This window comes from Triticum urartu, chromosome 3A, assembly GCF_056163025.1.
Source record: "Triticum urartu cultivar PI428250 chromosome 3A, HENAU_Tu73, whole genome shotgun sequence".
In the NCBI taxonomy this organism is placed as follows: domain Eukaryota; kingdom Viridiplantae; phylum Streptophyta; class Magnoliopsida; order Poales; family Poaceae; genus Triticum; species Triticum urartu.
In genome coordinates this window covers 535,587,801-535,659,889 of record NC_141875.1, presented here as the reverse complement: position 1 = coordinate 535,659,889, position 72,089 = coordinate 535,587,801, and the positions used below count along the sequence as shown (strand labels likewise).

Below are 72,089 nucleotides of genomic sequence, written 5' to 3'. Positions count from 1 at the left end.
ATCAAGCTAATTAGTAATTAGCACTTGATGGGACAGGGTTTACATACTCTCCTCCACACTTCTCGAGGACTTTGCTGAGTTCATCATCAGCCTCAAGGACTAAGGATATATATTGAGCATGAGAACGACCAAGCAATGAACATTTGGATCACTACGCCAACTTCTTGCCAGGTTTGTACACATATATAGTGTACATATGTCCTAGAAGTATATACGTAAATGGTTGTACGAGATAATGTTGTTTTCAGAAAATACTACTTGTATCTATGTACATACCGACAGTTCCCTTTTATGGTATTGATTTACGCGTCGTCAAACTAATTGTATATAAGAAAATACATACAAGTAATCTAATACTTAAACCTACTAGCTACCTACACAGCTAGCAGACCAAATGAAATAAATAGTGTTATTGCTGATTGCAACTGAATTATCAACAAGGGATAATGTATAATATAAAGTATGCATTGTATGTAAGATATCAATATCTTACATATATATAATAGCTAATATGTATATGAGTATTTAGGTGTTGTATATGATGTGCGCCTACAGTATACTGCACCTATAATAATCGCTCAAATAAAATCCATGATTTGGTAGGTGGCCATCCCAAAAACCCTACCTAACCACATCTTATTTATTTCAGAAAGAGTCATCCAACAAGCCGCAAACGGGTCAAAAATCCCTATACCTAATCAGAGCATAGTACGCATGTTTTTTGTTACAAATATATTGGTTTGCCTGGCACAATTATAATTGCGCCCATATATAACTGCTGTCCAACATTTAGTAGTCAGCCAATTATTTTGTTAGAGAAAGGGCCATCTTACTCCCCCCGCAAAAAAAGGGGGGCCATCTACTCATCATGTTTTGACTGAGAATGTACCATCTAACTAGGGTTAAAAACTGAGAGGTAGGTAATTAATCAAATTGCCTTACCGTACATAATCTATCCTTTTTTTTTGAAATCCGTACATAATCTATCCTGGGAGAATCAATTATGGTTTGTTTCTAATTGCCCGTGGCCAGATAAGCCAGCAGTGTACGTCTACGAGGCGAAAGTCCAGGAGAGCAGGTCTCCAAGCCGCTCTCACATATCGGTAAATCAATTTTTTTTACAGTAGCAAGATATATTGGGTTTTAGCGCAAACGATGATACCATTACAAATGGGTGTAGTACGGTTATGTTACCATTCTGATATAGGTTGTTATGCAAAGACTGATGAATTTGACCATGTTTCGATGATCACGCTGTCCTTACACGAGAAATCAGATAAGAAAGTAGAAGTGTCAAATGTCAATTTTTTGAAGAAAAAAACCTGTCGAAAACCTCAAGGCAAAAAGTCATCACTGTTTGAGCAAAATTAAATAAATTTGTACCTCTTAAGTTTCTGTTATGTACCAATATACCTTCCCATCTTTGTTCTTTGTGCATACATCATATTTAAAAAGTTGTCCTTAACAGGTTCACACTACACCGTATAATACATGTATATGAGTTTTTCCAAAAAAATTGAAATTTTGAACCATATTCCTCGAAACAGGCTTTCGCCTCACTTTATAAACTAGTAAATGTGCACGTGCAATGCACGTTAATATTTAGAAAATATATTAATTGCACGCGGATATTAGGTATGCTATTATTTGTGTGTTAATCTTGTGATTAGTGTAATATTTCGTATGATATTAATTACACGTTAAACACATTTAATGCTCGCCATTGGAGCAGTATAGGTCGTTGGATTGACTTAGTTCGATGGCCGAGATCAGTTGGATCTGCCCCTTTGAGTCTTTTTATATTGGTATAGATAAATGCGCACGTGCATATTTAGAAAATATATTAATTGCACGCGGATATTAGGTATGCTATTATTTGTGTGTTAATCTTGTGATTAGTGCAATATTTGGTATGATATTAATTGCATGTTAAACACGTTTAACACTCGCCATTGGAGCAGTATAGGTCGTTGGATTGACTTAGTTCGATGACCGAGATCAGTTGGATCTGCCCCTTTAGGTCTTTTTATATTGGTATAGATAAAGTAGCCAACCAGTCCAACAAAGAATACCAACAACCAACATAGAAAGTCTACTGGGGCCACAACACAAGCAAGCCCAAAGAAAACAGAAAACAAAGCATAAAAAAGATCACCAAGTGATCGACACATCAAGCGGTTATCGGCAGAGCAAGTTGACGAGCAGTGCCCTGAAGTGCATCTAGCATCTACCCAAGACGCGCTTGGTCCCGTTGCCTAGCCAGCGGGTGCCAGTGCTGCAGGAACGGGAGAAATTTTAAGAAAGCGTCAGAGGCGTGTCAAAGAAAGACCCTCTCCATCACCATTTTATTACGCGTTGTCTACAAGGTCCAAGTTAGCGCAACAAAGATCAGCCAGAAAAGGCGTATTTGCCTCCTAGTCTGTAGCGCACTAGCCTGGAGGAAGCTAGGAAGATCAGTCGCCTCCCAGTCGGGTCTGAGTGCTTCCTGGACATAGCTCCATAGCGATCTAGCCGCCGTGCAAGAAAAGCGGATATGGGTCCCATTCTCTGGGACACCACACAAGGGGCAGAACCCATTACCCGGGCCATGTCGCTTGATCACCTCTGTCCCGGACGGGAAGCGATCCCTTAGTAGTTGCCAGACAAAAAAATAATAATCTTCAAGGGTAGAGGCGCCTTCCAAAGGGGTGGCATCCACCAAATCGTCGGACTCCGGCACAACTCCTGATATGCTGAAGCCACCAAAAAAACTCTCGAGGGAGAGGCGCCAAAGCGCCGAATCAGGCTTGTTAGCCAACACCGGAGGTAGGCTCTCCAGTAGATTGAACCACTCTAACACCTCTGTCGGGCCAAGTGAGCGATGAAACACGATGTTCCACTGTCCATTTTGGCGAGCTTCCGAGACTAATAGCAATGGATTCCCGCAAATGGCGAACAAGGCAGGGAACCCTGAGCAAAGAGGGGTTCCATCCACCCAACGATCTAATCAAAACATGGTCCCACCACCATGACCTATTGAAAAAGGACAGGCCCAGGCGAATCTCATGTTTGATCATTTTGATGGAATGCCAAAACTGGAAGCCCTCCATGCGGTCGAAGGTTAGAAGAGGCATGCCCTTAAGGTACTTTGCCTGAATAAGCTGTAACCACACCGCAGCCCCCCTTCCCCGCGAATGATCCGCCAAACCCACCTAAGCATGAGGGCGACGTTCATCCGATGGGAGGCCAGATGTCGGCCCACTTCACCATACTTGTATCACACCTCGACATTTTTCACAGTGAAGTATATACGTAGTCATGAGACTCACTCGGTGGCAGAGCTGTGGGATAAGAGCCCCCCTAGGTTTTGAAGAGAATCACTGAAGAAACTTCTTTTGTGAGGACAAAAACATAACCTCCTGCTCCCGCAGTTTTGAAGGAATCATCAAAGAATCTTTTTTGGGTGGTCCAGAACAGAAAAATAAGAGCTTTTTACCATTTCAGAGAATTACGTTTTTGTGTTTTGCTCCCCTAGATATCCTTGGCTAGCTTCGCAAATGGACTCGCTAAACCTTAATAACGGAATAAGCTATTATAACTGTTTGCACTGAACATAATTTTTTACAACATCAACACTTGCAATGGTGTTCTCACGCAGTTGCCAGGACCTAGCTAGCAATGGGGTTTTCACCATGCACCTCACAGTCGTGGTCGAGATCATGCAGGGGTGGTACCATGCATGCATGTTGAGTTTGCCTAGATATACATCGACTCGATTCAAGATCACGTAATTGCTTGCCAATTGATTAATAGCTTCTCGGCAGCTAGTCCATCGATCGTCGTAGCGCGCACGATCATATATTCGTATCGATTTGCCTGCGCTAGAAATGATGCTTCTTTTAGAAAAAACACAGCTCGCTATTCCTAGCCCGGAGACCAAACCCATATATTTCACCTCGAGCTACACCACACATGGGCATATAATATAAGTAAGGAGGATACGATCAAGCCCGAAGTGCCCAACCACCCCGGCCTGGTCGAGGATACGATCGAACCGAATAAACGTTATCGATCTGGGATCTGCTAGGTAGGAGAGCGCCGTCGCGAGCAGCTGTTTACTTTCGTCGATGCTGTCGGCTGTCGGGGCTCGAGCAATGTCTTCTGCTACTGCTCCTCCTCCTTTTTCTTCTTCTTGGTAAGAATATATATTTCGTTGCATTATCTTGATCACAAGCACGACTAGTATACGCATATCAAAACGAATATGCATGCAGCTTGCACGCCGCAGCTATAGCTGCTGTGCCCAAGCTTTCAGCTACCTGTAGAGCGGATATCGGAGAGGGAACTCGATCGGACACGCGATCTCACTCGCGCTGTCCGAAGGCGTTGCCGCCACGCGGAGGCCTGCATCGACCTGCAGCTGAGCAGTCGTGGAGTGGTAGGACTTTGACCGGAAAACCGGCCAGCCTAACAAGCGTGGACTCCACCAACTCCGCCTGGCCAGCTCAAGCATATGCTAATGGTTCGGCCTGGGCAGCAAACCAACCTTTTTTTTTCCACAACGTGTGCTTATTTTTTTTAGGCAACCTCGCAAATCTTTTTATTCATGCGTTACAATGTTTACATGGACGGAGTAAAGGTCTCCAGTTTTGCTTAACCAAGCATGACGGTCAACTCCTAGATAAAGAGCCTGCTTTGCTAAGTTGTGAGACTCATAGTTCGAGGTTCTATATTGGTGACTAAATTTACAAGAGGTAAAAGATGACAAGGCGGTTCGAGGGAGAAGACAACTCATTATTGTCGAGAAGTGTGCCTGAAGCGACGCTTAGGATCGATCTGCATAAAATAATAGTTAATGTATTAGGTGGAGTCGGAAGGAGAAGAGGGAGGAACAATGAAAATCGACGATAGACCATCCTGTAACAATGAGATTAAATGTGACGGTGATGGCGAGGTGACTATCAACCTGGATATGCCTTGGATGCTAAACGGTCTCTAGATGAGTAATACGATACCCTGACGACTTAGATGTTCACATGATCAGTGCATCAACAGCCCGCCTCAACGTTGCTGCCACTGACAGTGGCTGATCGGAACAAAACATGAGAAAGCTGAGAAGGAGGAGGTGGCAAGACTGTAGATTAAGAGAATGAAGGGAGGAGGTCAGGGAAGAAGGTTGTTCGCGGGGCTAAAGTGTAGGGCTCTAGTACCTCTTGTCCCCGTATTAAAGTCGCACACCCTGAGAGAGTGCAATTTTAGCCTTACAAATGTACAAATTTCAAGTGAGTAAGATTTATAAAACTTGAAGCAACTGGAAATTACCAAAGAGTAATTCATGTTTAATCAAACTGATATTTGAAAGTGTGCTTTTAGCACCATTTCCCCTTGTTATATAAGACCGAAGAAAGGTGTAGAAATATTCAACTCCCTGGGTCCCATGCTTTCAAACCTAGGCTACGTTTGGACGCAAAGTTTTCAGGACCACCGTATTGAGAACCATAGTATTTTAGCTTGTGTGCACACAATACCATAGTATATGAATACTATAGTCTTTTGCAGTATTTGGAAAATCAGGAGCTGCTTGGTGCATTCCATTAAGTCACTAAAACAATCAAGGAAAATTCTAAGGAGCAATCGTGCGCATACATGTTTTCTCACGCTGCCCCTTTTCAATGAAATTTTGCCTACATAGAGTGAGGACATGCATGCATGAATCTTACACACACCATGCTGATATAATCGCATTGATTGCTAATTTGATTTTTTGGAATGATTTATCTCCTAAACAATTAATCCAATTAGTCACCGGGTATGCATAATCTAAACAAGGGCTTCAAAACAAGATCCCATGTTGTAATGTTTTCAAGATTTATTTCGCCGCTACTATTTGCAAGATATGTCACCATGGTTGCCATGTTAGGACTTACCAGATTTTTGTTTCCTTTTAAACATTACAATGACATGCATCGTTAGAAAATGAGTATTCAAGTGTTACAAACAAGTAAGAAGTGGGTAGTATCAACTCATACAAGTACCACGAAGCAAGTTCTAAATTGATGTAAATTGTCATTGGGTAGCCTGGCAAGTAAGTGACTAATAACCTCACACGTAAGTAGAATAATCTGGCAAGTACGGACAAAAAGTAAGTTACCGAAACATGTCAACATTGGGTCTAAATTTTAAGATCTCGCTGCGAGGAAGCCAACGATGAAAGCAAATCATCAATCAGGTTATCAGTTTAAGAATAAACATTTTTAATTTTTCTGAATTTGGAAGAAATCTTTGATGATGTCATCCTGTGAGATGCATGCATAGATGAGAGAGAGGGGAAGGAGGCGAAGCATCTGAAGACAATTTTGTGGGGCTCCTCCCGAATGCGGTCAACCAATCAAACGAGTTTGCATGATGTAGATCTACACTGGGAGGCGGAGGCGCGGTTGCACGCCCGCGCCAGTTGAGAAGTCTCTGTGTGTGCGCCTTTGTTGCTTGTTTTGTGTGCAAAAAAAGACATGGTGGCTTTTAAAGGGAGCTAGTGGACTGATACTTTTTGTTTACTTAGTGGATTCATGAAAGTCATTGCATTTATTTTGCGTGGTACATACATGTTCTTGTTGCCATTTTGGCTGTTTTTTTGGTACTAGCATATTTTCTTGCGTTTTAGTTTTGACCGATTTGGTTGTCCGCTGCTCCTACTACTGTGACGGGCTTGCCTCCCACGCTAGACCGAGAGATTATGGGCACTGGCAGGAGGAATTCGGGAGAGAGAAGGGTATCGTCGATTGGGACTGAGGAGGGGGGCGGGAGTAGTTGGACAGTTTCTAGCATGGGGTGATGCTTCTCTAGGGTAATCCCCGAGGAGCGAACAGTGTCCCTCCACCCACTGTTAGTCTCCACCACATGAAGCTACACGTGTCATTTGTAACTCCTCTAGTGATCATTATCGACGGTGGATCCTCTAGAAGTCGGGGGAGAGGGCGAGGGTGGGGGGGGGGGGGGGGGGGGGACTGGAGAGGTTCTGGTGTTGTTGCTACGATGTGGATGCTCTGCGCGCGTTGCCGCCGCCGCCGCGCTTTTTTTCCTTTTTTCGACTGAGCGAGAATTGAGAGAGATAGTACCTGAGAGGGCATTTTCTAGAGGAGTTATTTTATAGAGAGGAGTTGGGAAGCAGTAGGAAGGCCTCTGTATCGGTAAAACAAAGCAATACCCCCTAGATCCATGTAACCCTACCACGTAAATCATCACAAAGTAGTAAAAAGTCAAAAGGAGAAAAAGCTAGATGCGGATCATAGGCCCAATCATGCTCCCATAACATAAGTGCATTTGATTTGGTACAAATTCCTCTCTTATTGGACAAATTTACCAAGAAGCACATCAATCCAAACACTCCATCTGCATCAAATAAGCTATATTTCCCCAAACACATAAAGCAGGGTGGAAAAAATAGCCTAACCTGGGGGTTAATGCAGCCATGTTCTCGCCTGAATCACTGAATCGACAAAGAAGTTATCATCCCTTAGCCATGTAGAAGTAATTTATAGTTATCTACATAAATGGTCGTATCTATAAAGATATTGGTCATCCAAAATATTAAATTTATTGCAGACTAAGTTTTGCATATATCTTTAGAAATAAAGAGCGTTGGCATTTTTTACCATGCAGCATATGCAGTTGGGTGCAGAAGGTAACATTGGTTCCTGGTCTACGTAGATGCACAGATCAAACAAGAGAAGCAATAGATAACAACCTCTAATTGTTCTCATAAATTTAACATGTGAAACAACGCAATTCAAGCAAGAAACACAACCGTTACAAGTAAAAAGATATGAAAATAAGATTATATAATCAGTATAGGCATGCATGACAATCCCTGGCTACAAAGACACGTTCGAATGCTCAAAGTAAAAATAAAACTAATAAAATGAATGGTTTAATTGGTATTGAACTCTTGATGAATTTTTCTTACTTCCAGTCATCTCCGTAGCATGGATGGTGATGTGTTCATAACCTGCAATAAGACATAACCTACAAACATCAAATCAATGACTGAAGGAAATATGCCCTAGAGGCAATAATAAAGTTATTATTTATTTCCTTATATCATGATAAATGTTTATTATTCATGCTAGAATTGTATTAACCGGAAACATGATACATGTGTGAATACATAGACAAACAGAGTGTCACTAGTATGCCTCTACTTGACTAGCTCGTTAATCAAAGATGGTTATGTTTCCTAACCATGAACAAAGAGTTGTTATTTGATTAACGAGGTCACATCATTAGTTGAATGATCTGATTGACATGATCCATTCCATTAGCTTAGCACCCGATCGTTTAGTATGTTGCTATTGCTTTCTTCATGACTTATACATGTTCCTATGACTATGAGATTATGCAACTTCCGTTTGCCGGAGGAACACTTTGGGTGCTACCAAACGTCACAACGTAACTGGGTGATTATAAAGGAGCATTACAAGTGTCTCCAAAGGTACATGTTGGGTTGGCGTATTTTGAGATTAGGATTTGTCACTCCGATTGTCGGAGAGGTATCTCTGGGCCCTCTCGGTAATGCACATCACATAAGCCTTGCAAGCATTACAACTAATATGTTAGTTGTGAGATGATGTATTACGGAACGAGTAAAGAGACTTGCCGGTAACGAGATTGAACTAGGTATTGGATACCGACGATCGAATCTCGGGCAAGTAACATACCGATGACAAAAGGAACAACGTATGTTGTTATACGGTCTGACCGATAAAGATCTTCGTAGAATATGTAGGAGCCAATATGGGCATCCAGGTCCCGCTATTGGTTATTGACCGGAGACGTGTCTCGGTCATGTCTACATTGTTCTCGAACCGTAGGGTCCGCACGCTTAAAGTTACGATGACAGTTATTATGAGTTTATGCATTTTGATGTACCGAAGTTAGTTAGGAGTCCCGGATGTGATCACGGACATGACGAGGAGTCTCGGAATGGTCGAGACATAAAGATTGATATATTGGATGACTATATTCGGACACCGGAAGGGTTCCGGAGAAGTTTCGGATAAAACCGGAGTACCGGAGGGGTTACCGGAACCCCCCGGGGGGTTAATGGGCTTTATGGGCCTAATGTGGAGAAGAGGAAGGGGCTGCCAGGGCAGGCCGCGCGCCCCCTCTCCCCCTAGTCCGAATTGGACAAGGAGGGAGGGGCGGCGCCCCCCCCCCCTTTCCTATTCTCCCTCCACCTCTCCTAGTTGGACAAGGAACGGGGAGGGGAGTCCTACTCTCGGTAGGAGTAGGACTCCTCCTGCGCCCTCCTCTAGGTCGGCGCACCACCCCCCCTTGGATCCTTTATATACGGAGGCAGGGGGCACCCTAGCACACACAAGTTGATCCTCGTGATCGTTCCTTAGCCGTGTGCGGTGCCCCCTGCCACCATATTCCACCTCGGTCATATCGTTGTAGTGCTTGGGCGAAGCCCTGCGTCGGTGGAACATCGTCATCGTCACCACGCCGTTGTGCTGACGGAACTCATCCCCGAAGCTTTGCTGGATCGGAGCCCGGGGAGCGTCATCGAGCTGTACGTGTGCTAAGAACTCGGAGGTGCCGGAGTAACGGTGCTTGGATCGGTCGGATCGGGAAGAAGACGTACGACTACTTCCTCTACGTTGTGTCAACGCTTCCGTTGCGATCTACAAGGGTACGTAGATCATACTCTCCCCTCTCGTTGCTATGCATCACCATGATCTTGCGTGTGCGTAGGAAAAATTTTGAAATTACTGCGTTCCCCAACAGTGGCATCCGAGCCTAGGTTTTATGGTTTGATGTTATATGCACGAGTAGAACACAAGTGAGTTGTGGGCGATATAAGTCATATTGCCTACCAGCATGTCATACTTTGGTTCGGCGGTATTGTTGGACGAGACGACCCGGACCGACATTACGCGTACGCTTACGCGAGACCGGTTCTCCCGACGTGCTTTGCACATAGGTGGCTTGCGGGCGACAGTCTCTCCAACTTTAGTTGAACCAGTGTGGCTACGCCCGGTCCTTGCGAAGGTTAAAACGGAGTCAAATTGACAAACTATCATTGTGGTTTTGATGCGTAGGTGAGATTGGTTCTTACTTAAGCCCGTAGCAGCCACGTAAAACTTGCAACAACAAAGTAGAGGACGTCTAACTTGTTTTTGCAGGGCATGTTGTGATGTGATATGGCCAAGACATGATGCTAAATTTTATTGTATGAGATGATCATGTTTTGTAACTGAGTTATCGGCAACTGGCAGGAACCATATGGTTGTCGCTTTATTGTATGCAATGCAATCGCGATGTAATGCTTTACTTTATTACTAAGCGGTAGTGATAGTCATGGAAGCATAACATTGGCGAGACGACAACGATGCTACGATGGAGATCAAGGTGTCGAGCCGGTGACGATGGTGATCATGACGGTGCTTTGGAGATGGAGATCACAGGCACAAGATGATGATGGCCATATCATATCACTTATATTGATTGCATGTGATGTTTATCTTTTATGCATCTTATCTTGCTTTGATTGACGGTAGCATTATAAGATGATCTCTCACTAAATTATCAAGAAGTGTTCTCCCTGAGTATGCACCGTTGCGAAAGTTCTTCGTGCTGAGACACCACGTGATGATCGGGTGTGATAGGCTCTACGTTCAAATACAACGGGTGCAAAACAGTTGCACACGCGGAATACTCAGGTTATACTTGACGAGCCAAGCATATACAGATATGGCCTCGGAACACGAAGACCGAAAGGTCGAGCGTGAATCATATAGTAGATATGATCAACATAGTGATGTTCACCAATGAAACTACTCCATCTCACGTGATGATCGGACATGGTTTAGTTGATTTGGATCACGTGATCACTTAGAGGATTAGAGGGATGTCTATCTAAGTGGGAGTTCTTAAGTAATATGATTAATTAAACTTAAACTTATCATGAACTTAGTCCCTGATAGTATCTTGCTTGTTTATGTTGATTGTAGGTAGATGGCTCGTGCTGTTGTTCCGTTGAATTTTAATGTGTTCCTTGCGAAAGCAAAGTTGAAAGATGATGGTAGCAATTACACGGACTAGGTCCGTAACTTGAGGATTATCCTCATTGCTGCACAGAAGAATTACGTCCTGGAAGGACCGCTGGGTGCCAGGCCTGCTGCTGGAGCAACACCAGATGTTATGAACGTCTGGCAGAGCAAAGCTGATGACTACTCGATAGTTCAGTGTGCCATGCTTTACGGCTTAGAATCGGGACTTCAACGACGTTTTGAACGTCATGGAGCATATGAGATGTTCCAGGAGTTGAAGTTAATATTTCAAGCAAATGCCCGGATTGAGAGATATGAAGTCTCCAATAAGTTCTATAGCTGCAAGATGGACGAGAACAGTTCTGTTAGTGAGCATATACTCAAAATGTCTGGGTATAATAATCACTTGATTCAATTGGGAGTTAATCTTCCAGATGATTGCGTCATTGACAGAATTCTCCAATCACTGCCACCAAGCTACAAGAGCTTCGTGATGAACTATAATATGCAAGTGATGAACAAGACTATTCCCGAGCTCTTCGCAATGCTGAAAGCTGCGGAGGTAGAAATCAAGAAGGAGCATCAAGTGTTGATGGTCAATAAGACCACTAGTTTTAAGAAAAAGGCAAAAGGGAAGAAGAAGGGGAACTTCAAGAAGAACGGCAAGCAAGTTGCTGCTCAAGAGAAGAAACCCAAGTCTGGACCTAAGCCTGAAACTGAGTGCTTCTACTGCAAGCAGACTGGTCACTGGAAGCGGAACTGCCCCAAGTATTTGGCGGATAAGAAGGATGGCAAGGTGAACAAAGGTATATGTGATATACATGTTATTGATGTGTACCTTACCAATGCTCGCAGTAGCACCTGGGTATTTGATACTGGTTCTGTTGCTAATATTTGCAACTCGAAACAGGGACTACGGATTAAGCAAAGATTGGCTAAGGACAAGGTGACGATGCGCGTAGGAAACAGTTCCAAAGTCGATGTGATCGCGGTCGGCACGCTACCTCTACATCTACCTTCGGGATTAGTATTAGACCTAAATAATTGTTATTTGGTGCCAGCGTTGAGCATGAACATTATATCTGGATCTTGTTTAATGTGAGACGGTTATTCATTTAAATCAGAGAATAATGGTTGTTCTATTTATATGAGTAATATCTTTTATGGTCATGCACCCTTGAAGAGTGGTCTATTCCTATTGAATCTCGAGAGTAGTGATACACATATTCATAATGTTGAAGCCAAAAAATGCAGAGTTGATAATGATAGTGCAACTTATTTGTAGCACTGCCGTTTAGGTCATATCGGTATAAAGCGCATGAAGAAACTCCATACTGATGGGCTTTTGGAACCACTTGATTATGAATCGCTTGGTACTTACGAACCGTGCCTCATGGGCAAGATGACTAAAACACCGTTCTCCGGTACTATGGAGAGAGCAACAGATTTGTTGGAAATCATACATACAGATGTATGTGGTCCAATGAATATTGAAGCTCGTGGCGGATATCGTTATTTTCTCACCTTCACAGATGATTTAAGCAGATACGGGTATATCTAATTAATGAAACATAAGTCTGAAACATTTGAAAAGTTCAAAGAATTTCAGAGTGAAGTGGAAAATCATCGTAACAAGAAAATAAAGTTTCTATGATCTGATCGTGGAGGAGAATATTTGAGTTACGAGTTTGGTGTATATTTGAAACAATGCGGAATAGTTTCGCAGCTCACGCCACCCGAAACACCACAGCGTAATGGTGTGTCCGAACGTCGTAATCGTACTTTACTAGATATGGTGCGATCTATGATGTCTCTTACTGATGTACCGCTATCGTTTTGGGGATACGCTCTAGAGACGGCCGCATTCACGTTAAATAGGGCACCATCAAAATCCGTTGAGACGACGCCTTATGAACTGTGGTTTGGCAAGAAACCAAAGTTGTCGTTTCTGAAAGTTTGGGGCTGCGATGCTTATGTGAAAAAGCTTCAACCTGATAAGCTCGAACCCAAATCGGAGAAATGTGTCTTCATAGGATATCCAAAGAAAACTATTGGATACACCTTCTATCACAGATCCGGAGGCAGGACTTTTGTTGCTAAATTCGGAAACTTTCTGGAGAAGGAGTTTCTCTCGAAAGAAGTGAGTGGGAGGAAAGTAGAACTTGACGAGGTAAATGTACCTACTCCCTTATTGGAAAGTAGTGCATCACAAAAAACTGTTTCAGTGACACCTACACCAATTAGAGAGGAAGCTAATGATGATGATCATGAAACTTTAGATCAAGATACTACTGAACCTCGTAGATCAACCAGAGTGAGATCCGCACCAGAGTGGTACGGTAATCCTGTTCTGGAAGTCATGCTACTAGATCATGATGAACCTACGAACTATGAAGAAGCGATGGTAAGCCCAGATTCCGCAAAATGGCTTGAAGCCATGAAATCTGAGATGGGATCCATGTATGAGAACAAAGTATGGACTTTGGTTGACTTGCCCATTGATCGGCAAGCAATTGAGAATAGATGGATCTTCAAGAAGAAGACTGACGCTGACGGTAATATTACTGTCTACAAAGCTCGACTTGTTGCGAAAGGTTTTCGGCAAGTTCAAGGGATTGACTACGATGAGACCTTCTCACCCGTAGCGATGCTTAAGTCTGTCCGAATCATGTTAGCAATTGCCGCATTTTATGATTATGAAATTTGGCAGATGGATGTCAAAACTGCATTCCTGAATGGATTTCTGGAAGAAGAGTTGTATATGATGCAACCAGAAGGTTTTGTCGATCCAAAGGGAGCTAACAAAGTGTGCAAGCTCCAGCGATCCATTTATAGACTGGTGCAAGCCTCTCGGAGTTGGAATAAACGCTTTGATAGTGTGATCAAAGCATTTGGGTTTATACAGACTTTCGGAGAAGCCTGTATTTACAAGAAAGTGAGTGGGAGCTCTGTAGCATTTCTGATATTATATGTGGATGACATATTACTAATTGGAAATGATATAGAATTTCTGGATAGCATAAAGGGATACTTGAATAAAAGTTTTTCAATGAAAGACCTCGGTGAAGCTGCTTACATATTAGGCATAAAGATCTATAGAGATAGATCAAGACGCTTAATTGGACTTTCACAAAGCACATACCTTGACAAGATTTTGAAAAAGTTCAAAATGGATCAAGCAAAGAAAGGGTTCTTGCCTGTATTACAAGGTGTGAAGTTGAGTCAGACTCAATGCCCGACCACTGCAGAAGATAGAGAGAAAATGAAAGATGTTCCCTATGCTTCAGCCATAGGCTCTATCATGTATGCAATGCTGTGTACCAGACCTGATGTGTGCCTTGCCATAAGTTTAGCAGGGAGGTACCAAAGTAATCCAGGAGTGGATCACTGGACAGCGGTCAAGAACATCCTGAAATACCTGAAAAGGACTAAGGATATGTTTCTCATATATGGAGGTGACAAAGAGCTCATCGTAAAAGGTTACGTTGATGCAAGCTTTACACTGATCCGGACGATTCTAAATCGCAAATCGGATACGTGTTTACATTAAACGGTGGAGCTGTCAGTTGGTGCAGTTCTAAACAAAGCGTTGTAGCAGGATCTACATGTGAAGCGGAGTACATAGCTGCTTCGGAAGCAGCAAATGAATGAGTCTGGATGAAGAAGTTCATATCCGATCTAGGTGTCATACCTAGTGCATCGGGTCCAATGAAAATCTTTTGTGACAATACTGGTGCAATTGCCTTGGCAAAGGAATCCAGATTTCACAAGAGAACCAACCACATCAAGAGACGCTTCAATTCCATCCGGGATCTAGTCTAGGTGGGAGACATAGAGATTTGCAAGATACATACGGATCTGAATGTGGCAGACCCGTTGACTAAGCCTCTTGCACGAGCAAAACATGATCAGCACCAAAACTCCATGGGTGTTAGAATCATTACTGTGTAATCTAGATTATTGACTCTAGTGCAAGTGGGAGACTGAAGGAAATATGCCCTAGAGGAAATAATAAAGTTATTATTTATTTCCTTATATCATGATAAATGTTTATTATTCATGCTAGAATTGTATTAACCGGAAACATGATACATGTGTGAATACATAGACAAACAGAGTGTCACTAGTATGCCTCTACTTGACTAGCTCGTTAATCAAAGATGGTTATGTTTCCTAACCATGAACAAAGAGTTGTTATTTGATTAACGAGGTCACATCATTAGTTGAATGATCTGATTGACATGACCCATTCCATTAGCTTAGCACCCGATCGTTTAGTATGTTGCTATTGCTTTCTTCATGACTTATACATGTTCCTATGACTATGAGATTATGCAACTCCCGTTTGCCGGAGGAACACTTTGGGTGCTACCAAACGTCACAACGTAACTGGGTGATTATAAAGGAGCATTATAGGTGTCTCCAAAGGTACATGTTGGGTTGGCGTATTTCGAGATTAGGATTTGTCACTCCGATTGTCGGAGAGGTATCTCTGGGCCCTCTCGGTAATGCACATCACATAAGCCTTGCAAGCATTACAACTAATATGTTAGTTGTGAGATGATGTATTACGGAACGAGTAAAGAGACTTGCCGGTAACGAGATTGAACTAGGTATTGGATACCGACGATCGAATCTCGGGCAAGTAACATACCGATAACAAAAGGTACAACGTATGTTGTTATACGGTCTGACCGATAAAGATCTTCGTAGAATATGTAGGAGCCAATATGGGCATCCAGGTCCCGCTATTGGTTATTTACCGGAGACGTGTCTCGGTCATGTCTACATTGTTCTCGAACCGTAGAGTCCGCACGCTTAAAGTTACGATGACAGTTATTATGAGTTTATGCATTTTGATGTACCGAAGTTAGTTTGGAGTCCCGGATGTGATCACGGACATGACGAGGAGTCTCGGAATGGTCGAGACATAAAGATTGATATATTGGATGACTATATTCGGACACCGGAAGGGTTCCGGAGAAGTTTCGGATAAAACCGGAGTACCGTAGGGGTTACCGGAACCCCCCGGGAGGTTAATGGGCCTTATGGGCCTAATGTGGAGAAGAGGAAGGGGCTGCCAGGGCAGGCCGCGCGCCCCCTCTCCCCCTAGTCCGAATTGGACAAGGAGGGAGGGGCGGCGCCCCCCCCCCTTTCCTATTCTCCCTCCACCTCTCCTAGTTGGACAAGGAACGGGGAGGGGAGTCCTACTCCCGGTAGGAGTAGGACTCCTCCTGCGCCCTCCTCTAGGCCGGCGCACCACCCCCCCCCCTTGGATCCTTTATATACGGAGGCAGGGGGCACCCTAGTACACACAAGTTGATCCTCGTGATCGTTCCTTAGCCGTGTGCGGTGCCCCCTGCCACCATATTCCACCTCGGTCATATCGTTGTAGTGCTCAGGCGAAGCCCTGCGTCGGTGGAACATCGTCATCGTCACCACGCTGTTGTGCTGACGGAACTCATCCCCGAAGCTTTGCTGGATCGGAGCCTGGGGAGCGTCATCGAGCTGTACGTGTGCTAAGAACTCGGAGGTGCCGGAGTAACGGTGCTTGGATCGGTCGGATTGGGAAGAAGACGTACGACTACTTCCTCTACGTTGTGTCAACGCTTCCGTTGCGATCTACAAGGGTACATAGATCATACTCTCCCCTCTCGTTGCTATGCATCACCATGATCTTGCGTGTGCGTAGAAATTTTTTTGAAATTACTGCGTTCCCCAACAATGACAACATGTGCTGATGTGAGTGGAAGACATCAAGAAATCAATATTTTATATTTAACAAATATCTTAAAATTAATCTTTTTGATAACCTGCGATAAGACATAACCTACAAACATCAAATCAATGACAACATGTGCTGATGTGAGTGGTAGACATCAAGAAATCAATATTTTATATTTTAAAAATATCTTAAAATTAATCCTTTTGAAAACCAAATATGATAGTTTCACATTCTTCCAAACATTTTTGAAAAAAGAAACGGAGAAGACAGTACACTCATTCCTAAACACCTTGCTTCTACTCGTGGCTCCATATACATATTCTTGAGCGCGTCCTTGATCACCCGTTGATTCTTTCTACAATTGCAGGTAAATTAGTGGCGAGAAATTCAAAACTGGGTTATGAAGTCATGGTTAACATGATATGTATTAAAAACAGTTCATAACATGCTTAGAAGGTGTAACGCCGTTTTAGGTTCATTAACATATATAATGAATTCTCAGCAGTTTTTTTGCACATGTGTTGTAATAATATATAAACACTTACGATGGTTGCGGCGAGATAACCGCCTTCGGCACTCGGCGACGATGGCTACCGTGGTGCGGTCGGCATGGATGTGGCCATGGCATGACCTTGTTGGAGGCGGAAGTATTGGGCCATGGGCTCATGCACAGAGAGGTTGCCAGCGGCAATGGCTGCATGCGGCCGTAAAGGATACCAAGTCACCCACGATTGCCGATGGTGGAGAAGCACGATGCTACAACATCGCTGCTCCTGATGACCTGCCGCCTGTTGTTGCTCCTACGTACGGCGCCTAAGACCGAGGCCATCCTATCACCCGGGAAGGGACGTGGGCGACGCTAGATGCTAGGATGATAGGCCGCTAACTTGGGCCCGACAGGGGAAGGCGGTGTGGAGAGGGCAACGGCCTGCCAGAAAAGGTCGAATGAGAGGGCAGGGTTGTTAGCGCGAGAGAGATGGGAGATGATTTTCTAGGAGAAGAATAGTAGTCGCAAGATATGGAGGGAGGAGAAAGCAGCAGAGGTAGTTTCACGAAGAGTCGTGTTAAGGAACGGTGTAAATCTCTAATAGGCTGTAAATCCTAATGGGCAGTAAAAGAATAGATGAATGCAAACATGTGTCAACCATCAAAGTGAAATATGTGGTAATGTAGGAGAGGTCAGGCCCAGGTACTCCAAATGTACAACATGGTTGCCATCTTAGCCACTTTAACTAGACGATGCTCCATGCGTTGCGGCGAGATTTTGTATGAAATAAATTTTGCGTTGAACTAATCAACTTAGCTAGTGTCTTTATAGTTTCTCATGTAGTAAGCTAATCTGTTTATCAATATTTTACAAATAAATAAATGCATAAGTTTAAAATTGGACAGAAACAAAATAAAATATGCATGCACGTACGCCTCACTTTTCTTTCATAGAGCACTCGAGTACGAGGCTGTAAGTTGCATGCATGGGTCAGTTTTTTTTCTTGATTATAAAACACTTATAGGCAGGAGTTACTACATGCATTTGCATGCATGCGTCAATTACTACATGCGTGGTTGGTACAGCCCCTCAATGTGTAGATGGGACGAATATTGTTGTTTGATCTAATATATCCAAATGGTTAAATTAATATGATGTGGCTTAAGGAGAAGCGAGATTATTTTTTGATAGTGAAGGCTAACTATTTAGATATACTATATTGAAAACTATTATTTGATGCTTTGAGCCTACAAGTTACACTTTGGATATAGACGATGATGCAAGCAAACAAACGCATCTTACGAACTTGGATATGTATAGAAGTGCGAGAACATATGTGTGGAAGGAAGTAGCAAGAACTTTCCGAGATCAAAGGAAAGCAACGAAGGAACAAGCGTTTCTCGGGTTTAAAATAGAAGTGGAGGGTACCTTTTTTCAGTTGCAGAGATCTTTTTAGTACTTCAAAAGGATCACATTATTAAGAATATTATAGTTTGTTAAACTACACTATAGGCATCTTAATAGGATCCTAAAGGCATCTTTAACGCCGACCCGCAAACCGCCCGCATCCGCATCCGTTTGGATCACGCAATTTGGACCGCGGAAGCCATCCAACACGGATCTGTATCAGTTTTCAGGATGGTTCGGACGTGTGTTCTCCGCAAATTAGACAAAGTGCGGAGGTTTGCCGGAGTCCAGACAGGAGACACGTAGGGCTCCGACACCCTCGGCCCACCCAATTCATCCTCCCGATCTTATTTCCTTCCACACCTCGCTTTCTTTCCCTTACTTTGCATCCGCAGACTCCACCTTTGCTGCTGCTGTTGTATGTCTCTGGCCGCTACAGAGGCACTGTCGGACATCTGCAACCAGCACCGACGCGCCCGCTTGCCTTTACGACGGAGTTGTCCACCCTGGAGCTGTTTGTACCCAGGTACACTCAGCCCCACCCCCGATCGACGACCTCCATGGCGGACACCACGTTCGGTGGGTATTCGGTCAAATGCCATTGAGATTATTTTCAAACATTATGTCACTTTTTAGAGTACGAAGGATGGTGAGTTACTCGAACACGGATGATGAGTTGATGTGCGACGCATGGTTGGCTGTATTCGCGGATTTTGTAAGCAGGAAAAGAGGGGCGACCTTTTGGGAGCAAGTGCATGAAAAGTTTCACGCACGAAAGCACATCGCGCCCTACGACATGTAGATCATTCAACAAAGTAACATGAGGTCGTTGTCGTATCGCTGGTACGTAATCCGGACCAGCGTCACCAAGTTTTGTGACATGGTTCGTCAGCTCGAGGCAAGATGGCCATTGCACGCAGGAGAGGACGAGATCGTAAGTTTTGCTTCCTCTTGTTCAACATGATTCATTCACTTAATGTTGGTCTACACATTATATGTAGTTCGCACGCACTGTCGTCGTGTACCACATGACAAAGGGACGACCATTTACGTGCACACACTGTTGAACGAAGCTGAAGGGGGAGCACGTGTGGAACAACATGATCCATTGATGAAAAACTTGTTGGACATCCGGTCAATCTAGTCGAATTTGAGACATTGTTGTACTAGACATAATTTGCATGCTATGTATGAATGATTTGTGTTATTTTCTATCTGAGCTTTGATGAATATCGGCCGTTTTGCATGAATTTTATCCCGTTAGTTAAAATGCAGGTTGAAATATATGCAGCTATGGTGAATGGCGATCTCCCGCACCGTGTAGGCGGATGAATGCGAAAGAAAATTTACGAATTACCGTAGAAGATACCCTATTGGTGCAGTTTTACAAAGTATGTAACAGCTCAGTTTTCTGTAATTAGACCATCAAGGTCCAGGATCATCGATTAAGGGTAAGAATTTCTGTATCGAATTTCTATATCGACCTAGAAATATATGCATCGTCGATTAAGCATAAGAATTACTCCCTCTATAAACTAAACTAATATAAGATCTTTTAGATCATTAAGATTAAGCAAAAAAATTAAGCATAAGAATTTTGGTTCTAATGAAAGGAAAACAAGTTTCGAGCAGAGCGGCAACCGCCTTTTTTAAGGCACCCGACTGAATCAGATTTTTTTTTCTTTTGACAGATCGACTGAATCAGAATTTCGCTTGTACGTGCTGGCCACCGTACCTACCGGCTATCACGTTCAGTTCACGGCGTCTCACTGTCGCGCGCGGTGCGGGAGCTTGAGACGTGACTTCCCGTGGCACGACATACGGCGTGACTCCACCGGGTTAGTTTATTGTGCCCAACCCACACGGACAGGCAAAAAAGAATGAGAACAGAGGGAAAAAAAGTCCCCTGTCTTATTTTTATAGGAGAATGAGGAGACTCGAACCCAGGCCGGCGACAACAACCTTTGTGCTGTCCGCCACTCCACCTAGAAGAGCTCCTCAACCCACACGGACAGGCAGGAGTAAGATTTTTGACTTGGGAGTCTGTAGCTAGGAGCAATGCTACATCTACGAAAAGAAAGCTTACGTAGGTTATGTAATAACAATTTTACGTAGGTCAAGCATTTTTACTGTAGCTAGCTCGACGGCCAGCATTATTTTCTCCAGACGTCGCTTTTGCCACCTCAACTTCGTCTTAAACCTATTTCGTGGACGACCGATATAATTAATCCCACATAGATCATGCAGATTTGTAGATCATGCGTTCATGCCCTAGTACTGCTCGCATCATTACCGGAGAGTAGTCCTAGCCATCTCCGGCCCGGCCCTGCCGGCCCACCCAGAAATCTAGGGCCTAGGCCTGATGAGCTTGCCCGTGGGCCGGGTTTGGGCTTGAGTTTTGAGCCCACCAGCAGGGCCTGGATCGGCTTGGCCTTGACATATTGGCATTTTAAGAAAGAGGCATGGCCCACGGTCCTAAGCCCTAAGGTTTTTTCAAGGCTTTTTACCAGATGGGTCAGGCTTGGGCTTGAAAAGTAGGCCCAATGATAGGGCCTGGGCCTCAGTTTTTTATCGTGGGCTTTTAAGGCCCGGCCCAAGCCCGGTTTGGCTCAACCCATGGTCAGGTATACTGGAGAGTGACGTGCATCGTGAAGTTGGTCGTAAGGCTAGTCGTAATGGGAGTATCATGAGCGGTATCATGCATGCCAACTAGATTTTTTGGATGATGTGGCACACAATTAAATGAGAAAAAGATGGTGTGGTATCATATCATGATACCGTATCATATTAAATGGTGTACTACTTTGTATCATGCATGGTAATTAATAAGGCTAGTCATAGTGAGAGTAACTTAGCAAGTAACATAACACACTCCGAGAAATTTTTGCTTATGTAGCATGTAGTTAATGAGAGGTGGTAACATAATATGTTACTGTAACATAGCGTTTTCCAAGACAAGATGAGTCTACAGGCTAATTAATGAAGTCTTCTATGACACTACTACTCCCTCCGTTTTTATTTAGTTCGCGTATTAGCTTTGGTCAAAGTCAAGCTTTGTAAACTTTGACCAATGTTATAAACAAAAATATTAACATATACGATAACAAATCAACATCATTAGATTTATTATTGAATGTACTTTCACATAGTATAAATTTGTTATGGTAAATATTTATATTATTTTCTATAAACTTGGTTAAACTTTACGAAGTTTGACTTCAGTCAATTCTAATATGCGGAGTAAATAAAAACGAAGGGAGTACTATGTTACTTTACACTATAAAGATAGTAATTTAGACTAGTGTCATATGTATGACACTAGTATAAGTTACTCCCCACTATGACCAGCCTAAGGCAACTTAAGATACTAACTTCTGATACTATGCATTACAAAGGTAGTATCATATACTAGTATCATATCATATGCATGATATTAGTATATGATACTCCGCATTACAACCCGTCTAATGGTAGTATCACAGTTAGTATCATGCATGCCAACTAGGCAATTTTGATGAGGTGTCATAAAATTAAATGAAAAAGAGAGAGTTAAGTATCATATCATGATACCGTATCATAATAAATACTAGAAGAACGCCCGTGCATTGCAACGGGGCCACATTAACTTTAAGAGTTCAATATTACGACATTAGTGACATTTTTTACCATCAAATCCTCACACACACTCTCTCCCTCCCTCTTCCTCACTCTCTCTCCCCCCCCCCTCTCTCTAACACACACACATATCCATCTTATTGGGTACGGGACCATAATCCATCTATTTCACACACACACGCTAGTGCATAACAATATGGATTATGTGTATTATATTTGCCACTAGAACTGAGGGAATTAATTTCATGTAAATCGGCCAGGCACAGCTCCAAGAATACGCGGAGGAGGTGGCCCGGGTCAGCGTCGGCGCCGTCCGGCGCGGGCCACGGGCCCGCTTCCAATTGCACGTGCAATGCACGTCTTCACAAATATTATAACCAGATGTGAGAAATCACATACTAACACGATGTTGCAATCAATTTGTAATTAAAGAAGCCAAAAGTCTTTTTTCTTAAACCAGAATTCCTTATGCTGGAGTTTAAACAAACCCCACAATAACATGATCATTTTTTTTGCTCTACTTATCACCTAATTAAGCAAATGCATGACTTATGAAGCGGATAAGAAATCATGTTAACTTGGAACTAAAATTCCAACAAAAGAGTGAGGAACAAACCTTTTTATCATTGCTCTGAAGTCTGAACCTCCCCCTATTTGTTAGTGAAATGTGAGTATGCTTGGAAGATAATAATTTCTTATGCAACATATGCTTTTACATCCGAAAGAGCTACAAAATAGGTTGACCTACCTATGTGCACTTCCTAAATCAAGCGGATAAAATTATTTCTATCGGCAATATAAAATATTAAACATTAGAAAGAAAGGGACAATGTCCACTAACCATGCAAATATTCTGACCATGGGATATTTAGGCTGGCGTATATGGGAAATCAAAGCTAAAAATGACTCGATGAGTTAGGGATACATCAATAAATATTGTAAAAAGTGATAAAAACAAATCTGCAGCAACTCGCGACCCCACGAACTCGTATTCGCAATGAGCAAGTTAGTGAGGCCGCCACGATGGGCAACAACCGCCTTCCCATCCAATCTACTGATTCTGCTGGCGCTACTTTCATCCTAAACCCGTGAGTACCGCTAGTGTGTTGCCACGTATGGAGAAACTATGAACTGAAATTTTCATCCAAATCATGAAAAATGTTAATGTTCCTCTCCTCTCCCATCCCTCGTGTGAACATACCCAATTTGTGGTTGGCTCGCTACATTCAGTGTAGCTCTGATGTGCACTGCCCTCGCTCTTGATTAGTTGCTGCAGTGCCATGCATCTACGCCAACAAGCTGGGGAAACAAATGCAAATGTTACACCGAGTCAAAATCAACCATCCCACAATCGTAACAATAGAAAAGATAATAACCAAAATTTAACAGAAGAACTACTGCTTGGCTCCCAGATCCATCTCGATAGCCCTTGATCTGGCTGCTGAGCTTCTCCTAGCCGCCTCAACATCACGTCATTACCAAACATGTAGTGGATGCCTAGTGGGACAAGGATTAAGAAATAACATGAGGTGAAAAATACGATCTCTGTCAATTCCATAAGACGATCCAAGTAATTTGACAAAACAGATCGGGAGCATCTTGTATACTCTCAAAAAAACAACTAAAAATATGAGAAATGAAGTGATGAAAATCAGCCCCTGCTCTCATTTATGCTCGCTTTTGTAATGGGAGGCAAGGAGTGGGGATACCGGGAGAAGAAAGGATCACATGGACGGCAAGCCTCCACCACCGGCAAGTGGGGTTGCTTCACATCCAATCTCCACGGCCGCCGCCTCCATGGGGACGAACTCCCATGTTCACAACCGGGCTCCCAATCGGCCGCTGCCTCGCCGACCTTCGATCCCTCCCTCCCTTCGATCCCATTCGCAACGGAGGCAACACCCATCCCAGCGGACGGGTCCGCGGTGAGATCCCTACTGGATTGTGGTCGCGCCTCCCCAAACCTCACCGCAGGACACATGAGAGGGCGTCGTTGCCATGGTCAGGCTTGGATGGGAAAAGGAGGCGACATAGCAGCAACGGCGCCTTCGCCGGGATTGGTGGCGACGGCGGCGGCGAGCGAGCGGGAGGACGGCGGCGGCGAGAGAGTAGGAGGGTGGTGGCGGCAGTCCATAGGCCGCCGTGACGTGAGAGGAGGATGGGGATGGGGCCGCGATCTGGACGTATGGAGCGGTCGAAAGGAGGGGAAGCAGGCGGCTTGGTTTTTCCATCATGCGGGGTTTGGGGGAGGTCAAATGAGAGGGTTTTTTTTCGTGCGGAAGGCAGAGCAACGAGGGCGGATGTAGGGAGACGGGACGCGGTCGGTTGCCAGAAAAAGGAAAGCTACACATTTTTTAGGCAGTAGAGATGATTGATGATAAGAAAGGGAAAATCACATCAATATAAGGAAATATCCCATCAATATTTGATTGATTATGATTTATTTTTTATATGGTAACTAATCTGATCATCAATACTTGATTGATTGCGATTTATTTTTTATATGGTAACTAATCTGATCATCAATACTTGATTGATTGCGATTTATTTTTTATATGGTAACTAATATGATGGGTTTATGTGGGTGGTGAAGCGAAAAGGCAGGTGGGAGGGAGACGAAATAAAACCAGCGAAATAAAACCAACGAAAGTGGTGAGGCGAAATAAAACCAGCGAAAAATAACCGACGGACTATTCACCAACTGCTCCATTCTTCTAGGAGCCGGTGCTGAGAGGAAGGATCCCGAACCTCCATTGTCGATCGGCCGGAGGTGCATCGTCCTCCGGATCAGAGTGTGGACGGGATCGAGACGGTAGGGGTTGAGGAATTTGTAGGGCGTGAGGGTTTAGGGTGGGCAGCACGAGAACTCACCCATATCTTGGCAGACGGCAGGCCCGAGGTGCGGTCGTGTTCATGCTTCGGGGGCTGCCACGTGTTGTCCTCGCCGCCATCAGCGACGCCGCCGCCATCGCCTTTCGCCGCCACTTCAGCGCCGCGAGCGTGGGACTGAGGGACGAAGGGAAGGGAAGGAAGCGAATTGACGTACCTATGTTTGGTATATATCACACGAGGAATCAAAACTGGATGCACGTGAAAGCATGGAGATGGGAGAGGAGGACAGAGGAAGGGAAGGGCAAGAGGAACCTGAGGATGTGCGATGAAGGAGCGATGCCAAAACATCACAAAGGGGGACCCGTAGCTCGTCACGTAGCGCGGCCGCATCATTGCCGGCTGCCACCCCGCGCTACCGCCTCCGTGCGCAGGTTCCGTTCGTGGAGCGTGAGGAGCGCATGACCTGCCTTCACCGTGGCCTGGTCCTCCCCACTTTCGTGAAGCTCGCCCGCATCGCCGCCGCAATTTCTCAGGATGACGGATGAAGATCCTGCAACAGCGACGTGGGTGAGGGATGCAGCCGACGATGGAGGGATGATTTTCGTGGCTAAACCCTCCCTATCAAAATAACTACTTAAAAAAGGCAAAGATCGACGCATTAGGAAAATTAGGATTTGGAATTGATTGTCATAAAACAAAATTTTATTAATTGATAACGTGCCATCGGTACCTGCCCGTTTATAACGTGTCTAGTTAGGAAACTTTGGAAAAGTTAGGAAAGTTTTTATTGTGAGGGTAAAAAAATCAATGTGAGGAGATATGGTGGTGGGATATGAGACGAAAATAAACCGGACGAAAATAAACCAGACGAAATATAACCAGACGAAAATAAACCGTGGACGCAATCCTACCAACTGCTCCATTAGGAGTAGACATTATGCTACTATGTGTCATGCATGGCAATAAATAGAGTACTATATGATACTAATATACTCCCTCTGTTTCTAAATATAAGTCTTTTTAGACATTTCAAATAGACTACAACATACGAATATATATAGACATATTTTAAAGTGTGGATTCACTCATTTTGCTACGTATAGTCAATTGTTGGAATCTCTAGAAAGACTTATCTTTAGAGGTTTCAAAATATAAGTCTTTTTAGAGGTTTTAAATGAACTACAACATATAGATGTATATACACATATTTTAAAGTATAGATTCACTCATTTTGCTCCGTATGTAATCACTTGTTGAAATCTTTAAAAAGATTTATATTTTTGCAAACAAATGAAGTAATATGCATTAAGAAGGTAGTATCTTAACTAGTATGATATGATATGATATGATACCCCATTACAACCAGCTTGAGTAATACGGGCGCCCCAACTGTATAAATAGCTACCGGAGCCGTCCTGAATTAGCATCAGTCGACATCGCCACAGGTTGCCGCTAGCAGCAGTTAATCACTACTCAGCTGGCCTATTAACTCACTGATCCTTCTGCTAAGCTGCTTGATAGTTCGACTGCATTAATTCCCTCGCACCCCACCCCACGCATGGCTCCACCGTCGCAGTGCTTCGACGCCATGCACGGCGCGGCCAACAATGGCGCCGCCCCGGCGGTGGCTGACGCAAAGCCGCAGTGCCCCACCGTGCTCGACGCCGACGTGTTCCGGCGCCAGGGACACGAGGTCATCGACTTCATCGCCGAGTACTACGGCGGCATGGGGGACTACCCCGTGCACCCCAGCGTCACGCCCGGCTTCCTTCGCAATGTGCTCCCCGCGGAGGCGCCGTCCCGCCCGGAGCCCGACGCGTTCGGCTCCGCGCTGCGGGACGTCCGCGACCTCATCCTCCCGGGCATGACGCACTGGCAGAGCCCCCGCCACTTCGCGCACTTCCCGGCGTCCAGCAGCACCGTCGGGGCCCTCGGGGAGGCGCTCATTGCCGGCATCAACGTGGTGCCCTTCACGTGGGCCGCCTCGCCGGCCGCCACCGAGCTGGAGATGGTGGTCGTGGACTGGCTCGGCAAGGCGCTGCATTTGCCGGAGAGCCTCCTGTTCGCCGGCGGCGGCGGGGGCACGCTTCTGGGCACCTCGTGCGAGGCCATACTCTGCGCCCTCGTCGCCGCCAGGGACAAGAAGCTCGCCGAGATCGGCGAGAGGAGGATCGGCGACCTTGTCGTCTACTGCTCCGACCAGACCCATTTCGCCTTCCGCAAGGCTGCGCGCATCGCCGGGATCCCGCGGGACCACTGCCGCGCGATACACACGTGCCGCGAAGACATGTTCGCGCTCTCGCCCACGGAGCTGCAGGCCGCCATGCAGGCCGACGTGGACGCCGGGCTGGTGCCGCTGTTCCTGTGCGCGACCGTCGGGACCACCCAGACGACCGCCGTTGACCCCATCGGCAAGCTCTGCACCGTGGCGGCGTCCCACGGCGTGTGGGTCCACGTCGACGCGGCCTACGCCGGCTCGGCGCTGGTCTGCCCGGAGTTCCGGCACGTGATCGACGGCGTGGAGGCCGTGGACTCGTTCAGCATGAACGCCCACAAGTGGCTCCTGGCCAACAACGACTGCTGCGCGATGTGGGTGAAGAGGCCGAGCGAGCTCGTGGCGGCGCTGGGCACGGAGCAGGAGTACATCCTCAAGGACGCGGCGTCGGAGGGGCACGACGTGGTGGACTACAAGGACTGGACCATGACGCTGACCCGCCGGTTCCGCGCGCTCAAGATGTGGCTCGTGCTCCGCTGCTACGGCGTGGACGGCCTGCGCGACCACATCCGCTCCCACGTGCGCATGGCCGAGGCGTTCGAGGACATGGTGCGGGCCGACGAGAGGTTCGAGGTGGTGACGGACAGGCAGTTCGCGCTGGTGTGCTTCCGGCTCCGGTCGCCGGAGAGGTTCGGCGGCGAGAAGACGGCCAACGAGCTCAACCGGGGCCTGCTCGAGGAGGTGAACGCGGTCGGCCCGGGCCCGTACATGAGCTCCGCGAACGTGGGCGGCGTCTACATGCTCAGGTGCGCCGTCGGGAGCACGCTCACGGAGGAGCACCACGTCGCTGACGCATGGAAGGTGGTCCAGGATCGGGCCTCGGTAATCCTCCGGAAAATGGAAATTATTTACAGCGTGCTTGGTTAAAGTTCGGGCGAGGTGAATATATATGTTTCTCTATGTAAAATCTACCTGCAGACATTACTTGATCCTAATTAAGTCTCGACCTCAATTAGGTCGTCGGAACCATGCGGATTTGTATTTGATATTTATATATATGAAGCAATTTACTGGTGACGTGTACTGCTTGTTTCACTCACTCTGTTTGCAGTTTTGTCCGTGAGTTATCAAAACATACGCCCGTTTCAGCAGCTATATAGTGGAAACTTAATTATATGTTTTGCGTGGGCAGTTTCAAAACATTATGAAATTACAGTTGACAACATTCGTGGTATGATTTTTCACACGTGCACTCTGTTTTGCTCCATTGGCGGATTCAAGATTTCAAGCGAATAATTGCTGGATAATTGGCGAAACAAGGACAACTCAGATGGTATTTGGCAAAGAAAAAGAAAAGGAAAAGGACAACTCAGATGGTATTTGGCAAAGAAAAAGAAAAGGAAAAGGACAACTCAGATGGTATGTTTATTTTGTTCTGAAACCAACCACTAGGTTTTTGTCCTAGACTTAGCATCAATGATCGCATTTTCTGAATTTATTTTGGATTTTCCGGCTATGTTGATGTCGGTTTCGTCGATCAACATATGCATACATATCGATGTCATGAAGGGAAAATCCTTCAAGCGCAGCTCCTTTATTAGCACAACAGACCGCAACCATATTTGTTATCGCCATCATTAGTAGTCGACCGGTAGCAACAGCACACCCGCACACCCACGCACGGGTTTGGATGATAGGGCCAGGGCACGGCCGGCCAACGGGAAACCACTTAGTAGTTCGCAGATCCTCTGACCCACATACTCCTAGATCGGTATAATAAAGCATATCCTCTGACCTATGTTAGACCACGTGGTAGTTTGCAGATCCCCATCGCAAGCGGGCAGGCGTTTACTTTGGCGGATCCGTGGATGCCGATGGGATTTTATCGAGCATTTTCCTTCACTTCTTAGTATTATTGATACAAAATGTCTCGTTGGCTGAAATTCATGATCCCAAGCACTCATCTAGCTACCTGATGAAGACGGAGAGGTCCTTTCGGTAATGCCGATGGGATTTTATCGAGCATTTTCCTTCACGCCTTAATTTATTGTTTAAGCAAAGGTTGTTGTCTATCGTGGATCTCGCCGGACCGGCGACATCCAAGGCCACGCGACGGGCTCCCACGAAGATTAGGGTGTGGGATATGGAACAGTCCACGTTCGAGAAAGAGTAAGACGTCAGACAAGGACGTGTCCATGACCACCGAAGATTTAGACTAGGATAATTTTGCTATGTTAAAAAATATCATGTCCGTTTTTGTTTAATGAAATATGTCAACCATTTCATGAATTTGGTCTGGTTTAAATGAAAATCATCCGGTTTGCATGAAATTTGTTCGGTTTTTTTGATTCACATTTGAAATGCGCGCAGATGTTTTGGATGTATCCGATGGAGACACCCTGAATGGATAGTGCCTCAAATTTGCGGCACCATGTTGAAGACACCCTTACTATATTTTCCTAATGCGTGTTCCGTGCATCCGCTCCCTAACAGCTTAACCAATCTCTCTCTCTTTCTCTTTCTCTCTCTGACTGCGCTTGAAACATAGCTAGCGATGACTTTTGCTCTTGATCTCTTATTTGTTTCATCATTTTTTTAGAGTCAATTACACCGATGGTGATAAATTTGGCACAAACGATCACTTTGGTGCTAGAACTTGTGGCATACATTGAATTGGTGCAATAACTTGGCTCCGACGTGCAAATACGGTGCAAATCACTTCCGGATACAAAATCGATGCTGACTTGGCACACCAACATGGCATGGGGCCCGCTGTTAGTGACTAGAAGGCTAAGAGGAGCGCGCGTGGCTTATTTTCTTTTGCGAAAATCCCCTTGATTTCATAAAAAAGTCCATGTCTACCTGTCACTTGTCTTTTTTTCTTTTTTTCACCCCTATGACACATGGGTCCTGCCTGCAATACATGAAAATTAAACTAAAAAATATGGCCTCCACGTCTCGATCACACACGACGTACAGCAAGACTGAATGCGGTCATGGTCAATACACCACTCGCGTTATGCTTACTTATGTCCATAACAGTCCTTAATGTAGTATAAGCAGGACCCATGTGGGTCCTAAATGGGTTTCAAATATAAAAACATTTTTATAATTCATAAATATTATTATATATATGTATGTTTTGAAAATAATGCGTGTTTTTTTAAAATGGAAGTTATTTTTGTTTGGATTTATATAATATGTATACATCAAAAAAAATTGAAATTTATTTTTATTATTAAGGTTATAATTTACATACCTTTTACAAATTTCCAAAAGAAACGAGCAGGTCTAAATGGGCCGCACAGACTGTAGCCCATTTTGGCTCCAAGTGCGCCTGCGTTTAAATACATTCTGTGTAGTTATCCATGGAGCACATGAAGGGTGCAGTGGCGCAGCTAGCGAATTCCCAAAGCCTGGGCATAATATAAACTAAAGTGTACTTTGGTCTATCAAACCGCCAACACACTAGTGTCACTAAATAATATACTCAATTATGTAGTTGAACAAACATGGTTGGAGTCGGATAACTCACCTAGTTGTCGTTTGCCGCTGCCATTGGTGGCCCTCGCCGTTGGCTGTTTGCTGTCTCTTGGCCATGGCCTTGCGCAGGCTGGGCATGTGTTGGTGCTCACGCGTGACTAGTGCTCGCTGAAGTGCCCACGATGATGAGGACGAGCCATCATCCGTCGGAGGAGAATTCACATCACAGGGGATGCCGCTTTGACTCCTGCGCTTTCGCTTCAGATCCCGATCGTTACTTGGTGGAATCGTAGCCTAATTGGAGGCTCGGTCGTGCACCATCTCTTGCGGTCTTGCTGGTCATCGGTGCTTCATCAGTCCACGCACCTCGCCGGCCACCACCTCCAACGACGCCGGAATTGCTAGGGCACAGTCTTGCGGCGCGGCGTAGAGGCAAACAGTGTGCGAGGCAGGCAAACAGGCGAGGCGAGCGATGCAGCCGCAGGCTCGACATCAATATGAGTCTGACTAACCTAGCGTGGCCCATGTAATAAAGAAATTAATGGATGAGCCTTAGGCGTTCTCGTTTGGCGTGAGTAAGCCCAAACCGCAAAAGCAACGCCTAAACTAGCCCAATTCATTAAGCTGTTGTATTTTTCCGCCTAGATCGTACGTATTCATGGATTGTGACCCCGGCCACTCGAAAAATCCGCAATGCTCGAGCCCGAGCACGTGGCCAGGGTGCCCGGATGGTGAAATCGCCCCTGGAAGGGTGCACCGATGGAGTTGCTCGATCGGATTTGTCATTGCCGTAGGTCGAGTCGGGGGACTAGTTTTTCGTGTTATTTTTCAGAAAAAATGAAATGCCACTTCTCGAACATCGGCAGGGCTTTTTTGCGAGAAATGAAAAAAATCAAGAGGGTTTTCGCAAAAAAAAACAGGCCATACACCACTCCTCTGTCTTCCTGTCGCCGACAGCGGGTCTCACGCCACGCTGGCATGCCTAATCAGCGGCTCAGGCATACATAAACGTGATTTGCACCGTATTTGCACGTCTGAACCAACTTATTACACCATTTCAATGTATGCCACAAGTTCTAGCACCAAAGTGACCGTTTATGCCAAGGTCTAGCACCACTGATGTAATTGACTCTTTTTTTGTTACATTTGTAACATCTTGGATAGAACACAAACATATGAATTTTTTTTAGAAAAGGAGGATGACCCCCGGCCTCTGCATCTGAACGATGCATACGACCATTTTATTAATTATTCTCACAAGACTTTACAAAGCCAAACAACAGCAAGACTAAAGCAATCGTCTAAACAACAACTGTTGCTACACCTATCCAATTGATGAAGGGGCGCAGATAGTCTGGGCCTAATACCAAACAGACATCCGCAGCCAAACCTAAACATTTAAGACCCGAGGTCCCAACCAGGACACCTGCCTGGTATGGGGCACCTACCAGTCCGGCGCACTCCTCAACTGGGACACCTGCCGGGTATGAGGCTGCCGCAGCCACCTGCCACCAATCCATCTTCAGAGCTGTATTGTTGCATGTACCGTGCTAGGTCTCTCTGTGAAAGTGCAATTATCCCTAGGTGGTTTTGGTAATTCCTAACAATGTATAGCTCATTGAGTTAATGCTATTCCAAGATTAATATTTCAGAAAAAGCTCAATAAATGGTATGTCATGGATGAGGAAAGTGGACCCCTCAAAATACTAAGGACAAAAAGATTGGCTCAAGCTCAAAGCTCAAGACTCTACATTTTATATTAGTGATCCAAGATCACATTGAGTCTATAGGAAAAGCGAATACTATCAAGGAGGGATGAGGTGTTGCTTGATGAGGTTCTTGCTTCACAGTGCTTAGTGATATGCTCCAAAACCCTCAACTACCTTCCCACATCCACATCTGACCTAAACCAAAAGTCAAACTCGGCCCCACCGATTATTTCTATCCGGCGCCACCGAGTTCAGATGTCATAGCCACTGCCACAAACCCTAGGCAAATCGGTCTCACCGATAGGGATCTCGTCCACACCGAGATGGGGTTGTAATCTCTCTGTTTCCCTTCGTAACGTTTCGGTCCTACCGAGATGAGCGATCGGTCCCACCGAGATTGCAGTGTAAACTCACTGTTTCCCTTTTGTAACATTTCGGTCCCACCGAAATGAGCGATCGGTCCCACCGAGTTTACCTGACCAACTCTCTGGTTAGCTTATTACCAAAATCGGTCCCACCGAGTTTGTGTAGTTGGTCACATCGAGATTACGTTATGCCCTAACCCTAACCATATCGGTCCTACCGAGTTGCATCTCAGTCCCACCGAAAATCCTAACGGTCACTAGGTTTGCTAAATCGGTCCGACCGAGTTTCTCAATTCGGTCTCACTGAGATTGGTAAATTGTGTGTAACGGTTAGTTTTTGTGTGGAGGCTATATATATACCCCTCCACCCACTCTTCATTCGTGGAGAGAGCCATCAGAACATACCTACACTTCCAATACACATTTTCTGAGAGAGAACCACCTACTCATGTTTTGAGGCCAAGATATTCCATTCTCACCATATGAATCTTGATCTCTAGCCTTCCCAAGTTGCTTTACACTCAAATTTTCTTTCCACCAAATTCATATCCTGTGAGAGAGAGTTGAGTGTTGGGGAGACTATCATTTGAAGCACAAGAGCAAGAAGTTCATCGTCAACACACCATTTGTTACTTCTTGGAGAGTGGTGTCTCCTAGATTGGCTAGGTGTCACTTGGGAGCCTCCGACAAAGATTGTGGAGTTGAACCAAGGAGTTTGTAAGGGCAAGGAGATCGCCTACTTCGTGAAGATCTACCGCTAGTGAGACAAATCCTTCATGGGCGATGGCCATGATGGGATAGACAAGGTTGCTTCTTCGTGGGCCCTTTTTGGATGGAGCCCTCCGTGGACTCGCGCAACCGTTACCCTTCGTGGGTTGAAGTTTCCATCAACGTGGATGTACGATAGCACCACCTATCGGAACCACGACAAAAACATCCGTGTCTCCAATTGCGTTTGAATTCTCCAAGCCCTTCCCTTTACATTCTGCAAGTTGCATGCTTTACTTTCCGCTGCTCATAGACTCTTTGCATGATTGCTTGAATTGTGTTAAGATTGCTTAACTTGTGCTAAGATAGCTAAAATCTGCCAAAGACTAAAATTGGGAAAAGAATAGATTTTTAATTGGTCAAGTAGTCTAATCACCCCCCCTCTAGACATACTTTCGATCCTACAAGTGGTATCAGAGCTCTGGTCTCCATTTGCTTTGATTTCCATAGCTTTTGGTGGTCATAGCCTTGGTTTCACAACCTAGGAGAGTATGGCGTCTAGTGAGGGAAATTACCACCGTAGAGGTCCTTACTTTGATGGCACTAATTTTGCTAGTTGGAAGCATAAGATGAAAATGCATATTCTTGGACATAACCCCGCTGTTTGGGCTATTGTGTGTGTTGGCTTGCAAAGTGAATTCTTTGATGGGAAAGAACTGAATCATGAAGCTACCGCGGAAGAGTTGAAAATGCTGCAATACAACGCTCAAACTTGTGATATCCTCTTCAACGGATTGTGGCCTGAAGAATTCAACAAAATCAGTTGTCTTGAGAATGCAAAGGAAATTTGGGATACTTTGATTGATATGCATGAAGGTACCGACTCCGTCAAGGAATCCAAGTTGGATGTGCTTCAAAGTCAACTTGAAAAGTTCAAAATGAAGGATGGTGAAGGTGTCGCTGAAATGTACTCTAGGCTTGCTCTTATCACAAATGAGATTGCCGAATTAGGAAGTGAAGAGATGACCGACAAATTCATCATCAAGAAGATCCTCAGAGCCTTGGATGGAAAATACGATACCGTATGCAAATTGATCCAAATGATGCCAAATTACAAAGATCTCAAGCCAACGGAAGTCATTGGAAGAATTATTGCTCATGAGGTGTCACTCAAGGATAAGGAGGAGCTCCATAACAAGTCAAGTGGTGCTTACAAAGCCTCATGTGAAGCCCCCACATCATCAAGTGAGAAACAAACCTTAAATGAAGAATTGAGCTTAATGGTGAAGAACTTCAACAAGTTCTATAAGAATAGAAGCAAAGAGAGAAGTTACAAGTCAAGGTCCTACAATGACAAAAGATCTTCTAGTCGAGAGCGAAACTGCTACAATTGTGGAAGACCCGGACACTACTCCAATGAGTGTACGACTCCCCAAAAGAGAAGAGAAGATTCTCCCAAAAGAAGAAGTAGAAGAGAAGAATCACCATCAAGGGAGAGAAGGAGTAGGGATGATCGATATGAACGAAGACCCTCACGGAGAAGCAAGGATTCGGAAAGGAAGGACAAGTCATCAAGGAGCTACACAAAACGAAGACATCAAGATCATGTTGGTGAATGGGTATCCGACTCCGACTCCGACAATGACTCCGAGAGAAGCTATCACTCTGACTCCGAATATACTCAAGATGAAGGTGTTGCCGGTCTAGCACTTGTGTCAACCAACTCCTACGACATATTTGATTCACAAAATGAAGGAATTGGAAGATGCTTCATGGCCAAAGGTCCAAAGATATCACACCCCGAGTATGTTGATTTCAATAGTGATGAAGATGAATTGTTAGGTGATGATGATTTACTTGTTGACAACTATAGTGATGAATACTATGATGAAACGAATGACAATGATAAGGAGAAGATTGAGTCTCTAACTAAAAAACTAAACACTCTTAAGTTAGCTCATGAAACTATCTTAGGAGATCATCGAGAACGAGAAATTACGTTTTGAAAAGCTCAACCTTGAGTAAGAGCATGAGTTCTTAAAGGAAATCAATGATGATCTTCGCAAGAAAAGTTCTTCTTACATTGCCAAGTGTTTACTCTTATCCACTTACATGCCTCAAATCAAGTCTAGTAACAAGAACAAGAAGGATTCTTCTTCTAGTAGTAACAATAATCATGCTAAATCCAATATTGTTGCTTCTAGTAGTTCTCTTGATTCCACTAATGATTCTCTTAGCCAAGTTACACTTGAGCAAGAAAATAGCTTATTGAAGGGAATTATAGAGAAAGGTGTTTACAAGAGCCTTGCCGGGAGTAAGCAATTCGAGGAAATTGTACGCAAGCAAGGAAGGCACCGGAAGAATCAAGATATTGGTTTTGAACGAAAGTTCAATGCCAATGGAGTTGAGTGGGAAGAAGATCAATACCCCAAGACGAAGTTTGTTCCTCAACAAGAGAAGTATGATCCTACTTCTTTCAAAGGGACACAAGCTCAAGATAATCTTCCACCACAAGACCACAAGCAAAAAGGCAAGGACAAGCTTCAAGAGGAAATTGATGCATTTTAAGAAGCTCCTAAGGCCTTGGTCAAGTGGGTTCCCAAGACTACATCAAGTTCCACTTCATGAAGTACAACTACAACTCCGACGATTCCCATCAAGATGGTGTGGATCCCGAAGAAGAAGAAGAACTAGAGAGTTCTTGAGTGTGACTCCGCCAACGTACTTCACTCTTATCATTTTGGCAAGAACAAGTGCAATCAACTTCCACATCTTGCACTAGTTCAAGGAGTCACAAACCCTCTTGTTGGTAAGACAAGGGACAAGGTAACCTAAAGCTTTCATAGACATCATCTTGTGTGTGCATCACTCTATGTCTATGGATATCCTTGTTTGTTCCTTGTGGGAATAACCCGTGTAGGTATTGAAAGTGCAACTCACTCCAAAGGATAGCTCCCAATGATCTACATCAACATAGAGCATCCACATCTTCAACACCTGCATGAAGTCATCATCGACAAAACCCAAGGTTAGTTCATCCCTCTTAGGGGGGATCTCACATCTAGGGGAGCTTTACTCTAACAATTGAGTTAAAGCAACTCTAATGGTGTGAACACAACAATGCTTTATGTATAAGTGGTAACCCCACTTGTGCTTAAACGATGAGTATGACCTATGATCAAATGTTCTCATTTGACTCCTAAGTCAATATACTCATATATAGATGACCCAGTCATCACCAATTGCTTGATAGATGCTAGAATTGTTTGCGCATGCTTTGCCACATATTTCATTTGTCATTTTATTGTGTGAGCATGTTGGTTGCATAATTTACTCATTCGAGGACATCCACTTGTTGTTTTGATTGATTGGTTTACTTTTCTTTTGGCCAAGTGGATGGACAAGAATGCCTAAAACCTTCTCTAGCTATCTATGCTTTTCTCATCTCAAACTCTATTCATGCTACATCACAAAATTTGATCAAGTCAGATTCGAACCACTCTGTGTGAGGAGCACTCGGAGTCCCCGATTCGTCATAGACTTAAACTTCCAAAAATTCTTTGTGTGTTTCGGTCTGACCGATTCACCCATTTCGGTCATACTGAGATCACTAAGTTGATCTAGGTTTTCAATCTCGGTGCAACCGATTTGAACTTTTCGGTCACACCGAGTTGCAGCAACTGCTTGCAGTTATGCATCTCGGTGCCACTGAGTTGTTCCACTCGGTCACACCAACAGGGTCGGGCTATATATACCTACGGGTAAAATTTTGGAAATTTTCTTCGAACTCTTTCGCCCGCGCTTAGCCCGCTCTGCCTCCAGGGTCTCCGGATCGTCCTCCTCGTCGCTAGTTGCCTCCTGCCGCTAGTCTCCGCCGCCGTCAACGGGAATCATCCCCGCCGTTGCCGCCGTAGCAAGTTCATCGCCGAACTAGGGTATGAACTTGATCACTGTGCTATCCTTATCTGATTCCTAGCACATTGTGTTCGCCATGGATCTTGCCACGATTGAAACTATCTTATCCACTCAAAACACTCCGTAGATTAGAGATGATTTGAAAATTTAGGGTTAGGTTTCTGCCGAAACCATCTCAAACCAACTGAGTTGTGGAACTCGGTACCACCGATTTGGCTCAGGCAATTGCACATGCGATTCTCGGTCTGACCGAGAATTTCAAATCGGTGCGACCGAGTTCAGGCCTTTGTGAAACCCTAGCAGTCTCGGTGCCACCGAACTGTGACTCGGTCTGACCGAGTTCACTAGTTTAGGTTCCAAAAGCTGCTTCGATATCACCGAGTTTACAAATCGGTTGATCCGAAATGCTTTCTGAGGAAAACTAAACTAAGTTTTTGATTCATTCTTTTGCAAAAACCTCTGTATTTTGTGATGCTCATCCACTCTACCTCATCTATAATCTATTCACAGGGTCAGTTGTCAGAGATTGCAATATGTCTGATCAAAGTGACAGCCAGAACAAGTCAGAGGAGCAGGTTCACTTGAGTGAGGGCACTAGTCCCTCTAGCAGCTCAGATGATGGCAGCAGGAGCACACCAAGCAATCTGCCAAAGGCTGCCACCAGGGCCAGAAAGAAGAAAACTTCTGAATCTGAGGATGAAGACTATGTGGCAGTTGAGGATAAGGCCACTTCCAAGAAGAAAGTGGTTAAAAAGGAATATAGCACTGCTGCTACAACTAAGCCTGGTATGAAGACCAAATTACCTGCAAAGAGAATTCCCATGTCTAAAGCCAGAGCCTCTACTCAAGTACCTTTGGAATCTGAACCCAAAGAGGCTGCTGATACGTCTCCGTCGTATCTACTTTTCCAAACACTTTTGCCCTTGTTTTGGACTCTAATTTGTATGATTTGAATGGAACTAACCCGGACTGACGCTGTTTTCAGAAGAATTACCATGGTGTTGTTTTATGTGCAGAAAACAAATATTCTCGAAATGACCTGAAACTCCACGGGAGGTCTTAGAAAAAATAATAAAAAATCCTCGCCAAATATGAAGACCAAGGGGCCCACACCCTTTCCACAAGGGTGGGGGGCGCGCCCCCCCTACCTCGTGGCCCCCCTGGAGACCCTCCAACGCCAACTCCAACTCCAACTCTATATATTGAGTTTCGATGAGAAAAAAATCAGAGAGAAGAAATCATCGTGTTTTACGATACGGAGCCACCGCCAAGCCCTAAAACCTTTCGGGAGGGCTGATCTGGAGTCCGTTTGGGGCTCCGGAGAGGGGGATTCGTCGCCGTCGTCATCATCAACCATCCTCCATCACCAATTTCATGATGCTCATCGCCGTGCGTGAGTAATTCCATCGTAGGCTTGCTGGACGGTGATGGGTTGGATGAGATTTATCATGTAATCGAGTTAGTTTTGTTAGGGTTTGATCCCTAGTATCCACTATGTTCTGAGATTGATGTTGCTATGACTTTGCTATGCTTAATGCTTGTCACTAGGGCCCGAGTGCCATGATTTCAGATCTGAACCTATTATGTTTCCATGGATATATGTGAGTTCTAGATCCTATCTTGCAAGTCTATAGTCACCTACTATGTGTTATGATCCGGCAACCCCGAAGTGACAATAATCGGGACCACTCCCGGTGATGACCATAGTTTGAGGAGTTCATGTATTCACTATGTGCTAATGCTTTGTTCCGGTTCTCTATTAAAAGGAGGCCTTAATATCCCTTAGTTTCCAATAGGACCCCGCTGCCACGGGAGGGTAGGACAAAAGATGTCATGCAAGTTCTTTTCCATAAGCACGTATGACTATATACGGAATACATGCCTACATTACATTGATGAATTGAAGCTAGTTCTTTGTCACCCTATGTTATGACTGTTACATGATGAACCGCATCCGGCATAATTATTCATCGCTGATCCGGTGCCTACGAGTTTTCCATATACTGGTTCTCGCTTATTTACTTTCCCGCTACTACTGTTACAATCACTACAAAATACCAAAAATATTACTTTTGCTGTCTTTACTTTTGTTACCGTTACCACCACTATCATATTACTTTGCTACTAAACACTTTGCTGCAGATACTAAGTCTTCAGGTGTGGTTGAATTGACAACTCAGCTACTAATACTTGAGAATATTTTTTGGCTCCCCTTGTGTCGAATCAATAAATTTGGGTTGAATACTCTACCCTTGAAAGCTGTTGTGATCCCCTATACTTGTGGGTTATCAAGACCTTTTTCTGGCGCCGTTGCCGTGGAGCATAGCTCTATTCGTTGAGTCACTTGGGATTTATATCTGCTTATCATTATGAAGAATTTGAGAGATCCAAAAACCACGATCTATCCCTCAACTACGAGGGGAGGTAAGGAACTGCCATCTAGCTCTGCACTTGATTCACCTTCTATTATGAGTAAGTTTGCGACACCTACACCTGCTTCTGCTATTTGTTCTGATATGTCGCATGTTATTGATGATGCCACTTCTGCTATGCATGGTACTTATGATAAAACTGCTTCTATGTCTGATACTACTGTGCCCCTTGGTGAATTTCTTGATGAACATATTGCTAGGGCTAGAGAAAAAGAAATTATTGAATCTGAATACGATGATGATAGTGATGATGAAAACATGCCTGTTATTCCTAAAGGTTATCTTTTTGATAGAGAATCTTCTGCTGCTATTTTCGCTTGCAAAGATAGATATGAGCTTAAGAGGTTATTAATTAAATGGAACAAAGAATCACTTAGAGATAGAATGAGACCCGACCCTGCTTTTACTACTTCACCTATATGTGTTCCTGATAAAGATTATGAATTCTCTGTTGATCCTGATATAATTACTTTGGTTGAATCTGATCCGTTTTATGGCTATGAATCTGAAACTGTTGTGGCACATCTTACTAAGTTAAATGATATAGCTGCCCTGTTCACTAGTAATGAGAGATCTCGTTACCTCTATTTACGCAAAATATTTCTGTTCTCATTAAAGGGTGATGCTAAGATATGGTTTAATTCTCTTGATCCTGGTTGTGAGCGTAGTCCCCAGGATATAATTTATTACTTCTCTGCTAAATATTTCCCTGCTCATAAGAAACAAGCTGCTTTAAGGGAAATATACAACTTTGTGCAAATTAAAGAAGAGACTCTCCCACAAGCTTGGCGGAGGCTTCTCAAGTTACTTAATGCTTTGCCTGATCATCCTCTTAAGAAACCTGAAATACTTGATATCTTTTACAATGGACCAACCGATGCTTCCAGAGATTACCTGGATAGTTGTGCTAGTTCTCTTTTCAGGGAAAGAACACCGGATGAAGCTAAAATTCTATTGAATAATATGTTGACAAATGAAAGTAATTGGGCACCTCCTGAGCCATCTCCTGCTCAAATTACCGAGCCTATTCCTAAACCAACTCCGAAGAAGAGAGGTGTTCTATTTCTCAGTCCCGAAGATATGCAAGAGGCAAAGAAATCTATGAAAGAAAAAGGCATTAAAGCTGAAGACGTTAAGAATTTACCTCCTATTGAAGAAATACATGGTCTTAATTCACCGCCTGTTGAAGAAACTTATGATCTCAATTATTTATTTGTTGAAGAACCTCCTGATCCCGATATCCCGACACAGGTAGTAAAGGTAAATTCTCTCTATAGATATGATAAAGTTGAAGTTCCTCCTACTAAAATTGTGAGTCAGTGCTTGGATGAGTTTGATAACTTTATGTTTAAACAAGACGACTTCAATGCTTATTTTGGTAGACAATTAAAAGAAAATGCTTATATGATTAGACGCTTGGGTGATTATATGGTTGATATTAAAGGAGAACTTAAACTTATTAGCAAACATGCTTCTATGGTTACCACTCAAGTAGAACAAGTACTTAAAGCTCAAACAGAAGTGCTTGATGAAATGACCAGTAAGAAAAATGATTATGATGTTAGAGTGGCTACTAGAACTGGTAGAATGACTCAGGAACCTTTGTATCCTGAAGGCCACCCTGAGAGAATCGAGCAAGATTCTCAGAGAAATAATATTGATGTTCCTAGTTCTTCTAAAAAGAAGAAAAAGAAAAATGATAGAACCATGCAAACTTCTAGTGAACCTATTGCTGAACCACCTGATAATCCAAATGATATATCTATGTCTGATGCTGAAACACAATCTGGTAATGAACATGAACCTAATAAAAATATTAATGCTGGTGTTCATGATGATGCTCAACCTAGTAATGGCAATGATGTAGAAATCGAACCTGCTGTTGATCTTGATAACCCACAATCAAAGAATCAACGTTATGATAAAAGAGACTTTGTTGCTAGGAAACATGGTAAAGAAAGGGAACCTTGGGTTCAGAAACCCATGCCTTTTCCTCCAAAACCATCCAAGAAAAAGGATGATGAGGATTTTGAGCGCTTTGCTGAAATGATTAGGCCTATCTTTTTGCATATGCGATTAACTGATGTGCTCAAAACAAATCCTTATGCTAAATATATGAAGGATATTATTACTAATAAAAGAAAGATACCGGAAGCTGAGATTTCCACCATGCTTGCTAATTATACTTTTAAGGGTGGAATACCAAAGAAAATTGGAGATCCCAAAGTACCTACTATACCTTGCTCCATTAAAAGAAATTATATTAAAACTGCTTTATGTGATCTTGGAGCCGGTGTTAGTGTTATGCCTCTCTCTTTATATCGTAGACTTGACTTAAATAAGTTGACACCTACCGAAATATCTTTGCAAATGGCTGATAAATCAACTGCTATACCTGTCGGTATTTGTGAGGATGTGCCTGTTGTAGTTGCAAACGTTACTATTTTAACGGACTTTGTTATTCTTGATATTCCCGAGGATGATAGTATGTCTATTATTCTTGGAAGACCTTTTCTTAATACTGCAGGGGCTGTTTTTGATTGCAACAAAGGCAATGTCACTTTTCATGTTAATGGTAATGAGCATATGGTACACTTTCCGAGGAAACCACCTCAAGTTCATAGTATCAACTCCATTGGAAAAATTCCATCGATTATAATTGGAGGTTTTGAATTTCCTCTTCCTATTGTCAAGAAGAAATATGATATACTTATTAATAGGGGATGTGCATATCCCCGTTGAGGTAACTTAGTGTTATTCGAAATTTCTCCGATTTCATGATTATCGGAATGAGTTTGTTAACAAGACTTGATCAACCTTGTTAGTGGATTCTTTTTGATGAGCATGAGATGGATGAAACTAGAAGCACAAACTTCTGTACCCTCTTTATATTTTCTGTTATTTATATTAAATAAAGTAAAAATAGTATTTTTCTGTCTGTTATCTGATTATCCGTGCAATATAAAAATAACCCGAAAATAAAAGTCCTCAGAATGACATGCCAATTTAATATGATTTTTTTGGGAATATTTGAGGATTTATTGTGCAAAAATCACCGCGGGAGGAGCTGCCCCCTGGCCACGAGGGTGGTGGACGCCCCCTGCCTCGTGGGCCCACGATGGCCCTCCTCCACTTATCCCAGCACCCATCTTCTTCCTCTGTCTCACACAAACCCGGAAAACCAACTCAAGCACGAGTTCCAGCCACTTTTGCTGTGATTTTCGATCTCCTTGCTCAAAGCACCTCTTGCAAAACTGCTTGGGAAGATTGTTCCTTGGTATGTGACTCCTCCATTGATCCAATTAGTTTTTGTTCTAGTGCTTTATTCATTGCAAATTTATGCTGCATAGGTGACCATGTTCTTGAGCTTGCATGTCAAATTTATATGGTTCCAAGTAGTTCTAATGCTTGATATAGGTTCTAGGCACTTGTAGAAGTAGTTGCTATCAGTTTTATTGAGTTTGGTTACTTTTATTTTGAACTTACTAAAAAATTCAGATTATTTCAAAAAATGATGAGGATATTATTGAGGGGCTCATCGAGCCAAAGCTCGAAGGAAAAGGCACCCAAGCCTAAGTATAATTTGCCACGCACCGCGGAGATTCGGGCGTGTGAATGGCCTTCTGAAGATTTCTTGAGAGCAGCCGATATCTATGAAGATTTTCATGAATTGGCTCACAATGCTGGCCTCACCGCTTTCCTCCACGACCAATGCGATCAGTATCTCTTACTCACAAATACCTTTGTGCAAAACTTTTATTTTCATCCTAGGAACTCACCACCTACGGTGGAATTTCATTTATATGATGAGCCTAAGGAGATGTCACTTTTTGATTTCTGTCGTATTTGTTTAGTCCCTTTTGAGGGCAAGACAGAATAACCACACCACGATGATGTGGAGGGATTTATTAACAATATCACTGTAGGAGAAACCAGGAAGGTTTCCGATGCACGAATCACTAGCATACATTTTCCTGTTTTACGTTACTTTGCATTATTTGCTAGTCGTTGTTTAATTGGACGCGGAAACAGTGGAAACCTTAGTATCCCTGATTTAATTATTCTACTCCAAGGTTTATACAGTGATAACACTTTTAGTATGGGCGGTATTATTGCTAGACGGTTAAATATGAACCGTACTAAGGGCCCCATCTTTGGAGGCATTTATGCCACACGCCTAGCCGCACATTTTAACATACCTATTAGGCATGCTGAGAAGGAAGAAAAGGTGCTGCCCTGTGTTTCTCTAGATCATAGAAGTATGGTAGCACATGATTTTATTGTTAAGAATAGGGCAGGGGAGCTTAAATATCAATTGTTCTTTAATAAACATCATCCTGAGACTATTACCTTGCCCGCTCCTTCTTTGTTTGATTTGACTGCAGGCACGTAGCTTGTTCCGTTGACGGCTATTCACGCCTACCGGAACCCTGCACCAACCGAGGAGCCAGAATAGGAACCACAAAATGAGCCCCCACGACAATCTGTCTATTCTTGGGATCCAGAGATGACTGTCAGCCAGTGGCAGTCAGAGTCTTCTTCTTCATCACAATATGATCCCAACTATCCTTCCTCATCACAGTACGACCCCAACAACTATTATTATGGATATCCGCCAGGCCAGCCGTGGCCATAGACCAACTTAGGCCAAAAGCCTAAGCTTGGGGGAGTACGTATTTCTCACCGACATTACATTCATGTTCACACACACTCATTGCTAGATGTCGGTGCTCATACTTTTTCATTGTAATATCCATGCTAGTTTATTTTCTTTTTCCTGCTTTCTTCTTGTGTGATTGTTAAACCTTAAGAAAAACCAAAAAAAATTAGTAATAGTTTATTTCTCTGCTATAGTAGTAATAATCAAAAAGAAAACCCAAAAATATTTCCCGCTCTTCTTTTGCTTGTTGGGAGCTTTCCCGTGTAAATAGTTTCTTTTCTTTGGGGGTCAGTAGGAGAAGACCATAATTAAATTGTTGAAGTGGCTCTTTTATGCATTATTGTTGAATTCACCCAAGAGCCCATATTGCCTTGTCTTCTCCTGTTTATTGAATGCTCGCAGATTCCAACTTAGGCCAATGCACATGCACTCTTATTATTATTCACACCGTTCGGTCGTGCAAGTGAAAGGCAATTATGATGATATATGATGAACTGACTGAGAGGAGAAAAGCTGGTATGAACTCGACCTCTTTTGTTTTCGTAAATATGATGAGTCCCGCGTTCTTGATTCGGCTTATTATGAATAAACATGTCTGCAATGACAATTAGAGATCAGAGTTGCTTGTGTCATGCTTGATTAGCTATGAGTTATAATGATTTACCTTGTGTGCCAACATGCTATTGAAATGGTTATGATGTGGTATGATGGGGTGGTATCCTCCTTTGAATGATTTAAGTGACTTCATGTGACGCCCGGATAATTAGGCTACAGTAATCCCACGTTAACGATGCCACGTCACTTTGATTACTGTTAGTAATCTCGCGTTAGTTCGAAACCGATTCAAATTCAAAATCAAAATCAAGAAAACAATAAAAGTTTTTCAAATATTAAAACTAAAATGTTCAATAAATAGTAGATAAATCAGAGGCTATGATAAAATTGTAAACAACATTATTGAAATTTGATAAGTGACTTAAACAACCTCAAACAGTGGCTGAAAACATTATTTACTAACCTTTTTATTAATAAATAAATAAATATGAAATGATAATTACCCCAAACTAGTTTTTGGTGATAGGATATATTGTGTTGTGAATTTTGGGCCAACTCTCATATTTTACAAAACTCATTTGGTGCCCAAACAATTAGCCAAAACAAAAAAGAAAATACAAAAAAAAGAAAGAGAAAACCCCCTGCCCCCTGGGCTTCGGCCCAGCAAGTCAAGGCCCAACCGGCCAGCCCACCCCACTCACCTTATCCCCACCACCTACCGAACCCTATCCCCATCTCTCCCACTCCTCCCCTCGATCCCCCACTTCCCTCGCTCCCCTCCCCCCGTCTGGATCGGGGCAACCGTGCCCCCGACCCGCCGATGCCGATGCTGCACGCCACCTCGCCGGCGCCCCGGTGACCACTGCCGTCGCCGGACCTTCCGTGCCTCTCCCTTGCGAGATCGGCCCGCTCGTCGCGCCTCCCGCGTCTCCCATCGCCCCTGGACAACGCCGCCACCACCAAGACGCAGTCGACTGTCGGAGCACCACCAGCCACATCGCCGGACCGCCCCGAGCCCGGAACCGCTCGCCCCCAACGCCGGCACCTCCCCCGAACGGCGCCGCCCTCCGCCGCCCTCATCGCCGGCGACGCTGCCGCCACCTCCCCGAGCCCATTGCCTTCCCCCTGCAGCTCCCCTGTGAGGATCCACCCCCCTATCCTCCTTCCCCTCCTCCCGTGCGCCACGGCCTCGTCCGCGCTCCGACCCTGCTCCGCCCTGGACGCGTCGCCCCGTGCCCGTGCGCGGCCTCGCCGTGTTTGCCCGCCACCATGTGTGGCTGCGCCCGCGCCGCGCCTGAGCCCCGTCCCTGCTCGCTACCACTGCCGCCTCCTACTGCTACCGCCTCCGAGCGCAGCTAGTCACGCCCGTCGCCCTGCACCCATTGTCGCCGCTCCTCCGGAACTGCTACTACAGCTGGCGCCGCCACGCAGCCCCGGCTCCGGCCGCCGCCGTCTCTCGACGGCCCCTGCTGCTCCGGCCACGGCCTTCCCCAGCCCCCGCACCCGGGTGGGTTTGGCCACGCTGGGCGCCCACACCCACCGCCCGATAGCCCAGTGCCCACTGTGGCCTTCGGGCCCTTGACAGATGGGGCCCACGCCCCTGTATTGTTAAAAAAAGAATTAAAAGGAATTATGATAAAAATATTAGTTAATTAATTATTTAAAATAATTAATTAACTTAACTAACCCTATTTAGTTAACTAATTAACTCTAATTAAACCTGCTAATTAAAAGTTAACAGATAATTAGTTTTCAGCCAATGACATGTGGGACCTGCCTGTCAGTTTGACTAAGTCAACTAACTGGTTGACTGATGACATCACGCTGACCTCATGCTGACATCATAATGGCATTTTTTTAAATTAAATTAATTCTGTTAGTTCTAAAAATGAATTAGAAACTTTGAAAATTAATATTAAATAATCCGTAACTCGGATGAAAATACTTTATACATGAAAGTTGCTCAGAACGACGAGACGAACCCGGATACGCAGCCCGTTCGTCCGCCACGCATCCCTAACCTATCGAACTCGCAACTTTCCCCCTCCGGTTCACCGGTCCGAAAACGCAAAACACCGGGGATACTTTCCCGGATGTTATCCCCCTTCACCGGTATCACCTACTACCGCGTTAGGGCACCTCTAACGCTGTTACTTGTCATGTCATGCATCACTATGCATATGCTTGCATTATATTTATTGTTTCTTCCCCCTCTTCTCTCGCTAGACACCGAGACCGACGCCGCTGCTACCCCGTACGACTACGGTGTTGACGACCCCTCTCTCTTGCCAGAGCAACCAGGCAAGCCCCCCCTTTGATCACCAGATATCGCCTACTCTTCTCTATACTGCTTGCATTAGAATAGTGTAGCATGTTACTGCTTTCCGTTATTCCTATCCTGATGCATAGCCTGTCCTTGCTACTACTGTTGTTACCATTACCTGCTATCCTACTACTTAGTATAGGATGCTAGTGTTCCATCAGTGGCCCTACACTCTTGTCCGTCTGCCATGCTATACTACTGGGCCATGATCCCTTCGGGAGGTGACCACGGGCATATACAATATACTTTACACAGTTACCTTACCTGTGATACTGTTCGGAGATGGGGGCTGAAGGGGCAGGTGGCTCCATCCCGGTAGAGGTGGGCCTGGGTTCCCGACGGCCCCCGACTGTTACTTTGAGGCGGAGCGACAGGGCAGGTTGAGACCACCTAGGAGAGAGGTGGGCCTGGCCCTGGTCGGCGTTCGCGGATACTTAACACGCTTAACGAGATCTGGGTTTTTGATCTGAGTCTGGCCATTTAGTCTATACGCACTAACCATCTACGCGGGAGTAGTTATGGGTATCCCGGCGTCGTGGTATCAGCCGAAGCCTTCGTGACGTCAGCGACTGAGTGGCGCGCGCCGGATTGGAACGTAAGCCTGCTCTTGTATTAAGGGGGCTAGTTCTGCTTCCGGCCGCGTTCGCAACGTGCAGGTGTGCTAAGGGCGATGGGCCCAGACCCCTGTGCGCTTAGGTTTAGACCGGCGTGCTGACCTCTCTGTTGTGCCTAGGTGGGGCGGCGACGTGTTGATCTTCCGAGGCCGGGCATGACCCAGGAAAGTGTGTCCGGCCAAATGGGATCGAGCGTGTTGGGGTATGTGGTGCACCCCTGCAGGGAAGTTAATCTATTCGAATAGCCGTGATCTTCGGTAACAGGACGACTTGGAGTTGTACCTTGACCTTATGACAACTAGAACCGGATACTTAATAAAACACACCCTTCCAAGTGCCAGATACAACCGGTGATCGCTCTCTCACAGGGCGACGAGGGGAGGATCAGCGGTTAGGATTATGCTACACGATGCTACTTGGAGGACTTCAGTCTATTCTCTTCTACATGCTGCAAGACGGAGGCTGCCAGAAGCGTAGTCTTCGAAAGGACTAGTTATCCCCCTCTTATTCCGGCATTCTGCTGTTCAGTCCACATATGATAGCCCTATTCCAGTTGATACCAATGCATACATATGTAGTGTAGCTCCTTGCTTGCGAGTACTTTGGATGAGTACTCACGGTTGCTTTCTCCCCCTTTTTCCCCTTTCCTTTCTTTCTGGTTGTCGCAACCAGATGCTGGAGTCTAGGAGCCAGACGCCACCTTCGACGACGACTCCTACTACACCGGAGGTGCCTACTACTACATGCTACCCGCTGACGACGACCAGGAGTAGTTTAGGAGGATCCCAGGCAGGAGGCCTGCGCCTCTTTCGATCTGTATCCCAGTTTGTGCTAGCCTTCTTAAGGCAAACTTGTTTAACTTATGTCTGTACTCAGATATTGTTGCTTCCGCTGACTCGTCTATGATCGAGCTCTTGTATTCAAGCCCTCGAGGCTCCTGGCTTGTAATATGATGCTTGTATGACTTATTTTATTTATAGAGTTGTGTTGTGATATCTTCCCGTGAGTCCCTGATCTTGATCGTACACGTTTGCGTGTATGATTAGTGTACGATTAAATCGGGGGCGTCACACTTCACTTGGCACATGTTCACGCATGTAGTTGAAACGAATCAACATAGCCTTCACGATATTTATGTTCATGGTGGATTATATCCTACTCATGCTTGCATCCAATGTTTATTAATTTTAATGCATGTACATGGCTGTTGTCGCTCTTTAGTTGGTCGCTTCCCAGTCTTTTGCTAGCCTTCACCTGTACTAAGTGGGAATATTGCTTGTGCATCCAATCCCTTAAACCCCAAAGTTATTCCAGATGAGTCCACTATACCTTCCTATATGCGGTATCTACCTGCCGTTCCAAGTAAATTTCTATGTGCCAAACTCTAAACCTTCAAATAAACATTCTGTTTTGTATGCTCGAATAGCTCATGTATCAACAAAGGTTGTCCTTATCTTCCGTGTTAGGCGGGTTATTCTCAAGAGGAGTGGACTCCACTCCTCACTCACGAGAAAATGGCTGGTCACCGGGATGCCCAGTCCCATGCTTTATGCAAACTAAATCAAAATTAATAGCAAACAAAACTCCCCCTGGGACCTGATGTATGTTGGAGGCACTCGTTGTTTCGAGCAAGCCATGGATTGATGTTTGTTGGTGGAGGGGGGGTATAAACTTTACCATTTTGTTTGGGAACCGCCTATAATGTGTTTAGCATGGAAGATATCGCCATCTCTTAGTTGCTACGTTGACAATGAAAGTATACCGCTCAAAATACAATTTATCTCTATTTCAAAACCGAGCTCTGGAACCTCTACAAATCCCTGCTTCCGTCTGCGAAGGGCCTATCCATTTACTTTTATGTTGAGTCATCACCCTCTTATTAAAAAGCACTAGCTGGAGAGCACAGCCGTCATTTGCATTCATCACTATTAATTTATGTTGGGTGTCACTATGATTGGATCTCTTTTACCATGAATTACAATGTCTAGTCAGTCCTTGATCTTTAAAGGTGCTCTGCATTTATGTTTTGTGGTCTCAGAAAGGGCTAGTGAGATACCATCTTGTTATATCATATTATGATTGTTTTAAGAAAGTGTTGTCATCCGAGATTTATTATTATGACTTGCTAGTTGATTATGCTATTGATACGAGTAATGATGAGACCTGAGAATTATTGCAAGTGTGGTTAGTTATGATCTATGCTGAAAACTTGAATGCTGGCTTGACATAGTTACAACAACAAGAGCAAACAGAGTTTGTAAAAGTTTTTCTTTCTTTCAGTTTGTCAACTGAATTTCTTGAGGACAAGCAAAGGTTTAAGCTTGGGGGAGTTGATACGTCTTCGTCGTATCTACTTTTCCAAACACTTTTGCCCTTGTTTTGGACTCTAATTTGTATGATTTGAATGGAACTAACCCGGACTGACGCTGTTTTCAGCAGAATTACCATGGTGTTGTTTTATGTGCAGAAAACAAATATTCTCGGAATGACCTGAAACTCCACGGGAGGTCTTAGAAAAAATAATAAAAAATCCTCGCCAAATATGAAGACCAGGGGGCCCACACCCTTTCCACGAGGGTGGGCCCCCCCTAGGGCGCGCCCCCTACCTCGTGGGCCCCCTGGAGACCCTCCGACGCCAACTCCAACTCTATATATTGAGTTTGGATGAGAAAAAAAATCAGAGAGAAGAAATCATCGCGTTTTACGATACGGAGCCGCCGCCAAGCCCTAAAACCTCTCGGGAGGGCTGATCTGGAGTCCGTTCGGGGCTCCGGAGAGGGGGATTCGTCGCCGTCGTCATCATCAACCATCCTCCATCACCAATTTCATGATGCTCACCGTCGTGCGTGAGTAATTCCATCGTAGGCTTGCTGGACGGTGATGGGTTGGATGAGATTTATCATGTAATCGAGTTAGTTTTGTTAGGGTTTGATCCCTAGTATCCACTATGTTCTGAGATTGATGTTGCTATGACTTTGCTATGCTTAATGCTTGTCACTAGGGCCCGAGTGCCATGATTTCAGATCTGAACCTATTATGTTTCCATGGATATATGTGAGTTCTAGATCCTATCTTGCAAGTCTATAGTCACCTACTATGTGTTATGATCCGGCAACCCCGAAGTGACAATAATCACGACCACTCCCGGTGATGACCATAGTTTGAGGAGTTCATGTATTCACTATGTGCTAATGCTTTGTTCCGGTTCTCTATTAAAAGGAGGCCTGAATATCCCTTAGTTTCCAATAGGACCCCGCTGCCACGGGAGGGTAGGACAAAAGATGTCATGCAAGTTCTTTTCCATAAGCACGTATGACTATATACGGAATACATGCCTACATTACATTGATGAATTGAAGCTAGTTCTGTGTCACCCTATGTTATGACTGTTACATAATGAACCGCATCCGGCATAATTATTCATCGATGATCCGGTGCCTACGAGTTTTCCATTTACTGGTTCTCGCTTATTTACTTTCCCGCTGCTACTGTTACAATCACTACAAAATACCAAAAATATTACTTTTGCTGTCTTTACTTTTGTTACCGTTACCACCACTATTATATTATTTTGCTACTGAACACTTTGCTGCAGATACTAAGTTTCCTGGTATGGTTGAATTGACAACTCAGTTGCTAATACTTGAGAATATTCTTTGGCTCCCCTTGTGTCAAATCAATAAATTTGGGTTGAATACTCTACCCTCGAAAGCTGTTGCGATCCCCTATACTTGTGGGTTATCAGCTGCTGCAGAAGGGAAGAAGAGGAAAGAGAGGGTCAAGAAGACCACTGCCAGAGTGCTTGGGAGATCCTCAATCATGAGAGACTCTGAAGAGGAAGAGGAAGAAGATGCTGCACCAGCATCTAAGGCACAGAAACTTATGGGAGATGCCATAAGGTCAGGGGCTGCTTCATCTAAGCCCAAAGAAGCTTCTAAGCCACCTGCTCCAAAACCCAAAACTGCACCAAAGAGGAGTACCAGGAACATTCCAGCTGCAGAGAAGAACAAGGCCCCAATGCCTGAAGCTGCAATGGAAGAAGAAGATGATTCTGTTGTCTTGAGGAAATTGAAGCCAAAAATTCCAGATCACAATGATGCTCATCCAGTTGCAGAGAACATGAAAGTTAGGAAGGACTCAGGTCTAAGGCTATGGAGAGAGTCTGATCCATATGCCACCAGGAGAAGGACTGCTGTGGACTACAGGTTTCATACAAAGGAATAGCAGGACTTCTATGAGACCATCTTGCTTGACAAGAAGCCCATAGTGTGTGACATGAGATGGGTCGATTGGACGTTCATTGAGGAAAACAAGGATCACTTCCCTGGTGTATATGATAGTTTCAAGGCTTGTGGAGTTGATGAGTTTGTGGCTCACAAGCTCACAAAATGGAATGATGAGCTCATCATGCAGTTCTACTCCACAGCTCACTTCTACCCAGATGGAAGTATTGTCTGGATGTCTGAAGGCACTAGGTACCAGTCAACGGTTTCTGAATGGGCGAAATTGATCAATGCTCCAGAAGAAAGTGAAGATGACTTGGATGTCCATGCCAAGAAGAAGAAGGATCACAACTCTATGGCACACATGTACAAGGAGATCCCAGATGCTGCTCTTGAGACACATAAGTTTGGATCTGTACATTACCTTCTGTCAGGATTGCCAACTATCAACTGGATCCTCAGGCACACTCTCTTGCCAAAGTCAGGAGATCACAAGATGATCAGAGGCCATGCAATAAACTTGCTTCACATATTTGATGTCACACAGAAGTTCAAAGTCATGAGCCTAATTGTGGAAACCATAAAGAGGACAGCTGCAGATCAGAAGAGGAGTTGTGGGTATGCCCCACAGATCCAGGAGCTGATTAACTCCAAGATGGGCACTGGCACATATCTGCTGGACAAGGAGCACCTGCCCATCTACCCATAATTTGAGGACAACACTGTGGTGATGGATGAAAATGAACCATCTTCTGTGCACGCTCAAGCCAAGAAGGAGAAGGCAAAGGCTGAAAAGGCTGCAAGGATGCCAACTACTGAAGAAGCATCTCAGTATCTTTTGAAGAGCAAGCAAGATCAGCTTGGCTACTTGATTGCCTCCACTCCGAGGATTGAGAAGGGACTGGCCACCCTGACTCAAAACCAGGAGAGCTTGGAGAGGATCGTGGAGCAGAAGTTCTATGACTTGGATGTGAAGGTAACTGAGATCCAGTCTATTGTGGAGCAATTTCAGGATGATATGCGGGAGAGGAAGGGCAAGACAACCACTGATGCATTTGCCAGAGTGCCTAGAGCTCAGAGGTCTGCTGCAGTGCCTGTTCCAGACACCAGAGCCACTTCATCTGCACCAGCTACAGCTTCAGTGCCACCAGCTCCAGCACCTACTCCATCAGCTCCATCTACATCGACTGAAGCCTTCGTTCTTGGAGTTACCCGGACACCACCACCCGAAGACCAAACCTGAGAGACGATTTAGTGCTATGCATTTTCTAGGAACTTTTTGGTAACTTGTTGCCAAAGGGGGAGAAAAATGTATAGATCATAGGCTTCGAGAGAGAGTGTTGCTTTTTATTGTCTCTTGCTTTGATGGTTGAACTTTATTTGCTTTGCTTGTTTGAGATACTTTCTGACTATGTGATACTTGGATGATCATGTGTGTTTGATCATATGCTACATTAATGCTTATTAGATGACATTATCATTTTATTCCTATATGATCATTCACTTTGCTTGGTGATGAGTGCATGTATTTAATTATTATCATTTTGAGCGTTCCACCAAGATGTATGTGACATGGAAAAGTAACCCATGAGCCTAATTCTATGTGCATTTGCAGTCCAAAGCAAATCATAAACTATGCACAAATTTAGGGGGAGGTCTTGCTTTTCACATACTTCTCAAAGCGACAATGTTTTTCACTCTTATTATCATTCGTCGAAGCTTTGATCTATATGTTGTCATCAATTACCAAAAAGGGGGAGATTGAAAGTGCAACTATCCCTAGGTGGTTTTGGTAATTCCTAACAACATATAGCTCATTGAGCTAATGCTATTCCAAGATTAATATTTCAGGAAAAGCTCAATGAATGGCATGGCATGGATGAGGAAAGTGGACCCCTCAAAATACTAAGGACAAAAAGATTGGCTCAAGCTCAAAGCTCAAGACTCTACATTTTATATTAGTGATCCAAGATCACATTGAGTCTATAGGAAAAGCCAATACTATCAAGGAGGGATGAGGTGTTGCTTGATGAGGTTCTTGCTTCACAGTGCTTAGTGATATGCTCCAAAACCCTCAACTACCTTCCCACATCCACATATGATCTAAACCAAAAGTCAAACTCGGCCCCACCGATTCTTTTTATCCGGCGCCACCGAGTTCAGATGTCATAGCCACTGCCACAACCCCTAGGCAAATTGGTCTCACCGATAGGGATCTCGGCCACACCGAGATGAGGTTGTAATCTCTATGTTTCCCTTCGTAACGTTTCGGTCCTACCGAGATGAGCGATCGGTCCCACCGAGATTGCAATGTAAACTCTCTATTTCCCTTTTGTAACATTTCAGTCCCACCGAAATGAGCGATCAGTCCCACCGAGTTTACCTGACCAACTCTCTGGTTAGCTTATTACCAAAATCGGTCCCACCGAGTTTGTGTAGTCGGTCACACCGAGATTACGTTATGCCCTAACCCTAACCATATCGGTCCTACCGAGTTGCATCTCAGTCCCACCGAAAATCCTAACGGTCACTAGGTTTGCTGAATCGGTCCGACCGAGTTTCTCAATTCGGTCTCACCGAGATTGGTAAATTGTGTGTAACGGTTAGTTTTTCTGTGGAGGCTATATATACCCCTCCACCCACTCTTCATTCGTGGAGAGAGCCATCAGAACATACCTACACTTTCAATACACATTTTCTGAGAGAGAACCACCTACTCATGTGTTGAGGCCAAGATATTCCATTCTCACCATATGAATCTTGATCTCTAGCCTTCCCAAGTTACTTTCCACTCAAATCTTCTTTCCACCAAATTCATATCCTGTGAGAGAGAGTTGAGTGTTGGGGAGACTATCATTTGAAGCACAAGAGCAAGGAGTTCATCATCAACACACCATTTGTTACTTTTTGGAGAGTGGTGTCTCCTAGATTGGCTAGGTGTCACTTGGGAGCCTCCAACAAAGATTGTGGAGTTGAACCAAGGAGTTTGTAATGGCAAGGAGATCGCCTACTTCGTGAAGATCTACCGCTAGTGAGGCAAGTCCTTCGCGGGCGATGGCCATGATGGGATAGACAAGGTTGCTTCTTCGTGGACCCTTCGTGGGTGGAGCCCTCCGTGGACTCGCGCAACCGTTACCCTTCGTGGGTTGAAGTTTCCATCAACGTGGATGTACGATAGCACCACCTATCGGAACCACGACAAAAACATCCGTGTCTCCAATTGCGTTTGAATTCTCCTAACCCTTCCCTTTACATTCTTGCAAGTTGCAGGCTTTACTTTCCGCTGCTCATAGACTCTTTGCATGCTTACTTGAATTGTGTTAAGATTGCTTGACTTGTGCTAAGATAGCTAAAATCTGTCAAAGACTAAAATTGGGAAAAGGATAGATTTTTAATTGGTCAAGTAGTCTAATCATCCCCCTCTAGACATACTTTCGATCCTACACTCTGCCATCGACGCCACCACGACGCCCGACAACGTCGTCCTTCTGCGTGAGTCCATCCTCCCACAGCGAACTCCGAATCTGTACTGCGCCACGCCGTCAAGATCTGTTGCCATCAGTGGGTAGGATGAATCACCGCTCCACCAAAGAATCCGTTCTCTGATCCCTCGATCACGTGTGTACCTCCAAGAATGATGCCCCCAAGGGAGGAACGACACCAGAGCGCCGTCATCATCCGATCATCCGATTTAAGGTCCCCCCGGAGGTAGCTGAGAGTGGCCTTGAGCTTCTCCACGGCGATGCCTTGAAGAAGGGAACGACGCAGATAGCGCCACCACCGCCGGCCTTAGCAGACGCCGAAGGCAATTTTTCACCCAAATCAGTTCGAAGGGATCCAACTCTCGTGCACGGGCTGCCGTCACCACCAGCACCACCAGGCAGAACCATGGAGCACCGACAGATCAGCGAACCGCCGGCACCACCGCATCCAGATCGCCGGCCACGCCGGGCTGCCGCCATCCCCCGCGCCATCCGGGTCAGAGACGGAGTCGCCGACCGTGCATAGGAACCACCGCCGCCTGCCCAGCGCCCACCACCGCTTGCCGAGGGCCGCCGCCGCACGCCCCGAGCGGACTCCCACGCACACCAAGGGAAACCACGAGCGTGAGCCCCGCCGTCGCCCCCAAGCCCATGCCAGCACGCGCCGCCAACAACCGCCGTGATCCGCCCGCGCCAGATCCCGCGAGTCGTGGGAGAAGAGATCCCGCCGCCGCCGACGCCGACCGGGCTTTGCCCGGCGGCGGCGAGGAGGAGAGGTCGGGGGAGGGACGAGGACGAGGCGGCGCTAGGGTTCCCCCCGGTCGCCGCGCAGGCGACACAGGAGGAGTCGGGGGAGGAGTCGGGCTCACACAAACATATGAAATAGGTCATGCATTTTATAACCTACAAAAATGAGCACTAGTATGGTTCAAATAGGTTATACAATGCATTCTTCTTCTCTTTTTTTTTGCGTGTAATACAATGCATTGTTCTATAACCTACAAAAAATGAAACCATGCATTGTGTAATCTGTTACAACAGACAACAGAACACTGGTTGCAGAGCGATCTTGCAATTCGTTAACATAATGCAATTGAAAAAAAATGTGACGAAATTCAATATTGGATGAAATATTTACTTAATGTTCACGCAAGAAGAACACCAGAGATGGAGTAATCATGGGATCGAATATGCATGGCATGAATTGCAGGAATGTACAGTTGCTTCATGCAAGCAGACCATGAGTACTTACTAGCTAGCTAGGACACACCTTCAATGTTTGGAGAGCTTGAGTAATCCATGCATGGGATTGACAGAATTCAGAATATATCATGCAATTATAGTAGTTGAAAAAATTTCACTGCACAAGCAGAGCTGCAGAGATTGCAGGAGTTGAGCAAGACATGACATGCATTGGGAGAACAATAGTCACTTTGCGCAAGCAAATCTCCGATACTAGCTACAACAAAAATTAATCAGGAATAGTACAACACACTGGACAGAGAAACATCAATCTAATGGGTTGATCAGAAATTACCGACAAATAACATCAGGATAAAACATTCACTTCGTGGGCCAAATAAGATGTAGCAGTCCAACTTTCGAAAGTGTCCTGCTCCCAAGCTCAAATGAGCTCGGTGAACTGTAAAATCGAAACAAAAATAAAAAAATCTTTCTTTTTTGTGAAAAACATTGACAAAAGTTTCAGGTGCTTGCAAAAATTCGTCATGGAATCACATTCTTGTAAGGCGTGACAAAAGAAAAATTCAGTGCTCCAAAATGCTTTTGAAAGTAGCACTTTCAGAGTATTGATTTTATTCTTTTGGGCGCGCCTTCTAGGAATGTGATTCCATGACGAATTTTTGCAAGCACTTGAAACTGCATCCAAAAGGCTGAGAAACTCTGCATCCCCCAAGTTTCCAGCTCTGTCCGGCTTGCTAGCCCAAGTATACTCAGGGACTGTGATCTCAGTTCTGTTAATTCCGCACAGCTGGCAGAGAAGTCTCCATTTTTTTTCTTGAAAAACAAAGATGCATATTCCTCTGAAAAGACATCAAGAGCGAAACACAGAATGCACTTGTACCAGGAAGAAATAATGGTAGTCGCATCACCAGTATGAGGCATGTTCCATGTATAGTTAATTTCTTTAAGATTTGGGTGAGAGTTTACTAATCGCAAATGATACACTCAGCTTAATACTAGCTAGAAGGTGCAATCTCAAAGGTAAAAGAAAAGAAGCAGCACGTCCTTCATCGAAATACAGAAGAAAATATAAGATCATACTGAATACCAAGCGAATAATAAGATCACACTCAAACATAAGAACAAGACAAGATCCTTATCCGTTATATGGTGACAATTGACTGATAAGGTTAGTTTCAAACGAATATATAGTTTAGAAAATACTAAGACGCGTGAGCCACATGCCAAAATTAGTACCAGAATACTTACTGGACCTATATTCTTTAATCGAATGTAGTCAAGCAAAACACACAATCCAATGTGGGATAAGAAACTCCCTTTATACCACCAATTGCCTGGGGTCAGGATATATATGCTATTCACTCATGCTCAATCAAAGAATAGTCCAACACAGACAGAGAGCAATTCATGGTATCTCTAATCAGTGACATACACATCAGGATGTGCCATTCACCGGCCACATGCAAGCATTTCAAATATTCACTGCAACTTTATACAAGCACGAGACTGAGCAATCATGGTATGGTATTGCCAGCTGCAAGAAAATGGGCAAGACATAACATGCATTTTGAGGAAACTTCCAAATTCAGCTAAGCAGATCAAGAATAGTACTATCCGCAACACCTTCGATCAAGAGTAGCTGAAGGAATTCAACAGCAATTCATGGGGCTGGTGAGAAATGTCAGGTAATTCAGGTTAACTCATTCATCCCACTTGAAGCATGCAGTTCGAAGCTTTAAACACAAATTCGATCCCAATCTTCTTCAACAGAACAAAATGAAAAAGGTTAAGTGCGCGGAAGACGAATCAAGTTGACCTTACTCCTGTAACCTTTGACAAAGACTTAGAAACGACCACTAGGAGATTAGTGATAAAGGAGGCAGAACAGAACCACTAAGCCACCAGATACAGACAGTGAGATGTTACCGCAGAAATGGCTTCGAACGAAGGGACTCCTACTCTTCGAAGGCCCATGGACTCTCTTTACGCAGTTCCTCCTCCTCCTCCTCGGTGAAGTCGGTGGCAATGCCGAACATCTTGCGCGTCTGCTCCACGCTCTTGCCCTTGATCATGTCGGCGACCTTCTGGCAGGCAGCGTCGAGGAGTCCCTTGATGTGGAGGAAGTCGACGGCCATGATGAGGTCGTAGAGGGCGTCCTGGCTGAGGCCGTCGACAAGCTTGCGGTCCCACTCCTTCAGCGCCTCACCGGATGCCTCGGAGTTGCAGCTGCTGCTGCCCTCAGCGACGCCGTGGTTGGCGTCGGGATTGGCGGTGGCGGCGGAGGCGGCGTGCTCATTGCAGTATTCGATCACCGTGGCGAGGGCCCTGGCGTCCACATTGGGTAGCTGGATGATGCCTTTGGCGCAGCCCTGGTCGATCATGTCGGCGAGGAGCACGGACAGCCGGGCTGCAGCCTCCGACACCTTGAACAGCATCCCATCCGAGCTCTTTAAGGTGATGATTTTTCCGCTGGCCCTGAAGAAAAATGTGTCGTTTTCGCCAGCAACCTGCTCTGTCTCCTCTGCCATCGCTCCCTTCTCCTCCGGCCGTTGACCAACGGTTCTCCCCCTTCTTGCCCCCTCCGCTGCCGCCGTCCCCTTCTCAGAAAAGGGAGTAAGTCCAGAGAACCATGTGCACATGTCTTCCTCCTCTATCTGGTGCATCTGCTCGGGGGTCTTGCAATTGACCATGTCCACGACGGCGACCTTCTGGCAGGCAGCGTCGAGGAGCCCCTTGATGTGGAGGAACTTAGCGGCGATGATGACGTCGCAGAGGGCGTCCTGGCTGAGGCCGTCGACGAGCTTGCGGTCCCACTCCATCAGCGCCTCCTCGGATGCCTCGGAGTTGCAGCTGCTGCTGCCCTCATCGACGCGGCTGTTGGCAGAGGCGGCGTCGGCGTGCTTGTTGCAGTATTCGATCACCGTGTCGAGGGCCCTGGCGTCCACGTTGGGTAGCTGGATGATGCCTCCGGCGCAGCCCTGGTCGATCATGTCGGCGAGGGGCACGGACAGCCGTGCCGCCTCCTCCGACACCGTGAACAGCATCCCATCCGAGCTCTCCAAGGTGATGACAGCACTGGCCATGAAGAAAAAGATCTCTTTTTTGCCGGCCACCTCTTCCATCGCGACCTTCTCCTCCGGCCGTTGTCCCTTCGTTCTGCTAAAACGTTGTCGCTCCCTTCTCCTCCGGCCGTTGTCCCTTCGTTCTGCTAAAACGTTGTCGCTCCCTTCTTTCCCTCTCCGCCGCCGCCGCCCCATTCTCAGATAATGCAATTTCAGAGAACCATGTGAACATCCCTTCCATCTCCCCTGCTTCGGCCTTCTTCTTGTGCCCCCTCTTTGCCGATGCCGGTCGATTTTCTCCCTTTTGCTCCGCCTTGGCTCTCTCCTCCTCCTCCCCCTCTTCCTCATTCCCGGCCGTCGCTCCCTTCTCTTCCTTCTCCGCCGTTGACCCCTTCTCCTTGTCCGCGGCCGCGTCCCCTTTCTCCTCCTCCGTCCGACCCGTCTTCCCCATCGCCCTGTCTGCGGTCGCCGGTCCCTTCTCTCCCACCGCCGCTCCCGCTCCCGCCCTCATCTCCTCCGCCGCCTCCGCCGCCATTGCTCTCGATGTGGGTTAGGTGGGGAACTGCCGGAAATGGCCGAGAGTGCGATGCGCTTGTGGACCGAACAGGTGCGATGAATCCATTTCTTCTGCCGCTATGGGCCTACTTCTGGGCCGAACTGAAACAAGCTGGAGTTTTGAGCTGCTGGATTTAGTGGGCCCATTTGTAATATTATGCTTGAGCCCGTCTTTTTTTTAGTGGTGATTCATGAAGGAGATATAGCAACACTAAGTTTTTTTTTTCATCAACAGGCCACACGCAAAAGGAAGAAGAATGGAATTGAAAGGTTTCAGACCCCATCTGGGTCGTATTGTGAGGAACCTCAACAGTTGCACAATCATGTGGAAGAATTCTATAAAGAACTATACAATACAGAGGGAACGTTGGGGATGGATGAGGTTCTCTCTTGTGCACCACAAAAACTAACGCCAGCAATGAATGCAAGACTAGACGCTCCATATACGACAGAAGAGGTTAAAAATGCATTCGTTTTAGATGTACCCGACAAAAGCACCTCGACCAGATGGATTTCTGATCATTTTTTCAATCTCATTCACACTTGTGTGGAGAAGAAGTAACAAGGGTTGTGTTGTATATTTTAAATGGATTTGAGGGCTTAGGATGCGAAGTATCTACTCCCGAGCTGAAATGCTCCCTAATTGAACCGTAAAATTGAAACAAATAGTAAAAAAATAAAACCAAACTTTTTTGTTGAAAACTTTGACAAATATTTTGAGTGCTTGCAAAAGTTTATCATGAAATGCCATCCGTGAAGTCGTGGCAAAACAAACAAAAGTGATGCTCCAAAAATGCTATTTTTAAAGCATTTTGAAGTGTTAATTTCGATTTTTTTTCATACTTCCACAAGTTCATTTCATGACGAAAAATTTCAAGCACTCAAATCTTTTTCCAAAGTTACCCACAAAAAATAAGACCCCCCCCCTTTTTTTACTATTTTTTGTATTTTACTTTCCATCCCGAGTTCATTTGAGCTCAAGAGCAAAAGAAGATTTTTGACTTATGATAGGTAAAATGAGCTCGGGAGCAGAAGAAGATTTTTTATTTACGATAGGTAAATCAGACTTTGTTTGTTTTGATCCCAAAAGTTCAAGGTGCATCTTCCCTCTCTTAGTTTTGACCGATTAGTTTATGTAACGTTGTGCTAAAAATCGTGTCAAAAGTGCAAGCCGACAGATTGAAGGAGGTGCTCAGCATTTGTCCTGGGTAGGTTAATCATTGATAATATCTTGACTGCATAGAGTGATCAAATTTTATGAAGAAGAAGAGGGGAGGAAGTTCACTATATTACGCTCTTAAACTTTCACATGATGAAGGCGTATGATAGAGTTTAGGGGGTTATCTTCGGGCTATAATATTGAAGTTGGGTTTCTCCAAGAGATGGGTGATGTCTATCATGGGGATTGTTCCATCGGTTTCTTTGTCAATGTGTTTTTAGTGCGGAACGTACAATGGATTTTAAACACTCGAGGGGTATATGTCAAGGGGACTCTATGCTCGTATTTGTTTTTATTAGCAACTAGAGATATCTCTTGCCTGTTGACGAGCAGGGGAATTTCGAAAAACTTACTGGGCATCGTAGTGGCGCCCACAGCACCCCTCGTCAGTCATATCTCTTTGAAGACGATAGCTTGCTATTTATAAGGGCGGGTATAGAAGGACCATTAGAGATTAAAGAGGTAGTCGATATTTATTGTCAGGCATCATGCCAAAGGGTAAGTCTGGCTAAAAGTTCAATGCATTTCAACAAGGGGTTCCCGAACAATGTGAGAGATGCCATGAAGAATGTAGTTGAGGTGTGATGTGTACTACACAACCTTCTTCTTGTAGACGTTGTTGGGCCTCCAAGTGCAGAGGTTTGTAGAATAGTAGCAAATTTCCCTCAAGTGGATGACCTAAGGTTTATCAATCCATAGGAGGCGTAGAATGAAGATGGTCTCTCTCAAGCAACCCTACAACCAAATAACAAAGAGTCTCTTGTGTCCCCAACACACCCAATACAATGGTAAATTGTATAGGTGCACTAGTTCGGCGAAGAGATGGTGATACAAGTGGTATATGGATGGTAGATAAAGATTTTTGTAATCTGAAAATATAAAAGCAGCAAGGTAACTAATGATAAAAGTGAGCGTAAACGGTATTGCAATGCGTTGAAACAAGGCCTAGGGTTCATACTTTCACTAGTGCAAGTCCTCTCAACAATAATAACATAATTGGATCATATAACTATCCCTCAACATGCAACAAAGAGTCACTCCAAAGTCACTAGTAGCACAGAACAAACGAAGAGATTATGGTAGGGTACGAAACCACCTCAAAGTTATTCTTTCCAATCAATCCGTTGGGCTATTCCTATAGGTGTCACAAACAACCCTAGAGTTCGTACTAGAATAACACCTTAAGACACAAATCAACCAAAACCCTAATGTCACCTAGATACTCCAATGTCACCTCAAGTATCTGTGGGTATGATTACACGATATGCGTCACACAATCTCAGATTCATCTATTCAACCAACACATAGAACCTCAAAGAGTGCCCCAAAGTTTCTACCGGAGAATCACGACGAAAACATGTGCCAACCCCTATGCATAGGTTCATGGGCGGAACCCGCAAGTTGATCACCAAAACATACATCAAGTGAATCACGTGATATCCCATTGTCACCACAAATACGCACGGCAAGACATACATCAAGTGTTCTCAAATCTTTAAAGACTCAATCCGATAAGATAACTTCAAAGGGGAAACTCAATCCATTACAAGAGAGTAGGGGGGGAAGAAACATCATAGGATCCAAATATAATAGCAAAGCTCACGATACATCAAGATCGTATCACCTTAAGAACACGAGAGAGAGAGAGAGAGAGATCAAACACATAGCTACTGGTACATACCCTCAGCCCTGAGGGAGAACTACTCCCTCCTCATCATGGAGAGCACCGGGATGATGAAGATGGCCACCGGAGAAGGATTGCCCCCTCCGGTAGGGTGCCAGAACGGGTCTAGATTGGTTTTCGGTGGCTACGGAGGCTTCTGGCGGCGGAACTCCCGATCTATTGTGCTCTCGGATGTTTTTAGGGTATATGGAGATATATAGGCGGAAGAAGTACGTCAGGGGGCCATGAGGGGCCCACAAGGGTGGAGGGTGCGCCCAGGGGGTGGGCGCGCCCCCTGCCTCGTGGCCTCCTCGTAGATCCCCTGACGTGCACTCCAAGTCTTCTGGGCTTCTTCTGATCCAAAAATAAGTTCCGTGAAGTTTCAGGTCAATTGGACTCCATTTGGTTTTCCTTTTCTGCGATATTATAAAACAAGGTAAAAACAGAAACTGGCACTGGGCACTAGGTTAATAGGTTAGTCCCAAAAATGATATAAAAGTGTATAATAAAGCCCATAAACAACCAAAACAATAGATAATATAGCATGGAGCAATCAAAAATTATAGATACGTTGGAGACGTATCAGCATCCCCAAGCTTAATTCCTGCTCTTCCTCGAGTAGGTAAATGACAAAAACAGAATTTTTGATGTGGAATGCTACCTAACATATTTCTCTAAGTAATTCTTCTTTGTTGTGGCATGAATGTTTAGATCTATAAGATTCAAGACAAAAGTTTAATATTGACATAAAAATAATAATACTTCAAGCATACTAACTAAACAATCATGTCTTCTCAAAATAAACATGGCCAAAGAAAGCCATCCCTACAAAATCATATAGTCTGGCTGTGCTCCATCTTCACCACACAAAGTATTTAAATCATGCACAACCCCGATGACAAGTCAAACAATTGTTTCATACTTTTTATGTTCTCAAACTATTTCAATCTTCACGCAATACATGAGCGTGAGCCATGGACATAGCACTATTGGTGGAATAGAATGGTGGTTGTGGAGAAAAAAAAAGGAGAAGATAGTCCCACATCAACTAGGCATATCAACGGGCAATGGAGATGCCCATCAATAGATATCAATGTGAGTGAGTAGGGATTTCCATGCAACGGATGCACTAGAGCTATAAGTATATGAAAGCTCAACAAAAGAGGCTAAGTGGGTGTGCATCCAACTTGCTTGCTCACGAAGACCTAGGGCATTTTGAGGAAGACCATCATTGGAATATGCAAGCCAAGTTCTATAATGAAAAATTCCCACTAGTATATGAAAGTGATAACATAGGAGACTCTCTATCATGAAGATCATGGTGCTACTTTGAATCACAAGTGTGGTAAAAATATAGTAGCATTGCCCCTTCTCTCTTTTTCTCTCATTTTTTTATTTTTTATTTGGGCCTTCTCTTTTGTTATGGCCTCTTTTCTCCTTTTTTTATTTGGGCTTCTTTAGCCTCTTTTATTTATTTATTTTCGTCCGGAGTCTCATCCCGACTTGTGGGGGAATCATAGTCTCCATCATCCTTTCCTCACTGGGACAATGCTCTAATAATGATGATCATCACACTCTTATTTACTTACAACTCAAGAATTACAACTCAATTCTTAAAACAAAATATGACTCTATATGAATGCCTCCGGCGGTGTACCGGGATGTGCAATGACTCATGAGTGACATGTATGAAAGAATTATGAATGGTGGCTTTGCCACAAATACGATGTCAACTACATGACCATGCAAAGCAGTATGACAATGATGGAGCGTGTCATAATAAGCGGAACAGTGGAAAGTTGCATGGCAATATATCTCGGAATGGCTATGGAAATGCCATAATAGGTAGGTATGGTGGCTGTTTTGAGGAAGGTAAATGGTGGGTTTATGGTACCGGCGAAAGTTGCGCGGTATTAGAGAGGCTAGCAATGATGGAAGGGTGAGAGTGCGTATAATCCATGGACTCAACATTAGTCATAAAGAACTCACATACTTATTGCAAAAATCTATTAGTTATCGAAACAAAGTACTACGCACATGCTCCTAGGGGGATAGATTGGTAGGAAAAGACCATCGCTCGTCCCCGACCGCCACTCATAAGGAGGACAATCAATAAATAAATCATGCTCCGACTTCATCACATAACAGTTCACCATACGTGCATGCTACGAGAATCACAAACTTCAATACAAGTATTTCTCAAATTCACAACTACTCAACTAGCATGACTCTAATATTACCATCCTCATATCTCAAAACAATCATCAAGTATCAAACTTCTCATAGTATTCAATGCACTCTATATGAAAGTTTTTTTATTATATCCCTCTTGGATGCCCATCATATTAGGACTAAATTCATAACCAAAGCAAACTACCATGCTGTTTAGGACTCTCAAAATGATATAAGTGAAGCATGAGAGTTCATCTATTTCTACCAAATAAAACCACCACCATGCTCTAAAAGGATATAAGTGAAGCACTAGAGCAAATGACAAACTACTCCAAAAGATATAAGTGAAGATCAATGAGTTGTCGAATAATTATGCAACTATATGAAGACAATCTAACACTAAAGAATTTCAGATCTTGGTATTTTATTCAAACAGCAAGCAAAACTAAATAAACTGATATTCTAAGGATGGCAAACATCATGTGAAGAAGCAAAAACTTAGGATCAACCGAAACTAACCGATAGTTGTTGAAGAAGAAAGGTGGGATGCCAATCGGGGCATCCCCAAGCTTAGATGCTTGAGACTTCTTGAAATATTATCTTGGGATGCCTTGGGCATCCCCAATCTTGAGCTTTTGTGTCTCCTTAATTCCTCTCATATCACGGTCTCCCTAAATCTCAAAAGCTTCATCCACACAAAACTCAACAAGGACTCGTGAGATAAGTTAGTATAAACCATTGCAAAAACCTTATCATACTCTACTGTAGCAAATCACTAAAATTATTATTCAACATTGCATACTAAATGCCTATGCATATTTAATAATCCTATCCTCAAATATAATAATTAAAGAAGCAAACATATGCAAACAATACAAACATAACATCAATCTGCCTAAACAGGACAGTCTATAAAGAATACAGTAACATCCATACTTCCCTAGCTCTAAAAATTATGAAATAAAATTCCCACTGTAGTAAATTTATCAGATCTTAATATGCAAAAGGTTTCAACATTTTATCACATTCTGACTTTTCTAGGGAATTATTGCAATAGCGGTAAGCTTTCTGTTTTCAAACAGCAACATGTGGACTTCTAAAATAGGCATAGTAAAGGCTATCAATGCCACTTTTATTGAAATAAAATATGCAAAACATTGTTCTAAATAACATCAAGCAAATCCTAACAAAATAAATTGACGCTCCAAGAAAAACACATATCATGTGGTGAATAAAAATATAGCTCCAAGTAAAGTTACCGATGAACGAAGACGAAGGAGGGGATGCCTTCTGGGGCATCCCCAAGCTTACGCTCTTGGATATCCTTGAATATTACCTTGGGGTTCCTTGAGAATCCCCAAGCTTAGGCTCTTGCCACTCCTTATTCCATAGTCCATTGAATCCTTACCCAAAACTTGAAAACTTCACAGCACAAAACTTAACAGAAAACTCGTAAGCTCCGTTAGTATAAGAAAATAAATCACCACTTCAAGGTACTGTAATGAACTCATTTTTTATTTATATTGGTGTTAAATATACTGTATTCCAACTTCTCTATGGTTTATAAACTCTTTTACTAGCCATAGATTCATTAAAATAAGCAAACAACATACAAAAAAACAGAATCTGTCAAAAACAGAACAGACTGTAGTAATCTGGATCAAACGTATACTTATGGAACTCATAAAATTCTCAAATAAATTGCTGGACGTGAGGAATTTATCTATTAATCATCTGCAAAAATAATTAACTAAATATCACTCTCCAATAAAAAATGGCAGCTAATCTCGTGAGCGCTAAAGTTTCTGTTTTTTTTACAGCATGATCGCAAAGACTTTCCCCAAGTCTTCCCAAAGGTTCTACTTGGCACAAACACTAATTAAAAGCATAAAACCACATCTAAACAGAGGATAGATTAATTATTTATTACTAAACAGGAACAAAAAGCAAGGAATAAAAATAAAGTTGGGTTGCCTCCCAACAAGCGTTATCGTTTAACGCCCCTAGCTAGGCATGATGATTTCAATGATGCTCACATAAAGGATAAGAATTGAAACATAAAGAGAGCATCATGAAGAATATTACTATCACATTTAAGTCTAAACCACTTCCTATGCATAGGGAGTTTGTGAGCAAACAACTTATGGGAACAAGAATCAACTTGCATAGGAAGGTAAAGCAAGCAAAACTTCAAAATTTTAAGCACATAGAGAGGAAACTTGATATTATTGCAATTCCTACAAGCATATATTCCTCCTTCATAATAATTTTCAGTAGCATCATGAATTAATTCAACAATATAACCATCACATAAAGCATTTGTTTCATGATCTACAAGCATAGAAAATTTACTACTCTCCACATAAGCAAAATTCTTCTCATTAGGAATAGTGGGAGTATCATAAAAGACTCGAATACTATAAATTGTTTCCACATTAAAAGAGTAATGTTTAGAAAAGGGGTAATCATAATGATGACAAGTTTTATAAATATAATCACTACTTTTTATAGCATAATTATCATCACAATAATCATCATAAGTAGGAGGTATGCTATCGTCATTATAAATTTGCATATCAAAACTTGGGAGACTAAAAATATCATCTTCATCAAACGTAGCATCCCCAAGCTTGGGCCTTTTCATACCATAAGCATAATCACTCTCATCATTAATAGTATGGATAGCACCAATATATAGCAATTATCATATTCTTCCAAGCAAGTGCCAAAAAGATTTTCAAGATCATAAGAAGTATCATTATCTTCCACAATTATATTTTCATTAGGCACAATAGTAATAGGAGCAGCAATATTTGGGAGAGAGATATTTTTACCTCTCTTCCTTTTCCTTTTCTTCTTCTTCACCACATCATGTGTGGGTTCAATCCTCTTTTTGGAGCTCCTTATTAATGAGATTCGTTGAATAGGAGGCTCCTCCTCGTTACCTGATTCATCATAAGAAATAATAGGAGGATATTGGGAAGTCTCTTCCCTTTCATTAGTATTCTCTTCATCTTCTATTTGTTTTCTTTTCTTTATGTAGTTGGCAATATAAGGATTTTCAATACAATTCGCCGCACAATACATATAAATTTCCTCTAGATCAAAATGAAGAACTCTATCAAGGGTAAATTTTGGAATGCCTTAGTTATACGTTTCATTTCTTCATAACCCAAGAGCAAACTAAGTTCATTATGATGTGCAAGGGAAATCAAGTCATCACAATTTTTGGACACGATATGATCATGTTCATTGCAAAGCTCACAAGTATGGCCAAGATAATTTAAATTTTCAGCACATTCATCTAGCCTTTCTTGCAACAATTTAGTTTCAAAGTACTTATGCCTCTTGCAATATCTATCTTCCCTATTTGGTGTGTACTTACAAACCCAATGTACTCCACAAAAATTGACATGTTTATAGGAGACATTTTCATCATAACTAGTGCAATCATCATTAGTATCATGGATATTCAAAGAATTCGTACTAACAACATTGCAATTATGCTCATCATTCACATATTTTATGCCAAGCATTCTATGTAATTCTTCTTCTAGCATTTGAGCACAATTTTCCTATCCCTCGTACTCACGAAAGATATTAAAAAGATGAAGCGTATGAGGTAGACTCAATTCCATTTTTTGGTAATTTTCTTTTATAAACTAAACTAGTGACAAAACAAGAAACTAAAAGACTCGATTGCAAGATCTAAAGATATACCTTCAAGCGCTAACCTCCCCGGCAACGGCGCCAGAAAAGAGCTTGATGTCTACTATACAACCTTCAGCCCCGGTACATCAAGATCGTATCACCTTAAGAACACGAGAGAGAGAGAGAGAGAGAGAGATCAAACACATAGCTACTGGTACATACCCTCAGCCCCGAGGGAGAACTACTCCCTCCTCGTAATGGAGAGCACCGGGATGATGAAGATGGCCACCGGAGAGGGATTGCCCCCTCCGTTAGGGTGCCTGAACGGGTCTAGATTGGTTTTCGGTGGCTACGGAGGCTTCTGGCGGCGGAACTCCCGATCTATTGTGCTCTCGGATGTTTTTAGGGTATATGGAGATATATAGGCGGAAGAAGTACGTCAGGGGGGCCACGAGGGGCCCACGAGGGTGGAGGGCGCGCCCAGGGGGTGGGCGCGCCCCCTGCCTCGTGGCCTCCTCGTAGATCCCCTGACGTGCACTCCAAGTCTTCTGGGCTTCTTCTGATCCAAAAATAAGTTCCATGAAGTTTCAGATCAATTTGACTCTGTTTGGTTTTCCTTTTCTGCGATATTCTAAAACAAGGTAAAAACAGAAAGTGGCACTGGCCTCTGGGTTAATAGGTTAGTCCCAAAAATGATATAAAAGTGTAAAATAAAGCCCATAAACATCCAAAACAGTAGATAATATAGCATGGAGCAATCAAAAATTATAGATACGTTGGAGACGTATCAAGGTGCCATCTGAATCCCTGATGTTATTTGGGACTGCCTATAGAGGTGGGAAGGAATAAAAATGCCACATTCAAGTATTTAAAAGACATGGTCTGGAATAAAATTGAAGAATGGATCGAACATATCCTTTCGGCTAGGGGGAAAGATGTGCTCATCAAATCCGTAGCCTAAGTTGTTCCCATGTATTCAGTTGGTTGTTTTTAAATTGCCTAGGGGTTTGTGAGAAAAGATAAATTCACTCATTAGAAGTTTATGGTGGGTTTGTGAGAAAATCCCACATTGGGTGTCTTGGGACACACTTATGATGCCGAAATATATGTGAGGTATGGGGTTCAAAGGCATTGAAATTTGGGAAAAGTATATTTTTTGTCCTCAAACTTTCGTGATAGTTTAGAAATCATCCCTCAACTCCAAAATCACACAAACTCAGTCTTTCAACTATTTAAACCTGATAATTTCCGTCCCTTAGGTGATTTTAATATGATGTGGGCCCTATTTTGATTAAAACTGGCCATGTGGCCTGGTTTAATGACGTAGCATCCGCTGATCCAAACCTCGCCAGTGCGATTCATACGGCAGCGCATCGTAGGTCTCAGGGTCAACGATCTTGGGGACTTTTCCTCGGTGTTGGGTGACAGGAGGCCGACCGTCCCGTGTCGGTGGCTCTCCTCGGCCGAGTCTGTAGATGCGCTGATGGTCGTGCTCTCGGTCTGCCCATACCCCCCGCAGGATCTCCATCTGCGAGGCCATGAACTTGGAACATGGGCACCATGCAGAGGAACATCTCCGTGGTGTCAGAGTCCTCGAGGTAGAGGATGTTCCTCACAATCTGGACCTATTGTAGAACAAGAACTGAAGTAATCGACAGATATCCAGGTTTACACATGTGTCGTGCTGTACAACAACCTTAGCTAAAGATCAGTTTACAACCCCTACTAGCTAGCGCTACCGATCCTGTGCAGTTGAGTGCACAACGGAACATGTGTGCATGGGAGGAGGAGGTCCTGAAGGCGTGTTCCAAGTCCTGACGAACGGCACCGAGCGACATGGGGCGAGCACGGCCACGTTGGAAGTGGACAGAGTTGGGGTAAAAAAACAGGCCACGCGGCCAGTTTTAATCAAAACCGGTTTCACATCATACTAAAACCATCTGAAGGGACAAAAATAATTCGGTTTAAATAGTTGAAGGACTAAGTTTTAATGGTTTTGAAGTTGAGTGACGATTTCTAAACTTTCATGAGAATTCGAGGACAAAAAATATACTTTTCCCTTGAAATTTTAACCTGGCTCTGTTAGCTCATGAAGTGTGAGCAATTTTGCAAGCGCGAGAGACACTTAGTGCAAGGATCCTAAAATCTGTTTTTTCCGCAAACCAACATTGTGCAGGTGACTTTGGGCTCGTCCCCTCCCAGGTATGGAGATTATTAGTAGAAGAAAGGGATACTCTAAAATTAGAACTAGTCTATAGAATTTGGCAACGAACAAACCATGAGAGTGTGGCAAGATAATTGGATCCCAGGACAGAGCGTTTGACTCCGGTGATGGCTTTGTCAGCAAACCCACCTCAATTGGTGTCTGAACTTATTGATCTATTGTCGGGATGGTGGAACCGAGATGAACTCACTATACACTTCATGCCTATGGACATTGAGATGATATGCAACATAAGAATTAGTTTTGTCCCACGGGAAGATTTTTGTGCATGCCATCATGAAAAACTGGCATCTTCTCTGTTAGATAGGCGTACAGGATGCTTGTTATGATGAAAATACTCATGGGGATTGGCTTGAGGGGCACCCGAGCATAAGCTGCAATAGATCAGAAAAGCGTGGATCAAACTATGGAAGGCTAAGGTGCCTTTCAAGTTCCAAGGTCAGGGTATTTGCATGGTGCCTCGCTCAACAGTCATCGCCTTTCGAAGTGGATCTTCATCGTCGACATATGGCGACTTCTCTTTGTTGTGAATTGTGTATGGGAGAGGAAGACAACTAGTGCCA

General features: G+C 44.1%; 2 protein-coding genes across 2 annotated transcripts; one reads left to right on the top strand and one right to left on the bottom strand.

Moving 5' to 3' along the window:
- The first annotated feature begins 26,513 nt into the window (after positions 1-26,513).
- Positions 26,514-28,385, top strand: LOC125542642 (tyrosine decarboxylase-like). The gene has a single exon (XM_048705796.2). It carries the CDS (start codon positions 26,652-26,654, stop codon positions 28,233-28,235), a length of 1,584 nt encoding a protein of 527 aa, XP_048561753.2. The 5' UTR covers positions 26,514-26,651; the 3' UTR covers positions 28,236-28,385.
- A 30,258-nt stretch (positions 28,386-58,643) lies between these two features.
- LOC125544914 (uncharacterized) lies at positions 58,644-60,640 on the bottom strand. Its single transcript, XM_087547628.1, has 2 exons — positions 60,155-60,640; positions 58,644-60,108 (listed from the first exon to the last, which is right to left on the bottom strand). The coding sequence occupies exons 1-2, from the start codon at positions 60,575-60,577 to the stop codon at positions 58,936-58,938; spliced, it is 1,596 nt and encodes a 531-aa protein (XP_087403754.1). The 5' UTR covers positions 60,578-60,640; the 3' UTR covers positions 58,644-58,935.
- Between the last annotated feature and the right edge of the window lie 11,449 nt (positions 60,641-72,089).

Bases quoted from the DNA above. Each gene is read 5' to 3' on its own strand.
- LOC125542642 (XM_048705796.2), top strand. From the start codon at position 26,652: ATGGCTCCACCGTCGCAGTGCTTCGACGCCATGCACGGCGCGGCCAAC.
- LOC125544914 (XM_087547628.1), bottom strand. From the start codon at position 60,577: ATGGCGGCGGAGGCGGCGGAGGAGATGAGGGCGGGAGCGGGAGCGGCG. The intron at 60,109-60,154 runs GCGACAACGTTT...CCGGAGGAGAAG, and splicing joins AACGGCCGGAGGAGAAGGGA to GTCGCGATGGAAGAGGTGGC.